This window comes from Ranitomeya variabilis, chromosome 5 (assembly GCF_051348905.1).
Source record: "Ranitomeya variabilis isolate aRanVar5 chromosome 5, aRanVar5.hap1, whole genome shotgun sequence".
NCBI classification, from domain to species: domain Eukaryota; kingdom Metazoa; phylum Chordata; class Amphibia; order Anura; family Dendrobatidae; genus Ranitomeya; species Ranitomeya variabilis.
The window spans coordinates 241,554,061-241,626,149 of NC_135236.1; positions in this window are offsets into that span (position 1 = coordinate 241,554,061).

The following is a 72,089-nucleotide window of genomic DNA, read 5'->3' on the forward strand; positions in this document are numbered from 1 at the left end:
AGGTCCTTCAGGATTTTAAAATTACGTTCTGGCTTGTGATTGGTCGCGTCGCGGTCACATTGGCGACGCGACCAATCACAAGCCGTGACGTCACGGGAGGCTGGACACGCGCGCATTTTAAAATGCGCGCGTGTCCAGCCTCCCGTGACGTCACGGCTTGTGATTGGTCGCGTCGCATCGCGACCAATCATAAGCCAGAACGTAATTTTAAAATCCTGAAGGACCTAAAATTACGTCACGGCTTGCTGTGATTGGTCGCGTCGCGGCCACATGGGCGACGCGACCAATCACAAGCCGGGACGTCACGGGAGGCAGGACACGCGCGCATTTTAAAATGTACGCGTGTCCAGCCTCCCGTGACGTCACGGCTTGTGATTGGTCGCGTCGCCAATGTCACCGCGACGCGACCAATCATAAGCCAGAACGTAATTTTAAAATCCTGAAGGACCTGAAATTACGTCACGGCTTGCTGTGATTGGTCGCGTCGCGGCCACATGGGCGGCACGCGACCAATCACAAGCCGGGACTTCACGTAAGGAAGTAAACGCGCAAATTTTAAGCAAACAACGCTGCCGGTTCCCTCGCTGAGGTCCAGGCTGCGTCGGAGAGGTGAGTATAGCAATATTTTTTATTTTAATTCTCTCTTTTACACATTTTTACATTAATGTTGTTTCGATACCGATACCCGATACCACAAAAGTATCGGATCTCGGTATCGGAATTCCGATACCCGCAAGTATCAGCCAATACCCGATACTTGCGGTATCGGAATGCTCAACACTAGTGGTGAGCACTCTGAATGCCCAGGTGCTTCACAGAAGTTTATAATACAGAGCCGTGAAAATAAAAATCTTTTTTTTCCACAAAAATGATTTTTTAGCCCCTAATATTTTATTTTCCCAAGGGTAACAGGAGAAATTGGACCCCAAAAGTTGTTGTTGAATTTGTCCTGAGTACGATGATTCTCCATATGTGGGAGAAAACTACTATTTGAGCACAAGTCAGGGCTCGGAAGGGAAGTAGTGATGTTTTGGAATGTAGACTTTGATGGAATGGTCCGCGGGCATCATGTTGCATTTGCAGAGCCCCTGATGTGCCTTAACAGTAGAAACATCCCACAAGTGACCGTATTTTGGAAAATAGATTCCCCAAGGAGCTTATCTAGATGTGTGGTGAGCACTTTGAATACCCGAATGCTTCACAGAAGTTTATGACGCAGAGCCGTGAAAATAAAAAATATTTTTTTTCCACAAAAATGATTTTTTAGCCCACAATTGTTTTATTTTTCCAAAGGTAGCAGGAGAAACTGGACCCCAAAATTTGTTGTCCAATTTGTCTTGAGTACGCTGATGCCCCATATGTGGGGGTAAACCACTATTTAGGCGCATGGCAGAGCTCAGAAGGGATGGAGCACCATTTGACTTTTTGAACACAAAATTGGCTGGAATAAATGGTGGAGCCATGTCGCGTTTGGAGACCCCCTGATGTACCTAAACAGTGGAAACCCCCCAATTCTAACTCAAACCCTAACCCGAACACACAACTAACCCTAATTCCAACCGTATCCATAATCCTAATCACAACCCTAACCCCAACACACCATTAGCCCTAATCTCAACCCTAACCATAACCCTAATCAAAATCCTAACCGCAACACACCCCTAACCCTAATCCCAACCCTAACCATAACCCTAACCACAAACCTAACCCTAATCCCAACCCTAATCCCAATACACCCCTAACCCTAATCCCAACTTTAACCACAACCCTAATCCCAAACCTAACCCTAATCCCAAACCTAACCTTAATCCCAACCCTAACCCCATCCCTAATCTCAACCCTAACCCTAATCCAATCCCTAACCCCAACTCTAACCCAACTTTAGCCCCAACCCTAACTTTATCCCAACACACTTTAGCCCAACTGTAGCTCTAATTAGAAAATGGAAATAAATACATTTTCTTTATTTTATTATTTTTTCCTAACAAAGGGGGTGATAAAAGGGGTGTTTATTTACTATTTTTTTTATTTTGATCACTGTGATAGGGTCTATCACAATGACCAAAATTAACCAATGGGAAAAATCTTCCTATTGTTGCCGGGTGCCGGCCGGCAGATCTCGGCGGGTGCACTGCACATGCGCCTGCCATTTTCTCCAGGAAGAAGAAGCCGGAGGCACGGGGGACTTCAGGGGACCATGGAGGGACAATGGAGTTACTAGGGGGAGATTGGTGGCTTTACTTCTGTCTCCTTTGATGTGGAGGAGAGAGAAATTAAATGGAGCATCGTACTTTTTTTTGCAGCTGCCGTTACATGGTTAGTAATGGTGATTGCAAAACAGGGGTTGGTAAAAGACAACCCGAATCATGTTCTTTGTGGTCTTGGCTGCCGGCCGGCGGATCCAGAGGGCGCACTGCGCATGCACCCACCATTTTCTTCCCGGGAGAAGATGTCAGCGCCCATGGGGGGAAGCACGAGGACTGAGGAGCACCGGGAGACACTGGTAAGTATCGAGGGGCGATCGGGGACCCTATTTCTCTGTCCTCTGATGTGCGGTCACATCGGAGGACAAAGAAATTAAATGGCAAATCACGTTTTTTTTGTGGTCGCCGTTATATGGTTAATTACTGGAGATCACAACCTGGAGGTCGGTAAAAAATGACCCAAATCATGTTCTCTGGGGTCTCGGCTACATCTGGCAGCTGAGACCCCAGAGAAAATCTGACTCTGGGGTGCGCTATACACTTTTTCCATGTTCCATGTTTCCATGTTAATTAACAGCACTGTGGTTTAAGTACCTTTACCTACCGAAGTTAAAAGAGATTAAACCACAGTACACAGCCTAATATGTGATACATGCCTGGAATCAATCATGCTAAAAGATTGACAAAAAGTGCACATATGGCGTTATCTAGATACAGGTGTTAACTAGTAATGAGCGATCCCATGGACGATCGAGTTCGCTTGTACTTTTTAAAAAGTCCAGTTCGGGACACAATCTTGATGCAGGATACCAAATACTATATAAGTCAATGGGGACCTGAACTTCAGTGCTGTAAAATGGTTAAATGGTTGTAAAATGGATGAAATAAGGGCTAAGGGGCTGCAAAAGAAAGAAAAATGGGGGTAAGAACAGGACAATTGCCCTGCAAACAAATGTGAATAGGGAAATGACTTAAAGGGGTTATTTCACCATAGCAATCATGGTAAAATGGGAAGTAAATGAATAACATTACAATTTTAACCGTGCCTCCACAGAGACTGAGGCTTACTACTGCCTGTCCACTTAATAATTTCACCCACAGAGCATGGGGTACTGTACCCCTACAGAAGCAGCTTGCAAATTTCACTCAGAGAGCATGGGGCACAATACCCCTACAGCTCCAAACTGTCAGCTCCATTAGAGAAGATTTCAAATGCCAAGAATGAAAAACTGATAGAATGACCTTGGATTGAGCTGGTAGTCCGCTTCGAGGCTTGCTACCGGCAGTCCAGTTAAAAATGTCACTCACCAAGCACCGCCCACATTTCCCACAGTGAAGCTGGTTAAAAATGTCACATCCAGACAATAGGGCACAGTACCCCCACAGACAGAGCTGCAGAGTACACAGTGTTAACTGACAATCAGGGTTCTATTCCAGAGAGGAAACATGATAAACTGGCACCACATCCAAATAAGGCAGCAGTCAAGAAAATCAACCAATTCTCAATTGAGTCAGCAGTTCATATAGTGAGATAAAATAGCCATTTATGACAATTTCAAGGCTCTGTAATTGGAATGAGTAGTTAAATTCTTTAATGAGTATTAGGCCCGGCCACAAAGGTAGAGTAAAATTATTAGAGTGGTAGAGTTGGAAGGGACCTCCTGGGTCATCTGGTCCAACCCCCTTCTCAAAGCGGGATTCACTAAATCATCCCAGACAGATATGTCGGTCCAGCCTCTGTTTGAAGATTTCCATTGAAGGAGATCTCACCACCTCTCATAGCAGCTTTCACATTTTCCCCAGAGAAGTTACTGGTAATTAAAAATTTCATACCCATACAAAAGGGCACAGTTACACCCAAACCAATGGTATTAAAGAGGACAAAATCAGTTTTTGAAATTATATTTTATTAATTAAATCTAAACCAACACAAAACAAGGACATAATAAAATACAAAAGATTGTAAAAATAAAAAGTAGCTCATGAGGGGGTAGGCTCACGACCACACCAAAAAAGTATCCTTCATGCCAGGAAATCAGTATGCTTATATCAAATAACAGCAATTATAATATCATAGTTTGTATATATGTATGTGGAGAGTGAAAGAGCTGGTATGTCACTCTCCAAACAGAGAAACGTTACCCCTTAAACCCAAGTCCAGAGCCTCTCATCTAGCCAAATCAATTCTCATACTTTGCACTGACGAGGGCCAATAGCCCAAAACACTGTCTGCAGATTGAGATTCTGATTTGGCTTTTATCCTAAGACATATTGCAAGGCTTGTTAAAGGGTTGATTGTGACTTGGAGGATCACTGCTTCTAACAAGTGGCACTATAGAGTTCAAGTCCTCTTTCTCTCTGAAGAGGCAATCTGCATATTAAAACAACCTAGAATTCACATAACTAAATCTAGCAATCTATAACCAGAAGGAGGAAGAGATGGACATGACGGTATAGGTGGCAGAGGAAAGGGATGATTAAACCAACACTATTTTTTTTTGCTTTTGTTTTTCTTTTTTTCATTATTTTTTTGTTTGTTATGGAACTGACTAGCTATCTAGAACATTGAGACATTGTTTCAAGAGGAGGAAGTGGTGGACATGGTGTTATGGGTGAAAAAGGCGAGGGAGGAAAAAGCCAACAATTTTTTTTGTTTTTTTTTATTATTCTTTGTGGGTGGTTTTTTAAATTTTTTTTAATTAAATTTAGTTAAAATAACCTAGATTTAACAAAGCCAAAACTAGTTATCTAGAACCACGTAGAGTAGGTCCAAGTGGAGGAATAGGTGGAAGAGGCAGAGGAGTAGGTAGACAACACAGTTGTTTGGGTTTTTTAATGGGGAGGAGGCATGCAAATGAAACAAATGGCAAATAGAGTTGAATACTGGCTCGGTGTGGTTGGCATAGTTGACCAGTCATCCAAAGATATAGACAAGTCCTGTGGGATCCACGCCTGGTTCATTTTAAAGAATGTTAGACTCCCCATATTTGTATGTGGACAGGTGGTTGTGCCTGTCTGTGATCACTCCACCTACTGTGCTAAACACACATTCCAACAAGACACTTGGTGTAGGGCAGACCAAGGCATAAAGGGCAAGCTGAGAACATGTGTCCAATTTGAAGACCCAGATGTTAAATGGGGCAGACTCATCTGTTAATACATGGAGACGTGTGGAAACATACTCATCCACCATATTGTTGCAACACTGGCTCCTGCAAATGCAGACCTTACTACATGGTGGTGTTGTATGTTGTGGCGTGTAACTAAAGAGAAATAGGGTGCATCTCCATTAAATAGCATATATATCAATGTATGTACCAGGGTGCCACACCATGCCTGGAAATACAACATAAACAAAAAGCAAGAAAGCTAGACACATAATGGGTGTGCACACCTGTTTCAATACTCAGACTAAGAAAACAATGATAAAATATGTAGCTTTATTTGAACACTAGGACACACAAATCCACGAACAATAAAAACAATTAAAACATGCAAATATCATGGCAATCCACCCGTGCCCCTCACAGTTAAAGGGTGACTATCAGATTTTATAGCCCTGTGTTGAACCAACAATAGGCAAATAACAGTTAGTAGCAAGCTATGTCAGGATCACAAAATAGCATATAGCAATCACTCATGAAGATAGATAATAACAAATAATACATAGCAACTATAATCAAATGTCAAACTAACCTGTTCATGTGGACAATGTGTCCCGGTCAACCTCTACAGCAATGAGTTACACATGAATCAACTATATTTGGGATTGCATGGTATGGAGGTCACAACCCCCCCCCCCCCCCACAAAATATGCACATCAAAAAGACCTAATCAAGCGCAATGCTATTCAATGCCAGTAGGGGAGAAGGCTAGAGACCTCAATAGAAATAAGCCAATGACTGGAAGAAAAGATCCTTAAGTATGTCTACCTGAAAACACACGGAAGGCACCAAGAGACTGCCATAATGAGCAGTGCATAAAGAAAGGGGTGGATCTCAAACTGGCTAGAGGGCACCTACTGTGCTTTTGCACCATGCTCCTTCTTTTGCTATGCTGCTGTGCCAGAGAGACAGTATCTTCTTCTTCTAAACTATGCATGTTACTAGGATATCCTCTGCTCCTCAACCCTGACCTTCTTGATGGTCTGATTACTGCAGAAAGATGCTGCAGATGGCAACTGATTTTTGTCATCATCTGAAATGTCCTGAGGTTGTCCACTAGCAGTGTGCGCTAGCCCTTTCATGTACTCATCCTCCAACATAACAAGTCATTGGGCATCAGTACACGCAGTCTCTTCCATTTCTATGGGAGGACCAGATGGATGGGTCATGGAATCACAGCCAGCTGAGTCATCAAAAAGCAGAAGAGACTGCTGCATGACTTGAGGCTCAGACTGCTTGGCTGATTTGCAAGTGAGTGAGGAGGAAGATGGACGATCATGGCCCCCAGGTGCCAACTGAGGACTTTCTGCAGTAGATTGAGTGGAAGATAATGTGAAGGAACTCAAGCCACTATCTGCCATCTAATCAAACACCTTTTCAATATCTTGTGGCCTCACCATTCATGCAGCTGTTTTCAGGCGTACAAAAGGACGCATAATGTCCTGTCACCTGCGAGCACCATAGGATGGTGTTGTATTTGGGCATGTGGCAGGTCCATAATGACTGTTCCCTCTCTACATCAGCTACACCTCCCACAGGGACAGTATTCCCACAGTACTCCCACAGGCAGAGGGGCAGAGTACACTCAGCGACATAAAGGCCCAGTACTCTCACAGGCAGGTGTGCAGAGGACACACAGTGGCTTAATGGCACAGTACTCCCACAGGTGGGGGGCTGAGTATGCACAGCAGCTTAAAGGCACAGTACTCCCACACCTGGGAGTTGCAGAGTAAACACAGAGATTTTACCGACTTTACCGTTCTGATTTGCTCATCCCTGGTGTTAACTAGATACAGTATTTGGCTCATACCCATCACCGTTAAAAATATAGGTCCGATATTATTCCTGAAAAGTCAGACGAGTGGCATGCAAGTGGCATGTGAATTTCATGTGAGTACAATGTGATTTTTATCACCTAGCATCCAAATGACATTCAAATATATATATGTAGATAGATAGATAGAAGTAAAAAAGGAAAGCAGCACGAAAATATAGAAAAAAGTGTTCTTTAATGCCTGAACGTGGTTAATGCCACGCCGTTCAGGCATTAAAGTCCACTTTTTTCTATATTTTCGTGCTGTTTTCCTTTTTTACTTCTATGATTGGAAGCCATTGGACTGTTGGTTGAGAAAGCTTTGCATGACAATTGCGGTAATATTGGATGCTGTTCTAATTTTTTCTCTAGATAGATAGAAATATGTATGTGAGCTGCATAATCATTGGTTTGCGTGTGTACTTTACTGTACATGTTTTAGTAATAAATAAATGCATTTCTGAAAAAAATGGTATAGGATCATCAAAAATTTTATTAACCAGCAGAGGGAAAGCAGACAGCTGGGGGTTCATATTTATAGCCTGGGAAAGAGGATAGGACATCTGTATCTCTTGGTGAAAATTCTCACACTAGCAGTAACTTCACTGAGGTGAAAGGAGTTCATTTGCCACAAACTTCACTCACCTTTCTCATATCACCACAAGGCACAGATGCTGTGCTATGATGTGCAGTTCAGTGTCTGGCTGGCTGGAAAGATGAACACTCGCATCATACTAGCGTTTAGCCTGGCAACTAGATGTAACAGAGGTAGACTAGTCAAGGGAAAAATGATTTATCTTCTCGTAGGAAAGGTGAGGATTATGGTTGTTTATTATTTTAATTCTTTTACAGGGAACATGGGCTTCAGTGGATTAGGTGTCAATGTGAGTATATCTTTTCTTTATTATGTTTAATTAAAAAAAGATGTCAATGTCTTTATTTCAATAAAATGACTATTCAGGGTGTTTTTTTACATTGTGACTATGGGATTATTAATGGGGGTGTCTTATAATTCTTTCTATTCTATTCTGACTTGTCACACTGATTTTATTGTACTAAGCTGATGAAAAGTCAGTTTTTTTAAGGAGACTGGTGTGAAAAATCGGATGACACATGCATGGTCCGTTTGCTGTGAGATTTTTTGCTTGCACCCATTGACTTGCATTGTCGAGTCTCATCAAATATAGAGGACAATCACAGCATGCTGCAATTTTTTTCTCAGTTTGATCTACGGTAAGCTGAGAAAAAAAGCAGATGAGTAGGGAATCATAGAACAACATTGGGCAGAGTGCAATCCGATTTTTTATCCGATTTCAACGTCTGTTTTTCTCGCAAATGAGTATGAGCTCTTAAGTGCAGTATTTGCAAGTCTAAAAAAATACCAGCAGTGCAGCAACATCCGTATTTCCGATCCTGCTTCTCAAGAGCAAAAAAGAGCAAATAGTTTCTTTTACAATATAAAATTTTAAGAATTAGAAAAGGTTATGCTAAACTGATATGGTTGTATAAGCACAACAATATAGAGTCATAGAATTACAGCTGGGACAGGTCCACAGGTCATCCAACCGATACAATGGATAAAGGAAAAATACATGGATGGTCTGCACTGCTGATAAGTAGCTATTAAAATCCAGGATAAACAAAACATGTAATTCTGGTTTTTAATATCGATGCATTTTGAAGTTTACATACTTCTTCCTCAAAATATAACCACACGTCCTGTTTCTGACATCCCTGGAATTGGGTTATGCCCCTATATATTTGTGGGCCTCTTGAACAGGCCTCTGTAACACACTAGATGCTACAAACAATTTAAAAGTGATACTTCCCCTACTGTATGCCATTATTAACAGAATAATTTTTCTGTGACCTCTGGATCAGGCATCTATATAACACTAGATGTTACAAACAATTTGAAAGTGAGATGTCCTCTACTGCATGACGTTAGTAGCAGAAGAGTTTTTCTGTGGCATCTGGATTAGGCCCCTGTAATACACTACATGCTACAAACAATTTGAAAGTGAGATGACCCCTACTATTTGACGTTAGTAACAGAATAATTTTTGGGGGCCTACGGAACAGACCTCTATAACACACTAGATGCTACAAACATTTTGAAAGTGAGATGTCCTCTACTGTATGACGTTAGTAGCAGAATAATTTTTCTGGTGCCTCTGGATCAGGCCTCTAACACAATAGATGCTACAAACAATTTGAAAGTCAGGTCTCCTACTGTTTGATGAATAGCAACAGAAACGGTTTTTTTTGGTTATGTGCATGAGATCTGCAGACAGCTTAATTGCAACCCAACAAAATGACAAAGTGGCAGGCTGTTTCACATTTAGCTAGTGAAAAAAAATTAGAATGCTATACTTATGCATGGAGCACAAAAGAAGCAGTGCACAACACACTTGTAGGACATGTGCCCTGCTTGCTTTGTCTGTGGACCCCAGTAATGGCAAAAAAAAGTGGTGGAAGGTCAATTTCACAGCCACACTGGACAGTAGCTAGCTAAACAATCTGACTGACAAAAAGGCGCCAGCTAACTAGCTAAAGTCTTGCTGCTAACAGTGACAATGTCAGGAGCTTCCTCTCTGCGCTGTTACAATGTCAAAATGGCCCTAAAGCAAATTGTCCGCTCTTTATATGGAGAGGGACATGTGATTTGGACATGTGATTTCAACAGCCAATGACACAAGCCGTGGTGTCAGGACATTGTGATTGGCTAGCAAAAATGTGCACACAAATTTAGAGAAAAAAAACTACTGTTTACAAGATTGCCGCACCACTGAGCTCTGCAAACCCTTTCCTCTCATCAAACTCGTGCCAGACCCTCATTATATGCCACCATTATCATTGCTAAAGTGCTGAAAATACTTTTGTGGCAAAGCAAATATTTTCTCGCACTTTTTACTGAATGTTACCGATTTTTTCTGATTTTATAAAATTTTGCTCATGTTTCTGATCACGAATCCAAATGTGCCATATTCGTCCAGATTTTATGTTTGGGGATCAATTTCCGAGCAAATTCATACATCACTATTCTTATCATTGCACTTACTTCCAACTTCCAGTAATTATTCCATTTAACTTTACAGACTGATGTTTCAGGCCACAGTCCACTGATTCAGTGCTCTATGCATGTGCAGTAGATAGGTTCCCATTGGTCACCTTGTCTTAAAACACCCTATGAAAATATGTTAAGTATCCGCTGGTTAAGAAATCAAAAGCAAAAAGGTCTTTGGGCGCATGCATGGGGCCATACACTCATGGGTAATTATTGCATACTAGATGGTGGCCCTATTCTAACTCATCGGGTATTCTAGAATATGTATGTAGTTTATTTATGAAGATTTAAGAATAATACAATGAATACACAGGATTTTCCAGGCAAAATATATACATTACACTGGGGAACAATTTGAAAAAAAATTTCTGTTGAGTTAGGTTTTTGAGCTGATTTATACTAAAATTGGCATGCTGATTCCAAAAATGTAGTCAGTTTTTTTTCTAGCACGTCAAGTTTTTCCTCCACAACTTACCTGCCAGAGAAGCACAATTGCACTGATATCTGTAATAAGATTTGTTATCTGATTACAATTCGACTCATATAGAGCTACGTGGCAACTTGTAAGAGTAGTCACAACTGAGACAGTGTGGTGAGAGGTGTGTGCAGCTCCCAATACGTCATAATTATCAATATCTTTACACAAAAAATTTATCATAGTAGGAATAAATAGGATTTGTGATGGCTTTTCTCTTTACATTGGGCACTTAGTTGTAATTTATATATCTTTTATGATTTTTTTCTTTGTTAGTTTTCAAAGCTTGTAACTTTCCATCTCAGTGTTTTATTTACATATGTACATATTTCCTTGATCATGTCTGCTCCTTCTTCCTCTCGTCATAAATGCCTAAACAACCCGGACTCCTTCTGCTATATTTGTGGTGTTTTCACCATTCCAGTTCAAAGGGCAAACATCAGTGCATTTGTCAAACAAGCATATTTTGCATATTTTAAAGTAAAACTCGGTGATCAAGATAAGCCATGGGCCCCTCACATAGTGTGCAAGCAGTGTGTCGAGAGTTTACGGATGTGGACCAAAGGAACACGTGAAAAGTTGGCATTTGGTATCCCCATGGTGTGGAGAGAGCAAAAAGGTCATTCCACAGACTGTTACTTCTGTTTAGTGAAAACATCAGGATTTAACAGGAAAAATAAAAGTAAAATAGAATATCCAAATCTACCGTCAGCTATCAGACCAATGCCTCATTCAGCTGAAATTCCAGTGCCAGTTTTCGAACAGCTACCATCTCTAGAAGTTCTGAGTGATGTTGACGAACACAGTGACAGCAATGATGCAGAATCTGAAATTCACAAGGATTCAGTTCGTAAGGGATTTGATCAGCACGAATTAAATGATTTAGCACGTAAATTGGGCTTATCAAAAAAAGCTTCAGAATTACTAGCATCAAGGCTGAATGAGAAACAGTTACTTGAACAAGGAGCGATGGTATCATACTTTCGTACTAGAGAAAGTACATTTTTGCAGTACTTTCGGTGTGACAGCGGTTTTGTGTTTTGCCATAATATTCCTGGTTTACTACAAGAATTAGGGCTTTCAATGTACAATCCAAATGAATGGCGTCTGTTTATTGAAAGCTCAAAGCGGAGTCTTAAGTGTGTCCTTCTACACAATGGCAATTTATTTGGTGCAGTCCCTATTGGGCATTCTGTCTCTCTTCATGAAGAACATGGAGATGTAAAGAGAGTTATTGAGTTATTGAAATATGACATACCCAATTGGATCATCTGTGTTGACCTTAAAATGGTTTGCTTCCTTCTTGGTCAGCAACATGGGTACACAAAGTATCCCTGCTTTCTCTGTATGTGGGATAGCAGAGCTCGAGAAAAGCATTGGGTTGAGTCGAATTGGCCTCCAAGATCTGGTCTTAAACCTGGAGATCCTAACATTCTACATCAGCCACTTGTTGACAGGAAGAATATACGATTCCCACCTCTGCACATAAAACTAGGTCTCATAAAGCAATTTGTAAAAGCATTGCCAACTGACGGCGACTGTTTTAAGTACATCATGTTGGCACTTCCTGGACTGTCCATTGAAAAAATCAAGGCTGATGTGTTTGATGGTCCACAAATTCGACAGCTCATCAAAGATGAACATTTCACCGGGACTATGTCAGATCTTGAGAAGAATGCTTGGTTATCATTCAAAGACGTCGTCAAGAACTTTCTTGGAAATACACGTGCAAGTAATTACAAAGAAATTGTTCAGAAACTATTGGAGAGCTACAAAGCGCTTGGTTGCAACATGAGTATTAAACTACATTTTCTGCATTGCCATCTTGCCAACTTTCCGGAAAATCTTGGTGCTGTTAGCGATGAGCAAGGTGAACGATTTCACCAAGATTTGAAGGTTATGGAAGACCGTTACCAGGGTAGATGGGATGTGCATATGATGGCTGACTATTGCTGGAGCATCAAACGTGATTGTCCTCAAGTTAAACACTCCAGAAAAAGCTATAAATGTACATTTTTACCTTAAATACTTGCATATATATATCCTTTGTAAAAAACATGATAGTGTTAAAAAAAACATATTTGTCATGCCTATTTCTTATATATTTCATTTTTTGTTCATAGTTGTACTATTTAAAAAAAAAAAACACTTTTTAGGTACAGTAGTTTACATATTTTTGAGAAGACAAAAATCCTATAGTTCAAAAACTTGACGTGATAGAGAAAAACTGAGATCATTTCTGGGTTCAGCATCCAAAAATTAATTAAGAACAGTTGTCTGACCTAACTCTTAAAAAATTGTGTTCCCCAGTGTTATGATTACATTTTATTGCTCATAGAACTTAATACAACTGAACAAAATTATTAAACAGATCATCAAATTATATAAACCATTACATGAATATCTAACTGTATTTAAATAAATAATCGGACGAAAGAAGTACATCGACACTATAATATATTTGTTAACAATATCAACTCAAAATATTTTTGTACACCACATTGACTGACTGAACATGTTCAGTAAACGTGAGTGAACTATGTCGCACTGTGACTGACAGAACTTGTTCAGTAAACGTGACTGAACTACATGGCACTGTGACTGACAGAACTTGTTCAGTAAATGTGACTGAACTACGTGGCACTGTGACTGACAGAACTTGTTCAGTAAAAGTGACTGAACTACGTGGCACTGTGACTGACAGAACTTGTTCAGTAAACGTGAGTGAACTATGTCGCACTGTGACTGACAGAACGTGTTCAGTAAACATGACTGAACAACGTGGCACTGTGATTGACAGAACTTGTTCAGTAAATGTGACTGATCTACGTGGCACTGTGAATGACAGAACTTTGTTATGACCCCAATGGCAGAGGGTCTCAAAAGTACATACCAAGTCTGCAAACACAAAAAACCAGCTCATAGGGCAGTGGTAACTGGGCTGACCATATATCTAATCCTAGCACCACAAATAGCAGCAGCCGGGGAACGTGCCTACGTTGGTTCTAGACGTCTCGCGCCAGCCGGAGAACTAACTAACCCTAGAAGGGAAAAGATAGACCTTTCTTGCCTCCAGAGAAAAGACCCCAAAAGTTGGATACAAGCCCCCAACAAATAATAACGGTGAGGTAAGGAGAAAAGACAAACGTAAGAATGAACTAGATATTTAGCAAAGAGAGGCCCACTGACTAATAGCAGAATATAGTAAGATGACTTATATGGTCAGCAAAAACCCTATCAAAATTTCCACGCTGGATATTCAAGAACCCCCGAACCGTCTAACGGCCCGGGGGGAGAACACCAGCCCCCTAGAGCTTCCAGCAAAATCAGGAATCACATTTAGTACAAGCTGGACAAAAAATAAGAGCAAAGCAAATAACCAAAAAACAAGGAAGCAGGACTTAGCTAAATTTTGCAAGATCCAAGACCAGCAGACAGGAGCAAACAGAAAGGAACTGATTACAATGATGCCAGGCACTGGACTGAGAAGCCAGGAAGTTTATATAGCAACACCCCTGGACTAACGACCCAGGTGGGTGCCAAACTGAGGAAAGACAATCCCAGAGTCATATCACTAGTGACCACAAGAGGGAGCCAAAAAGTCTAATTCACAACAGTACCCCCCCTTTAAGGAGGGGTCACCGAACCCTCACCAAGACCACCAGGGCGATCAGGATGAGCAGCGTGAAAGGCACGAGCTAAATCGGCCGCATGCACATCAGAGGCAACCACCCAGGAATTATCCTCCTGACCATAGCCCTTCCACTTGACCAGATACTGAAGCCTCCGCCTGGAGAGACGAGAATCCAAGATCTTCTCCACCACGTACTCCAGCTCGCCCTCAACCAACACCGGAGCAGGAGGCTCAACAGAAGGAACCACAGGTACAACGTACCGCCGCAACAAAGACCTATGGAACACGTTGTGAATGGCAAAACCAAAGTAGCGGAACTAGCCCGATTATTAAGGGCAAACTCAGCCAACGGCAAGAAGGTCACCCAATCATCCTGATCTGCAGAAACAAAACACCTCAAATAAGCCTCCAGAGTCTGATTAGTTCGCTCCGTTTGTCCATTAGTCTGAGGATGAAAGGCAGACGAAAACGACAAATCAATGCCCATCTTAGCACAAAAGGATCGCCAGAACCTGGAAACAAACTGGGATCCTCTGTCAGACACAATATTCTCAGGAATGCCATGTAAACGAACCACATTCTGAAAGAACAAAGGAACCAGATCGGAAGAGGAAGGCAGCTTAGACAAAGATACCAAATGGACCATCTTGGAAAAGCGATCACATACCACCCAGATGACAGACATGCCCTGAGACACCGGAAGATCTGAAATGAAATCCATGGAAATGTGTGTCCAAGGCCTCTTCGGGACGGGCAAGGGCAAGAGCAACCCGCTGGCACGAGAACAGCAAGGCTTAGCTCGAGCACAAGTCCCACAGGACTGCACAAATGACCGCACATCCCGTGACAAGGAAGGCCACCAAAAGGACCTAGCCACCAGATCTCTGGTGCCAAAAATTCCCGGATGCCCTGCCAACACCGAGGAATGAACCTCGGAAATGACTCTGCTGGTCCACTTATCAGGAACAAACAGTCTGTCAGGTGGACAAGAGTCAGGTCTACCAGCCTGAAATCTCTGCAACACACGTCGCAAATCCGGAGAAATGGCTGACAGGATAACTCCCTCTTTGACAATACCAACTGGTTCTGCGACTCCAGGAGAGTCAGGCACAAAGCTCCTTGAAAGAGCATCAGCCTTCACATTCTTTGAACCTGGTAAATACGAGACCACAAAGTCAAAACGGGAGAAAAACAATGACCAGCGGGCCTGTCTAGGATTCAGGCGTTTAGCAGACTCGAGATACATCAGATTTTTGTGATCAGTCAAGACCACCACACGATGCTTAGCACCCTCGAGCCAATGACGCCACTCCTCAAATGCCCACTTCATGGCTAACAACTCCCGATTGCCAACATCATAATTCTGCTCAGCAGGCGAAAACTTCCTAGAGAAAAAGGCACATGGTCTCATTACAGAGCAACCAGGGCCTCTCTGCGACAAAATGGCCCCTGCCCCAATCTCAGAAGCATCCACTTCAACCTGAAAGGGAAGTGAGACATCAGGCTGGCACAAAACAGGCGCCGAAGTAAACCGGCGCTTCAAGTCTTGAAAGGCTTCCACGGCTGCAGGAGCCCAGTTAGCAACATCAGAACCTTTCTTGGTCATATCCGTCAAAGGTTTAACAACGCTAGAAAAATTAGCGATAAAACGACGGTAGAAGTTAGCAAAACCCAAGAACTTCTGAAGACTCTTAACTGACGTGGGTTGAGGCCAATCATGAATAGCTCGGACCTTGACTGGATCCATCTCCACCGCAGAAGGGGAAAAAATAAAACCCAAAAAGGGAACCTTCTGTACTCCAAAGAGACACTTTGAGCCCTTAACAAACAAAGCATTCTCACGCAAAACCTGAAACACCATCCTGACCTGCTCTACATGCGAGTCCCAATCATCAGAAAAAACCAGAATATCATCCAGATAAACAATCATAAATTTATCCAGATACTTCCGGAAAATATCATGCATAAAGGACTGAAACACTGAAGGAGCATTAGAGAGCCCGAAAGGCATCACCAAGTACTCAAAATGACCTTCGGGCGTATTAAATGCAGTTTTCCATTCATCTCCTTGCTTAATGCGCACAAGGTTGTATGCACCACGAAGATCTATCTTGGTGAACCACTTGGCACCTTTAATCCGGGCAAACAAGTCCGACAACAGAGGCAAAGGATACTGAAACTTAACAGTGATTTTATTCAGAAGCCGATAGTCTATACAAGGTCTCAAAGATCCGTCCTTCTTGGCCACAAAAAAGAATCCCGCACCAAGAGGGGAAGAGGATGGACGGATATGCCCCTTCTCCAGAGATTCCTTGATATACGAACGCATTGCGGTATGCTCAGGTACAGACAGATTAAATAATCTTCCCTTAGGAAATTTACTACCTGGAATCAAATCTATAGCACAGTCACAGTCCCTATGAGGAGGAAGAGCACTGGACCTGGACTCGCTGAATACATCCTGGTAATCAGACAAATACTCAGGAACTTCCGAAGGAGTAGAGGAAGCAATAGACACCGGCGGGGAATCACCATGAATTCCATGACAGCCCCAACTTGACACAGACATTGCCTTCCAATCCAAGACTGGATTATGGGTCTGTAACCATGGCAGACCCAAAACGACCAAATCATGCATTTTATGCAGAACAAGAAAATGAATCACCTCCCGATGTTCAGGAGTCATGCACATGGTTACCTGTGTCCAAAACTGCGGTTTATTTTCCGCCAATGGCGTAGCATCAATACCTCTAAGAGGGATAGGATTTACCAACGGCTCAAGAACAAAACCACAGCGCTTGGCAAACGACAGATCCATAAGACTCAGGGCAGCACCTGAATCCACAAACGCCATAACAGGGTAGGAGGACAATGAGCAAATTAAAGTTACAGACAAAATAAATTTAGGTTGCAAATTACCAATGGCGACAGGACTAACAACCCTAGTTAGGCGTTTAGAGCATGCTGATATAACATGTGTAGAATCACCACAGTAAAAACACAACCCATTCTGACGTCTATGATTTTTCCGTTCATTTCTAGTCTGAATTCTACCACATTGCATTAAATCAGGTGTTTGTTCAGACAACACCACCAGAGGATTCGCGGCTTTGCGCTCCTGCAAACGCCGGTCAATTTGAATAGCCAGCGCCATGGAATCATTCAGACCTGTAGGAATGGAGAAACCCACCATCACATTCTTAATGGCTTCAGAAAGGCCATTTCTGAAATTTGCGGCCAGAGGACACTCATTCCACTGAGTAAGCACGGACCATTTCCGAAATTTTTGGCAATACACTTCAGCTTCATCCTGACCCTGAGAAATAGCCAGCAAGGCTTTTTCTGCCTGAATTTCAAGATTGGGTTCCTCGTAAAGCAATCCGAGCGCCAGAAAAAACGCATCAATATTTGCCAATGCCGGATCTCCTGGCGCTAGCGAGAAGGCCCAATCCTGAAGGTCGCCCCGTAAGAAAGAGATAACAATTTTTACTTGCTGAGCTGAGTCTCCAGATGAACGGGGTCTCAGAGATAGAAACAATTTACAATTATTCCTGAAATTCCTAAACTTAAATCGGCCTCCAGAGAACAGTTCAGGAATAGGTATTTTAGGTTCAGACATTGGACTACTGGTAACAAAATCTTGTATGCCCTGCACACGAGCAGCAAGCGGATCCACCCTTGTAATCAAAGTCTGGACATTCATGTCTGCAGCAAGCACAAGCCACTCAGAGGTAAAGGGGAGGAAAAAAGAGAGGAAAGAAAAAACAAAAAACAAAAACTCAGACTTTCCTTTCTTGTAATCCCACTTCTGCAATGCATTAAACATTCAACCTAGGCCTGGCATACTGTTATGACCCCAATGGCAGAGGGTCTCAAAAGTACATACCAAGTCTGCAAACACAAAAAACCAGCTCATAGGGCAGTGGTAACTGGGCTGACCATATATCTAATCCTAGCACCACAAATAGCAGCAGCCGGGGAACGTGCCTACGTTGGTTCTAGACGTCTCGCGCCAGCCGGAGAACTAACTAACCCTAGAAGGGAAAAGATAGACCTTTCTTGCCTCCAGAGAAAAGACCCCAAAAGTTGGATACAAGCCCCCAACAAATAATAACGGTGAGGTAAGGAGAAAAGACAAACGTAAGAATGAACTAGATATTTAGCAAAGAGAGGCCCACTGACTAATAGCAGAATATAGTAAGATGACTTATACGGTCAGCAAAAACCCTATCAAAATTTCCACGCTGGATATTCAAGAACCCCCGAACCGTCTAACGGCCCGGGGGGAGAACACCAGCCCCCTAGAGCTTCCAGCAAAATCAGGAATCACATTTAGTACAAGCTGGACAAAAAATAAGAGCAAAGCAAATAACCAAAAAACAAGGAAGCAGGACTTAGCTAAATTTTGCAAGATCCAAGACCAGCAGACAGGAGCAAACAGAAAGGAACTGATTACAATGATGCCAGGCACTGGACTGAGAAACCAGGAAGTTTATATAGCAACACCCCTGGACTAACGACCCAGGTGGGTGCCAAACTGAGGAAAGACAATCCCAGAGTCATATCACTAGTGACCACAAGAGGGAGCCAAAAAGTCTAATTCACAACAGAACTTGTCCTGTAAACGTGACTGAACTACATCACACTGTGAATCCTACAACTAACTCACGGAGTAAACAGTCCAAAACTCATGTGAGTAAAATATACAAAATTTTATTCTCTACATATAAATATACAATAATATACAGACTAAAAGAGACAAGGTGCATCCAGAGCTCATATGTGAAGGACAACCATCATTGAAGTAGCAGGATGGGATAAACCAATACACTATATATGCAGTATCACCCAGCAATTCTATTCATCTACAATCTATTTTAAAGTGCATAATGCCAATCAAAAAACGGGGCAAAAAATAATTCCTAGGCACTCTCAGTACAATTATTTATCAGGCACAAATACGTACACAGCCAAATGAGTTTTGGACTGTTTTTTCCATGAGTTAGTTGTAGGATTCATGTTTCTGGAGGGTCCTTAGTGTGTGTCAATGTTGACCCTTCATGGGCATATGACTTGCTATTTTGATTAATATGTATCAGTGGAACCTGTTTATATACTACATCACACTGTGACTGACAGAACTTGTTCAGTAAACGTGACTGAACTACATGGCACTGTGACTGACAGAACTTGTTCAGTAAACGTGACTGAACTGCGTGGCAATGTGACTGACAGAGCTTGTTCAGTAAATGTGAGTGAAGTATGTGGCGACCAATCAGCGACGCGAGATTTCCATTACAGACAAATAGACAGAATTAGACAATTATACAGTAGATTATTATATATGCGGCTCTTGAGTAGTGTTGAGCATTCCGATACCGCAAGTATTTTAAAATGCGTGCGTGTCCAGCCTCCCGTGACGTCACGGCTTGTGATTGGTCGGGTCGCCCATGTGACCGCGACGCGACCAATCACAACACCGGAACGTAATTTTAAAATCTTGAAGGACCTAAAATTACGTCACGGCTTGCTGTGATTGGTCGCGTCGCAGCCACATGGGCGGCACGCGACCAATCACAAGCCGGGACTTCACGTAAGGGAGGAAAAGCGCGAATTTTAAGCAAACAACGCTGCCGGTTCCCTCGGTAAGCTCCAGGCTGCGTCGGAGAGGTGAGTATAGCAATATTTTTTATTTTAATTCTTTATTTTACACATTAATATGGTTCCCAGGGCCTGAAGGAGAGTTTCCTCTCCTTCAGACCCTGGGAACCATCAGGAATACCGTCCAATACATGAGTCCCATTGACTTGTATTGGTATCGGGTATCGGTATCGGATTAGATCCGATACTTTGCCGGTATCGGCCGATACTTTCCGATACCGATACTTTCAAGTATCGGACGGTATCGCTCAACACTACTCTTGAGTCCTTTCTGCTTTTATTTAATGATGCGCATAACCTACATGTAGAGATCTACAGTTGTCGAAGATGAGATTTTCTCTCAAATCGAACCAACCTCAGGTATTGCTGTTCATAGGTACCTAGAATTGGGAGAAATAAATCAGAGAGACAGACTACAGACTACCATTTCTTTAACACAGTGGCTTGTGAAAGTATTCACCCCCTTGTAATTTTTCATGTTTTGCTACCTCACAACCTGGAATTTCACTGTGTTTTGAGGTCTTTCATCAGTTCATGTAAAGAAGATACAGTACCTACAACTTTGAACATTTGGTTTTCTTTCTCTTGTAAAGCAAACAACAAATAAGACAAAATAACTGAAAACTTCAGTGTGAATTCAGCCCCCTAAAATCAGTACTTTGTAGAGCCTTCTTTTCCAAAATTGCAACATTGGTTAAGTCTATGAGCTTTCCATATCTTGTCACTAGGATTTTTGCCCATTTCTTAAGGCAAAACTGTGCCAGCTCCTTCAAGTTTGATGATTTCCTCTGATGAACAGCAATCATCAAGTCTGACCACAGATTCTCAATTGGATTAAGGTCTGGGTTTTGTCTCATCAACTCCAAAACATTTACACGCTTCCCCTTAAACCACTCGAATGTTACTTTAGCAGTATAATTTGGGTCATTGTCTCATTGTCTTGTTGGAATGTAAACCTCTGTCCCAGTCTCAAATTGCTAACTGACTGTTCCCCTTGACTGGGACCATTTTCACTTTCCCTGCTGCCAAAAAAAATCACCACAGCATGATTCTGCCACATCCATGTTTTACTGTGGAGGTGGTGTTCTCGGGGTGATGAGCTGTGTTTGTTTGGCTCCAGACAAAGTGTTTATATTGGTAACCAAAAAGTTCCATTTTGACCTCATCTTTGCACAGCACTTTTATCCATGTTTAATTGTGTAAAAAATTCATACAATGTGATTTTAACAATGTAATAAAATAAAGCCCAAAGTCAAATTTTTGCAAGATTTACTAAACACCAAATTTGTAAAATCAGTGCATTGATCTTTACTAATTCGAGTTTATACAGTGGCATGTAAATGTTTTGGATCCTTTGGTCAAAATTACTGTTATTGTGAACAGTTAAGCAAGCTGAAGATGAAACATTTTCTTTGCATTTTATACAAAAAATATATTAATATATTTTCATATTTTATGTGCTAAAATTTAAAAAACAAAAATAGGACAATGCAAAGGTTTGAGCACCCTTCATGGTTAGTACCTAATAGCACCCCCTTTTAAAAGTATTACAGCTTGTAAATGATTTTTGCAGCCAGCCAAGAGTCTTTCAATTCTTGTTTGAGAGATTTTCATCCATTCTACCTTGGAAAATTCTTCCAGTTCTATGAGATTCCTGGGTCTTCTTGCATGCACTGCTATTTTGAGATCTAGCCCCAGATTTTTAATGATGTTCAGATCAGGGGGACGGTGAGAACCATTGTAAAACCTTCAGCTTGTGCTTTTTGAGGTAGTCTTTTGTGGATTTTGATGTGTGTTTGAGTCCATTATCCATATGTAGAGGTCTCACTCTTTTCAGCTTCAGCTTTTACACATGGTGTTATGCTTGCATCAAGAATTTGTTGAAATTTCTGGAATCCATTCTTCCCTCAACCCATGAAATGTTCCCCGTGCTATTGACAGCAACATAACTTCAAATCATGATTGATCCACCCCATGCCTAATGGTTGGTGAGATGTTCTTTTCTTGAACACATACCTTTGGTCATTGTGGCCAAAGAATTCTATTTTAACCTCATCAGACAACAGAACTTGTTTCCAACATGCATCAGGCTTGTTTGGATGTTCTTTTGCATACTTCTGATGCTGAAGGTGAGGACGCAGGAGAGGTTTTCTTCTGATGACTCTTCCATGAAGGCCATATTTGTGCAGGTGTCTCTGAAGAGTAGACAATGTAGCACAACTCCAGAGTCTGTTAAATCTTTTTGAATGTCTTTTGCAGTCAAGCGGGGTTCTGATTTGCCTCTCAAGCAATCCTATGAGCAGCTCTCACTGAAATTTTGATTGGTTTTCCTGACCTTATCTTTTCCTCCGCTGCTCCTGTTAACTGCCATTTCTTAAATAAATTTTGAAATGAGGAAACGGCAACTTCAAAATGCTTTGCTATCTTCTTATAGCTATGTGGGTATCCACCATTTTCTTTTTCAGAATAGTAAGCAGCAGCTAAGAAAAACTCATGGCTGATGTTGTTGGCAAAAGGATAGAGGAGGCTGGGTTTGTAAAAAAAAACTTGGAAATTTGCATCACCTGGCCTTTCCTAACAATGATAGTGAACAAGACATAGGACTAAAAAGCTAATTAAGGACTGAAAACCTAGCTGAGCACACAAATCTCCAAGGGTGCCCACATTTTTGCATTGACCCATTTTCCTTTTTGTAATTTTTAATGTAAAAGATGAAAATATATATTTTTAGCCTAAAATACAAAGGAAATGTGTCATCTTTAACTTTAGGCTTTTTAGAGATCATTTCATCTTCAACTTCCTTAACTGTCAGAAACTCAGAAAAATCAGAAACTGTGCACAGATGTAGGTAAATTATTACAGTAGGCTATATCTGTACTCAGAATCCCAAAACTCCATTGTTATGTTCTCTTTCAAATTATGTTTGTTCCAAAAGATTTTAATAAATCCGACCTGAATGAACTGGATGTGCTATATTATTTAGCATGGTCTAGAAATCTGTAATAATATACTGATCCTGACTTATTTGTAATCCTAGTTGTATATGTATAGAAAGAAAATCTCTTTTAAGCAAATAAAAAATGAAAGACTGTCTGCAGTCTTGATGTCTCAGATAAACATGTACTATTACATTAAGCTAAAATGTGCTAGCTCAGTTAGATATAAATGGTACCATTAAAGATTGCCTGACGGTTATATTGCTGCTTATGCAGAAATGCGAAAATAATTCTATTCTTTGTCTACACAATAACAAATTGACTATTTTTCTATTTTAAGGTAAATCTTATGAAAAAGAACCATTGAAAGGCAGCAAAGTTTACAGCATTAAAAACTGATAAATCCTTTATGTATTGCTAGCCTCCTTGACAATAACTATTTTAATAGGGATTAGCTAGCATTCTCTATATAAAGTTTAAATCGCTTCTACAAAATGTGAAGTTAGCAATCACACTTTGTAACATAACCTGTGAGCAGTGGAAATGGAGCAGCATAATATTACAATGTTTTAAATATCACTGTCAGTGTTGTACTCACTGTTCCCCACGCATGCATTGTCATCCTGCACCTATAGCATGTATATGCACCGTTCCTATGTATAGATACACACTGACTATGACTATAGAATCCCAACTAATGGAAAAATATGGCACTCATAGATGATGTAGGTGCTCAGGTAATTCCTTGCAAAGGGTTAATATATTAAGAAATAGGAATATTAATGGCAAAATCAATTTATTTTAACAGATGAAATAGGCAAATATTGACATACTGATATTTGTTCATAATGCGTGGTTCCAAAAATCAAAAGGAGCAACTCTTCAAAAAGACACATAGAAAACATACAACAGAGAACATAAACAAATGGTATGAGGTATAAAGTCCATCCTTTGAGGGTAATGTATAGATTGATGATCCACATGTCCACCAAGTTCTAATATATCCGACTGGGTGAACTGTGCAGTAAAGAAAAAAACAAACTAACTAGTTCCCCAATAGTGTAGATCCATAGGAATATCAAACCTACAATAAGCAAAATAAACATAATCCCTGCTGTAACTAAATAAGTAAAAACCAAGAGTGCATTTAAATAACACAGGGTTCTTAGTAACACTGTTTTTTTTTATTTTTTTAATCAAAAATAGCATAAAGCCATCCCACCATCAACAAGGTGACCCTGATTGGGATAGTCCTAAGCTGTCTAATATTAAAAACTGTATGTATGCTTTATGGCCAAAGTAGGATTGCATAAAATTGCCATCACCACAGTTTAGTGCACTTCTGAAAAGGACAGATGGAGTCCAGAATAACTCTGCTGCCTCATTATAGTGAATGCATCCCTCAGTGGTTTCATCTGTCACGTCACTCAGAGATTTAGATGGAAACTCAAAAGTAAGTGCTCAGTGTGGAGAGCCAGATAAATGTGATCCCAAATGTTATGTAAAATGTTTCCAATAAAAGCTTCATCTCAATCCATAAAAAAATCAAGTCTCCACTCAGATCTGTCATCTGTTAATGGAAATATAGGGGCATGCACATTACTGGTAGTACAAAGGCTCTGGAAAAGTGAATCACTCCCCAAAAGAAATTCAGTAAATTCTCCGCTCCCAAATCCAAATGCCCCCCCTTCTCTTCTAAACCGCAGTGTGCCTAAACAAAATTTAGCGCCCACATGTTTGGCACTTCTGTAGTGATGTGAGCATGCCTAATTTACAGGTGCATGTCTCCAGAAGCATGAGCTGGGCATAATGTACTGGTGACTGCAATGTACTGGTCACTACAGTGTACATAGACCCATGGAGTCAAAATCGTCACAAAATTCCCAAAGAGTTATAATTTATAATGAGGTCCCTTATGGGGGGTTCTGCTGTTCTGGCACCTCAAGGGCTCTGCCATTGTAACATGGCACCCTCAAGTGCAGCAAAATCTGCACTGTAATATGGTGCTACTTCCCTTCTGAGCTTTGCACTGTGCCTCAAAAGTAGAATTTAATCACATGTGGGGTTTCAATGAACTTTGGGGTTCATTTTCTTCTTTTGCCCTAAATTACAAAATTTGTAGCTAAAAAAGCTTTTTTTGTGATTTTTTTTTTTTTTCACGGCTTAACGTTATAAACTTCTATGAAGCACCTGTGGGGGTCATGGTGCTCAATACACATCTAGATAAGGTCCCAAAGGGGTCTTGTTTCCAAAATGGTGTCATTCATTTGTGGGAGGTTTCCATTGTTTAGGCACATCAGGGGCTCTCCAAACATGATATGGCGTCAGCTAATTATTCCATACATTTTGCATTCAAAAAGTCAAATGGTGCTCCTTCCCTTCCAAGCCCTGCCATACTCCCAAACAGTAGTATTCCTCCACATATGTGGTATAGGTATACTCAGGAGAAATAGCATGAAGCAATTTCTCCTGTTACCATTATGAAAATGCAAAATATGGAGCTAAAAAAGATTTATTTGGGAAAATCTGATTTTTATTTCCTTGGCTCTACGTTATAAACTTCTGTGAATCATCTGTGGTTTCAAGGTGCTCAATACACATCTAGATAAGTTCCATAAGGGGTCTAGTTTCCAAAGGGGTGTCACTTGTGGGGGTTTCCACTGTTTAGGCACATCAGGGGCTCTCCAAACGCAAAATGGCAACCGCTAATTATCCCAGCATATTTTACATTCAAAAAGTCAAATGGCGCTCTTTTCCTTTCAAGCTCTACCGTGCACCCAAACAGTTATGTAACAATTATAGTGGAACACTCAGGATCCTCTTGGCTTGAGACAAATGAGTCAATTGAACAAGAGTACAATAACTAGTCTGTATTTACACAAATAAATGTAGGTGCAGCACGTGAGCAACAGTTCAAGAAAATACAGCAAACAGGGAAATACTAAAGGTTGTTCATATGCAGTACTGCTGCAATGAAAGTCTCTTGGGAGAGGCAAAAAATGCTGGGAAATGCAGATCAGAAGACACAGTTCACAACAGGGCTGGCAGTCTCTGAATAAGAGTTCAAAAGCAGTGCAGAGCTGAGAGTCTCTAAGGAAGCCCAGAGCAGTCAGATATACAGCAACTGCAAACAAACAAGATTAGCTGAAGCAGGCAGAGCTTACATGTCCTAAGCAGGCAGGCTGAGGCAGATGAGAGAAACAGGCACACAGCTTGTAGCACAAGCACCACTGCGAGCTGGGAAGGTTTACTGGAAGGGCTGAACCAGATTCACTGGAGAGGAATAGTCTCTTGCAGCACAGAGCCAGGAATTCAAACAGAATACACAAGCATGGACTGGAAGGGTTATAAAGACAGAGAAGGAGGATCACATGAGCAGGAGGGAGGCAGCAGATACCATCTTGAAAAAGGGTTATAAAGCACAAAAGATGAACAGGGAATCCAGACTCCTGAAAGTTGTTTTCCTCCACATATTGGGTATCTGGGCACTCAGGAGATTTTTTTATTTTTTTATTTTCACTACTTATCGTTATGAGCTTCTGTGAAGCACCTGTGGGTTCAAGATGCTCAATACACATCTAGATAAGTTTCCTAGGGGGGTCTACTTTCCAAAATGGTGTCACTTGTTGGAGGTTTCCACTGCTTAGGCACATCAGGGGCTCTCTAAACATGACATGGCGTCTGCTAATTATGCCAGCAATTTTTTTCAAAAAGTGAAATGGCACATGCTGCGAGTGCTGTGCATTTTTTCTCACACACATAGACTTGCATTGGCGAGACTAAGCCTATATACACGTAAAATCGCAGCATGCTGCAATTTCACTTGCACGTACAATATGCCTGAGAAAAAAAAGGTGATGTGAGCTTCCACATAGATTAACATTGGTCTGAGTGATACGCAATGTTTTCTCACATAGCACTCATCCGTATTATACGCTAGTGTGACTCCGGCGTCAATCAGAGACTCACTTTTGGAATGAGGAAAAAAATGAACATTTAACTTTTTTAACAAAAAATTTATTTCAGATCCAATTTTGTTTATTTTGACAAAGGTAACAGGAATAAATGGACCCCCAAATTTGTTGTGTAATTTTGCCTGAGTATGCATACCCCATATGAGGGAGAAAACCGCTGTTTGGGCGCACGGCAGAGCTTGAAACGGAAGGAGCGCCATTTGACTTTTGGAATGTAAAATTTGCTGGAACAATTGTCAGACGCCATGTTGTGTTTGGAGAGCCTCTGATGTCAATAAACAGTGGAAATCCCCCAGAATTGACACCATTTTGGAAACTAAACTGATCTAGATGTGTAGTGAGCATATTGAGCCCTCAGGTGCTTTAGAGAAGTTTATAATGTTGAGCCGTAAATATAAAAAAAATCTAATTTTCCACACAAATATGATTTCAGCGCAAAATACTGCATTTTCATAAGAGTAACAAGAGACATTGCACCCTACAATTTGTAGTGCATTTTCTCCTGGTTATGCCGATACCCCATATGAGGGAGAAACCTACTGTTTGGGCGCACGGCAGGGCTTGAAAGGGTTGGAGCATCATTTGGCTTTTTGAATGTAAAAATTCCTGGAATCATTAGCAGATGTCATGTCCCATTTGGAGAATCCTTGATGTGCCTAAACAGTGGAAACTCCCATAAGTGACCCCATTTTGGAAACTAGATACCTCAAGGAATGTACTTAGATGTGTGGTGAGGACCTTAAACCCCCAAGTGCTTTACTGAAGTTTATATTGTTGAGCCGTGAAAATAAAAAAAATACAATTTCCCCACAAAAAAGTCATTTTGGCCCAAAATGTTGCATTTTCATAAGGTTAACAGGATAAATTGCACCATAAAATTTGTTGTGCAATTTCTCCTGAGTACGCTGATACCCCATACGTCGGGGAATACTACTTTTGAGGCACAGTGCAAAGCTCAGAAGGGAAGGAGTGCTAGATTTTACCATTATGGTTTGCAGGAGCCATGACCCACTGGGAGAGCCCCAGATGTGCCAGAACAGCAGAACCCTCCAAAAGTGACCCCATTTTACAAACTACAACTCTCAGTGAATTAATCTAGAGATGCAGTGATGAATTTGACACCACAGGTGTGTTACAGAATTTTATACCATTGGGCGGTGAAGAAAGAATAACTACATTCTTAAAACCAAAATTGTGTTTCAGCCCCATATTTTACATTTTCCCACAAGAAGTAGGTAGAAATGGCAACAAAATTTGTCCCACAAATTCTACTGAATGTAGCAAAACCTCATATGTGGCTGTATTTATAGATACAATATCTTTTGATTTTTTAATTATTATTTTTGACATTTAAAAAAATATATTTTTACAATTATTTTTTAAAAACTTTTCTTAACTTTGTTTTTACTTTTTTACTTTAGCCCAATATGGGACTATCATTTTTTGAAGGGTAATCACTTCTACAGCAATTTTAGGGGGATAAAGTGCCAGGAGAGGTGTGTGACCACTTTGGGCGCTTAGTGTCGGGTGACAGCTGACACCCGGCTGCGATTGTCCATGCACAGCACGTGTGCACGGGTGATTGCCATGCAGTAATAATATGTCCCTGGTCAGATAGGCCCAGGGTACAGGGATGTATTATTACAACAAATGTCAGAAAGGGGTTAAGTCCTTTTCTATCTGATAGTAATAAAAGTGTTTCTTCTGTTTTGAGCATCTTGTGTATATACCATTCCTTGTGTATGTACTTACAAAACTTTAGAAAAAAATATAAATATAAGTCTATCATACTTATTAATGAAAATAGTGACTATTGTGACACCGTACTGAGAGATTTGGTCCCTTGTTAGGCTAATATCCATAGCATATCTGCAAGTAGTGGCTATGCACTGGTTCTCAAAGTAATGCATTATTGTTTAATTAGCCACTAATGAAGCTGTAATACACTCATAGCATTAAGCACAATGAGTCTAAAAGGCATTTGGCATTGCCTTCTTAATGAGCTACTAATAAGGCAATAATTAAAGTACTTGTTTACGCAGATTTATTTGTTTCTATAAATTAAGTTCTGGATTATCCTTTTTTGAGCATGTGATAGGGCAAAGTTGCTGATTTGAAAATAATACTCATAGATATATCCTTATATATGACCAATAGTTGCAGATGCTTTGGGGCCCATTTTGAGTTAAACTGTAATGCTTGCTAACCCAAGCAAATCTAGAGATAGAGTTGATATATTACAGCATATGTTAAGCCAAGTGGCAGACTTTGAATGTAGCAAGTCATAAAAATAAGTTTCTTACTGATCCCTTCAACTTTTTATAGTATCTAGAACCACCTTGAGTTTATACTTTAAAAAGGGTGTTCAGTCTCAGCTGCAAGACTGCAGTCATTCTTTGTGAGTGCAGACTTGTGAATCCTCACATTGCGCTCATAGCATGCTGTGAAGATTCTCCGGAATGGCATGACAGCAAGCGTGCACTTTGCTTACTTCCGGCCACATTCCGACTAGGCTGTATCTGACCTTGCTCAATACACTTGCATTGAGCATGGCTGGATACCGTACAGTCTAGTTGGCACGTGACCGCATTCATAAAAATCGCATACATGCTCTCATGCCCCCACCATTCCTGACGCCGGCATTGAAGACTCCTGATAGCGTGGAATGTCATGTTCTCAATGGCAAGAGAACATAGCATCAGCATATATAGGAACTAGCTCTTGGAAAATGGGAACTGAGCTGACCATGAACTAAACCTAACGCACAACTAGCAGTGGCCGGGTAGCATGCCTACGTTGATTCTAGATGCCCAGCACCAGCCGGAGGACTAAATAATGCTAGCAGAGGAAAATATTAGTCCTAGCTCACCTCTAGAGAAATACCCCGAAAGGAGACAGAGGCCCCCCACATGTATTGGCGGTGAATTAAGATGAAAAAACAAACGTAGTATGAAAATAGGTTTAGCAAATTTGAGGTCCACTTACTACATAGCAGAAGACAGAAAGGACACTTTCATGGTCAGCTGAAAACCCTATCAAAACACCATCCAGAAATTACTTTAAAACTCTGGCATTAACTCATAACACCAGAGTGGCAATTCCTGTTCACAAGAGCTTTCCAGACACAGTAACGAAACTACAGCTGTGAACTGGAACAAAAATGCAAAAACAAACATGGACAAGAGTCCAACTTATCTAGTAGTTGTCTAGGAGCAGGAACAAGCACAGAGAGGCTTCTGATAACATTGTTGACCGGCAAGCAACTAACAGAGCAGCAAGGTTATATAGCGACTCCCACATCTTGATGGGAACAGGTGAACAGAGAAGATGAAAACACCAGTTCAATTCCACCAGTAGCCACCGGGGGAGCCCAGAATCCAAATTCACAACAGTACCCCCCCCTCAAGGAGGGGGCACCGAACCCTCACCAGAACCACCAGGGCGATCAGGATGGGCCCTATGAAAGGCACGAACCAGATCAGAGGCATGAACATCAGATGCATTCACCCAAGAATTATCCTCCTGGCCGTATCCCTTCCACTTGACCAGATACTGGAGTCTCCGTCTGGAAACACGAGAGTCTAAGATTTTCTCCACAACGTACTCCAACTCACCCTCAACCAACACCGGAGCAGGAGGCTCAACGGAAGGCACAACCGGTACCTCATACCTGCGCAATAATGACCGATGAAAAACGTTATGAATAGAAAAGGATGCAGGGAGGTCCAAACGGAAGGAAACAGGGTTAAGAATCTCCAATATCTTATACGGGCCGATGAACCGAGGCTTAAACTTAGGAGAAGAGACCCTCATAGGGACAAAACGAGAAGACAACCACACCAAATCCCCAACACAAAGCCGAGGACCAACACGACGGTGGCGGTTGGCAAAAAGCTGAGTCTTCTCCTGGGACAACCTCAAATTGTCCACCACCTGCCCCCAGATCTGATGCAATCTCTCCACCACAGCATCCACTCCAGGACAATCCGAAGATTCCACCTGACCAGAGGAAAATCGAGGATGAAACCCCGAATTACAGAAAAACGGGGACACCAAAGTGGCAGAGCTGGCCCGATTATTGAGAGCGAACTCTGCCAATGGCAAAAAAGCAACCCAATCATCCTGGTCAGCAGACACAAAACACCTCAGATATGTCTCCAGGGTCTGATTAGTCCGCTCGGTCTGGCCATTCGTCTGAGGATGGAAAGCGGACGAAAAAGATAAATCTATGCCCATCCTAGCACAGAATGCCCGCCAAAATCTAGACACGAATTGGGTCCCTCTGTCAGAAATGATATTCTCAGGAATACCATGCAAACGAACAACATTTTGAAAAAACAGAGGAACCAACTCGGAAGAAGAAGGCAACTTGGGCAGAGGAACCAAATGGACCATCTTAGAGAAACGGTCACACACCACCCAGATGACAGACATCTTCTGAGAAACAGGCAGATCTGAAATAAAATCCATCGAGATGTGCGTCCAAGGCCTCTTAGGAATAGGCAAGGGCAACAATAATCCACTAGCCCGAGAGCAACAAGGCTTGGCCCGAGCACAAACGTCACAAGACTGCACAAAGCCTCGCACATCTCGTGACAGGGAAGGCCACCAGAAGGACCTTGCCACCAAATCCCTGGTACCAAAAATGCCAGGATGACCTGCCAACGCAGAAGAATGAACCTCAGAGATGACTCTACTGGTCCAATCATCAGGAACAAACAGTTTATCAGGTGGGCAACGATCCGGTCTATCCGCCTGAAACTCCTGCAAGGCCCGCCGCAGGTCTGGAGAAACGGCTGACAATACCACTCCATCCTTAAGGATACCTGTGGGCTCAGAGTTACCAGGCGAGTCAGGCTCAAAACTCCTAGAAAGGGCATCCGCCTTAACATTCTTAGAACCCGGTAGGTATGACACCACAAAATTAAACCGAGAGAAAAATAATGACCAGCGCGCCTGTCTAGGATTCAGGCGCCTGGCGGTCTCAAGATAAATCAAGTTTTTGTGGTCAGTCAATACCACCACCTGATGTCTGGCCCCCTCAAGCCAATGGCGCCACTCCTCAAAAGCCCACTTCATGGCCAAAAGCTCCCGATTCCCAACATCATAATTCCGCTCAGCGGGCGAAAATTTACGGGAAAAGAAGGCACAAGGCCTCATCACGGAGCAGTCAGAACTTTTCTGCGACAACACTGCCCCAGCTCCGATCTCAGAAGCGTCGACCTCAACCTGAAAAGGTAGAGCAACATCAGGCTGACGCAACACAGGGGCAGAGGAAAAACGGCGCTTAAGCTCCCGAAAGGCCTCCACAGCGTCAGGGGACCAATCAGCAACATCAGCACCCTTCTTAGTCAAATCGGTCAATGGCTTAGCAATATCCGAAAAACCAGCAATAAATCGACGATAAAAGTTAGCAAAGCCCAAAAATTTCTGAAGACTCTTAAGAGAAGAGGGCTGCGTCCAATCACAAATAGCTTGAACCTTGACAGGATCCATTTCAATGGAAGAGGGAGAAAAAATATATCCCAAAAAGGAAATCCTCTGTACCCCAAAAACACACTTAGAACCCTTCACACACAAAGAATTAGACCGCAAAACCTGGAAAACCCTCCTGACTTGCTGGACATGAGAGTCCCAGTCATCCGAAAAAATCAGAATATCATCCAGATACACAATCATAAATTTATCCAAATAATCGCAAAAAATATCATGCATAAAGGACTGGAAAACTGACGGAGCATTTGAAAGACCAAAAGGCATCACTAAATACTCAAAGTGGCCCTCGGGCGTATTAAATGCGGTTTTCCACTCATCCCCCTGCCTGATTCGCACCAAATTATACGCCCCACGAAGGTCAATCTTAGAGAACCACTTGGCCCCCTTTATGCGAGCAAACAAATCAGTCAGCAACGGCAATGGGTATTGATATTTTACAGTGATTTTATTCAAAAGCCGATAATCGATACATGGTCTCAAAGAGCCGTCTTTTTTTGACACAAAGAAAAAACCGGCTCCTAAGGGAGATGACGATGGACGAATATGTCCCTTTTCCAAGGACTCCTTTATATATTCTCGCATAGCAGCATGTTCAGGCACAGACAGATTAAATAAACGACCCTTTGGGTATTTACTACCCGGGATTAAATCTATGGCACAATCGCACTCTCGGTACAGAGGTAATGAACCAAGCTTGGATTCTTCAAAGACGTCACGATAGTCAGACAGGAACTCAGGAATTTCAGAGGGAATAGATGATGAAATGGAAACCACAGGTACATCCCCATGAGCCCCCTTACATCCCCAGCTCAACACAGACATAGCTCTCCAGTCGAGGACTGGGTTGTGAGATTGCAGCCAAGGCAATCCTAGCACCAAATCATCATGTAGATTATACAGCACCAGAAAGCGAATAATCTCCTGGTGATCCGGATTAATACGCATAGTTACTTGTGTCCAGTATTGTGGTTTATTATTAGCCAATGGGGTGGAGTCAATCCCCTTCAGAGGAATAAGAGTCTCCAAAGGCTCTAAATCATACCCACAGCGTTTGGCAAAGGACCAATCCATAAGACTCAAAGCGGCGCCAGAGTCGACATAGGCGTCCGTGGTAATAGATGACAAAGAGCAAATCAGGGTCACAGATAGAATAAACTTAGACGGTAAGGTGCAAATGGAAACAGATTTATCAAGCTTTTTAGTGCGCTTAGAGCATGCTGATATAACATGAGTAGAATCACCACAATAGAAACACAACCCATTTTTCCGTCTAAAATTCTGCCGCTCACTTCGGGACAGAATTCTATCACACTGCATACTCTCTGGCGACTTCTCAGTGGACACCGCCAGATGGTGCACTGGTTTGCGCTCCCGCAAACGCCTATCGATCTGAATAGCCATTGTCATGGACTCATTCAGACCCGCAGGCACAGGGAACCCCACCATAACATCCTTAATGGCATCAGAGAGACCCTCTCTGAAAGTCGCCGCCAGGGCGCACTCATTCCACTGAGTAAGCACAGACCATTTACGGAATCTTTGACAGTAAATTTCCGCTTCATCTTGCCCCTGAGATAGGGACATCAAAGTTTTTTCTGCCTGAAGCTCCAAATGAGGTTCGTCATAAAGCAACCCCAAGGCCAGAAAAAACGCATCCACATTGAGCAACGCAGGATCCCCTGGTGTCAATGAAAAAGCCCAGTCTTGAGGGTCGCCCCGGAGCAAGGAAATCACAATCCTGACCTGCTGTGCAGGGTCTCCGGCAGAGCGAAATTTCAGGGACAAAAATAATTTGCAATTATTTCGAAAATTCTGAAACCCAGATCTATTCCCCGAGAAAAATTCCGGCAAAGGAATTCTCGGCTCAGATACAGGTGCATGACAAACAAAGTCTTGCAAATTTTGTACCTTCGTGGCGAGATTATTCAAACCTGCAGTTACACTCTGAAGATCCATTACAAACAGGTGGACACAGAGCCATTCAAAGATTAGAAAAAAAAAAAAAAAAAAAAAAAAAAATTCTCAGCAGACTTCTTATTTCTCTCCTTTCTCAGCCAAGGATTTTAACCCTTTAGTGGGCCGGTCAAACTGTCATGTTCTCAATGGCAAGAGAACATAGCATCAGCATATATAGGAACTAGCTCTTGGAAGATGGGAACTGAGCTGACCATGAACTAAACCTAACGCACAACTAGCAGTGGCCGGGTAGCATGCCTACGTTGATTCTAGATGCCCAGCACCAGCCGGAGGACTAAATAATGCTAGCAGAGGAAAATATTAGTCCTAGCTCACCTCTAGAGAAATACCCCGAAAGGAGACAGAGGCCCCCCACATGTATTGGCGGTGAATTAAGATGAAAAAACAAACGTAGTATGAAAATAGGTTTAGCAAATTTGAGGTCCACTTACTACATAGCAGAAGACAGAAAGGACACTTTCATGGTCAGCTGAAAACCCTATCAAAACACCATCCAGAAATTACTTTAAAACTCTGGCATTAACTCATAACACCAGAGTGGCAATTCCTGTTCACAAGAGCTTTCCAGACACAGTAACGAAACTACAGCTGTGAACTGGAACAAAAATGCAAAAACAAACATGGACAAGAGTCCAACTTATCTAGTAGTTGTCTAGGAGCAGGAACAAGCACAGAGAGGCTTCTGATAACATTGTTGACCGGCAAGCAACTAACAGAGCAGCAAGGTTATATAGCGACTCCCACATCTTGATGGGAACAGGTGAACAGAGAAGATGAAAACACCAGTTCAATTCCACCAGTAGCCACCGGGGGAGCCCAGAATCCAAATTCACAACAGTGGAATATGTGCGTTGTGAGGATTCACAAGTCTGCAGTCACATAGAATGACTGCAGACTTGTAGTTTAAAGCCAGACAACCACTTTAAGCCTCCACTGTCAGATATATAGTACAACCATTATATTACATTAATCAATCTTCTTGCATGCTGACCTTTAATCGCTCAGACATTTATTCCTGTTTTAATATTTTAAGCTGATCAATTTGCATAATTATGACTTTTAGGCTGGTTATTCACAAAGCATGAAATCAGTATACACTGGTTACAGCTAACATGCTGCTGCTAATTAAACCAATGTATTTACTCGTAAAAATTTTGGCAAAAATTACTTATTTTAAAGCCAAAAATATAGATTAAAAATGTCCTCTACTGTTTTAAAGAGCAACACATCCAATTAAGTATCATAAGATGCAAATTATAATTCCAGAAGTGAATTCTATACTTAATGCTGCTTCTATTTTGCTCAAAGGTAAAGGGAATGGAGGAAATATGTTTTTTATTCCATGTCCACTTGAGAGGAAGTTAAATCTCTCGAAATGTTTAATATCGTATCTGGTTTCAGGCATTATTGTTTGACAAAGTAGAACATAAATTAGGTCAGAAATTACTGCTTTCTAAAATGTTACGTCTCATATAAAAATGTACAAAAGTAATGAAAAAGCAAAAAGAGAGTAGAAAAGCTGCCTTTCTGATTTAGAAGCCCAGAAAAATGAAATCTCTGATCTGCCATATTTTTTTCATCTTGGAAAAAATCTGCAAATATGGATTCAGGCAATATCTGAAGATGCACGGTATTTCTGACAATTTCTGACTCCATGGTGTTCTTATATAAAAGTATAATGTAATGTTTATCTAAGGATAGGCTGAGTTAGCTGATTCTAAGGCCCATTTACACTTGACAATTTTGGCCAATGAAGCAAGCGTCGATCCAATATGTGCAAGTCAATCAGCATTCGTTGAAAAGACCGTTCACATAGACCAATGAAAAGATGAGGATGAAATGATAATTAATATAATTGTTCTGTCCTCATACAGCATACATATAGTCATCCCCTGTTTATACAGGACTATGTGCTGCTGACGATTTTCTTGCCTGCACAAATGATCAGTTGACGAACTAGTGCTTTATTCATTTGATGGCTGGCCAGTGGTATGTTTAAAAGGGCCGATGATCAGGAATGAGCATTCTGATGATTACTCATTTGCCGATTATCATCTCTTGTAATTTGTCCATAAGTGATTCATTGCTATCTTTTATGGACTAATATCTGACAACATTAGATATAGTATTACGATAGACGTCTTGGTTCTTGACTAGTGTTAAACTATTCATGGGGAGTCTACAATTTCATAAATAGGTTTACTTTAGAGAAGAATTGCTTTGTATCTCTCATTTCTAGGTAATTATATAACACTGTCTTCAGAGTATTGATCCTTTGTCAAATTTACAAATGTGTTCAGCAATTTGATTCCTCATTACTTCACATTTCTCTTGTCTGCACTGTTCCCTCAGGGTTTGGGGAGGTGTAACGATAGTTTACGATGCCAAGCAGCATTACCCTCTACATGAACCATGTAATAACATAATATGAATGTCTGCTGTAATTTCAGGGGTCTACTATACAGGAATGTAAATTCAACATTGGGAATTCAAGCTGAAAACAAAGCTTACAGATGTTTCTAGAAGATACATATTATATTTGTTTAGCTATAAAAATTAACACTTTCTTTGAAATGTAAATACATTTCCAGATGTTTTTTTGGGGAAATCGGTAAAATATGCAGATATGTAAACAAGCAAATTTAATAATTTACATTCTGCAATTACAGCAAAGAATTCAGAATGCCCATCTAATGGCAAAGACCTAAATATGTAATAAATTGAGAGTAAAAATGCAGGATCATTATTTAGTAGTTATTATTTTACATAAGAAAATAATATGGGTCATTATGTGTAAAATTGTAATATGTAACATTATCAAGCAGTAAAGCACAATTGCATTTGCCAATTAAAATGTATTTGCGTGGGACCTATAGTATCAATTTTTAATGTATACAAAGCAATTTAGACAGCAAGTCAAATTTAGTGTTTCACTTTATTTTTGCTAATATGTAAAAGTAAAACTTTAAAACTAACGCAAGAGTCATCTATACAGATAACATAAATCATTTGCATTATATACAAAATAAAATAAATGTACAAAATCTGTTACTGTGAAAATGATAAAAAGATTTAAACATTGTAATACTATGTACCGTACTGGTCTTAAGAAACATATGTATTTTACAACCACAGTAAATATCTAGTGTAAGTAAAATACAATGGGCACTTTCAATTTCAATCCAGTTTGGAAATTTACTATACAATGCTCTAGGTCATCCTAATACTCAAGCATTAAATTTCTATTACCATATTACTCCTGGAAAAATGTTCAAGGCATGAGATTTCCAAAGAAAATATATCAATTATTTATCTCACCTTAAAAAGTTACAGGAAACAAATTTTCAGCATTGCAAGTTTTTTCAAGCCAAGACTAATGGGGATGAGCTCGGTGGAAGGGGTTACAAGGAATATGCGGCACCCCTAACCCCTTAAACCATGTGTAATGTATTAATGTATGCTGCTGTGTAATATATATATATATATATATATATATATATGAATATGTATTATATTTTCTGCTGTACAGAGTATTTTATAGGGGACAGTGCAGTTTACAGTTTAGAGACTAGATGGGGGCACAGAGTTCTTGAGTGTTAGCTACCCTGTAGATAGTTAACATAGGAGGGGTTACCTGTGGAGTAAGGTAACAGGACTTCCTAGATTTGGTCAGTTTGGGCGGGTAGCACATAGTGCTCGGGTGGGGGATGTGCCAGAGCTACCTAGCACCCCCAAAGTTGAAGCAGAAGCCCAGTCATCCAGAGACAATGGGTCACCTAGCGGAGTGACAGATACACAGAGAAAAGATTGAAGGAACAAAGGATTGAGTTTCCCAGGAAGAATACTGCAGGACAAGGCACAGCAGGACAGACGGGCGGGTCACTCAACATGTGGAGATTGCTAGCATGGGTGGACTCCATTGTTGCCAGGGTGAAACGGATGAGGGACCACCTGCATACAGTGAGTGTACATAATGAGGATGCCGGGAAAATGTACAGTGAGGTATGACCCAATCTCGAGCCATGTGACATGGAGAGAAGAGAAGGGAGAGATGCAGTGTTGTGTAATGTGGAAACTATTGTTGTTGATGGAATGTATCTGGGTGTGCTGCAAAGATCCAAAAGTAAAGTTTTGCATTTTGAGATATGCTTGGACTGTGTCTCTGTTTATTCAAATGAAGCCAAAGGCGACCACACTAAAAGGATGGTAAGCCCTGTTGGTGCCAGGAATGAAGAGGCAAGTAGAGAAATGTGAATTTTCTGTAAGGGGAGGACAGGGTATATTTTGCCAGAGAGACCCAGTCACGACTACTACACTGTCCGAAATTTACAAGTGGCATAGTGGGCAGGATACCGAGACCTTGCCCTGTGGAGGAACCGCAGAAGAAGAAGATAATGATGATGATGATTTAAATGTGACAGCTGTGACCCGAGGAGTGCGAGTTGGAGATTCTGAGAATGTGAGTAAAATACCGGATGTGACTAAAGGACTGAATTTGACAAAAGATGTAATTTGGACTGACACTGTGAGTAATAAGATGATGGCCATGAAGATGGAGAGCTCTGGCGCCACAAAGGAGTATAACCACCATGACAACACCCTTCGTGGGCATGACGGTGCAGTAATGGCGCCAAAAGATTGGTGTCAGTAATCCCAGGTCTGCCTTTGGTGGGTGCAACGATGAAGGAGAAGAACTCGCCCCCTGCAAGCAGTCCCTAGAAAATGGGTGGAGCAGCTGGAAGCGACCCAACCCTGGAATTGGTAGAGCTCAGAAGAAGGAACTGTACCTGCGGTGAAGGATCTCTGGCAGCTATCAGGGCCTGAGCCATCATGTCCTGCGAAGCAGGAACGCCATCCCCCAGAGCCAGAACCAGTGACTGCCCCATGGGAACATCTGCCAGAGGAACATGCCGAGTTGGAGCCATGGGACGCCAAGCCGCAACCTCCACAATGACTGGAACCAGAGCAGAAGTTTCATCGAAAGATGGAACACTTTGTGCTGGAGCCAGTTTCACAGCAACCACGGGGACCAGAAGTTGAGATAACCCTGGAGGAGACTAGACTGGAAAAGAAGGCCCCAGTCAGAGTGCGCAGCCACACTCGTGGAAGAATCCCACACACGCAGGATGGGCGCCACCAGATCTACAAGGCTTCCAGTGCTGAGCAAATGGTGACTCAACGGATGATGGAGCGAACTCGAGTCGAATGAGAGCGGACGGTGCTTCATGACCAGGAGCGGTAAGTGCGCCCAAGTCCTTGGTCCCTGAGGGTTGGACCCTGCCACAACCATCTGCCCCGCCAGTCAGTCAATTCTGCGGCTCCCTGATAAGAGTACGGAGCCACTTGAAATGTCTTGTAGCCTACAGGAGAGGGAGGCAAGCTCCACACCGGGCGTAGTTCTGATAACAGGCACTGTCCATGCATAGCAGGTAGTACTGGGCCCATCACACAACCTTGGTCAGTCTGTCTGGATAGCAGACATCATTGCCCAAAAGAAAGTACGGGAGAAAGAAATTTGGGCCCAATTATATCAGCAGGGATAGGCCACCATGGCTGAATGCCGCTCTTATGGACATCTAGTATCTGCCAACATCGAAAAAGGGTATGGCTTTATACGGGAAGCAGGCACAGAGTCCAAAATATATATTACTGCTGTTTCCGTGAAACATGGGAGACCCTTATTGAAGTGGGACTGGGTCTCCTTTTTCAGAGAGGACTGTCAGAGGGGTTACTATGCAGTAGCTGTAACACTGTGCCCGGAGGACTGCGGCCTAGAATTGTATGTGGGCCCAAACCAGGAACAGACAGTCCCACATGGGACATCCATCTCCAGCACCACCCCTGCTTCACCCTGGTAGCTCATGGACTCTGCAGCTGCAGAGTCCTTGTCCGCCCCCACGCGGGCATGGAACCCAGATGATAAAGCGGCACGGGATGCATGCTGGTGAACTTTGCACTGTGAACCTTACAAAATGTGTGTGTTGTACTTGTTGCATTGATTGTATAAAAAAATAGCATATGGGACTGTTCCGCATCCCCCGAGCAAAAGAGTCCTGATGTGCTTCCAGAGAGAGGAGCAATGTGGCCAGTACTGCCTAAAGTGAACGCTAATTTGTAATTACATTTTGTTGCACACGTTGTGCCCCTTCTGCTAATGGGACCGTGCTATCCACCAGACTTCTGCTCAACACAACTGATGGTCCCAACCCCATTTATGAGGCAAGAAATCCAAACCTGACAGGGCACACCTGTGAAGTGAAAACCATTTCCGGTGACTACCTCTTGAAGCTCATCAAGAGAATGCCAAGAGTGTGCAAAGCAGTCATCAAAGCAAAAGGTGGCTACTTTGAAGAACCTAGAATATAAGACATATTTTCAGTTGTTTCACACTTTTTTGTTAAGTATATAATTCCACATGTGTTAATTCATAGTTTTGAGGCCTTCAGTGTGAATTTACAATTTTCATAGTCATGAAAATGCAGAAAAATCTTTAAATGAGAAGGTGTGTCCAAACTTTTGGTCTATACTGTATATATATATATTTATGTATTATATACTTTCTGCTGTACAGTGTACTTTATAGGGACAGTGCAGTTTACAGTTTAGACTCTAGATGGGGGCACAAAGTTCTTTAGTGTTAGCCACCCTGTAGATAGTTAACACAGGAGGGGTTAGCTGGGGAGTAAGGTAACAGGACTTCCTAGATTTAGTCAGTCATGGAGGGTAGCCGTAGTGCTCGGGTGGGCGATATGCCCGAGCTACCAAGCACCCCGCAACGTTTACTCTCACACTCTAAAAAAAGTGTTACAAAATGTGCTTGTATTCAATTAGCAATCCACAGATTATTAGGTGCTCTCTGATACATTTTGGTGGTACGTAATCCTCCAAAAAAAATTTATAAATATGTCAGTGTTCAATTCGTCATCCATAGAGTATTAGGTGCTCTATGTGACATATCCGTAGAAATGTGTCAGTGTTAAATTAGTTGTCCATATAGTATATAGTGCTTTCTGTGACATTTTAGTAGCATATAAGACTCCAAAAAAAGTTGAAAAATTTGACTGTATTCAATTACCGTATATACTCGAGTATGAGCCGAGATTTTCAGCCCACTTTTTTGGGCTGAAATTGCCCCTCTCGGCTTATACTCGAGTCATACCGGGGGTCGGCAGGGGAGGGGGAGCGGGGGCTGTCTAAAAGTACTCACCTAGTCCAGGCACGGTCCCTGCTTCCCCGGCGCCGGCAGCAGCAGCTTCAGCTTCTTCCTGTACTCAGCGGTCACATGGTACCGCTCATTACAGTAAATGAATATTCGGCTCCACCTCCCATAGGGGTAGAGCCGCATATTCATTACTGTAATCAGCGGGACCATGTGACCGCTGAGTACAGGATGAAGCGCTGCGGCATCGGGGAAGCAGGATCTACACAGTGGCAGGACCAGGTGAGTATACGGGGAGGGGAGCGCTGCGCTGCACGATAGTCACCTGCTCCTCGTTCCGGGCACCGATCTGTCTCCAGCAGTGATGCTGAGGTCAGAGGGCGCGGTGACGTGGTCAGTGCGCCCTCTGCTGAACGTCAGTGCTGGAGACAGATCGGCGCCGGAATGAGGAGCAGGTGACTATTGAAAGTGCGGGGGCCTGAGCGACGGAGAGGTGAGTATGTGATTTTTTTTTTTATTGCAGCAAATGGGGCAAGTGTCTGTATGGAGCATCTATGGGGCCATAACGTTCCTGCAGCACTATATGGGGCCATAACATTCCTGCAGCACTATATGGGGCCATAACATTCCTGGAGCACTATATGGGGCCATAACATTCCTGCAGCACTATATGGGGCCATAACGTTCCTGCAGCACTATATGGGGCCATAACATTCCTGCAGCACTATATGGGGGCCATAACGTTTCTGCAGCACTATATGGGGCCATAACGTTCCTGCAGCACTATATGGGGGCCATAACATTCCTGCGGCACTATATGGGGGCCATAACATTCCTGCGGCACTATATGGGGCCATAACATTCCTGCAGCACTATATGGGGGCCATAACGTTCCTGCAGCACTATTTGGGGCCATAACGTTCCTGCAGCACTATATGGGGCCATAACATTCCTGCAGCACTATATGGGGCCATAACGTTCCTGGAGCACTATATGGGGCCATAACATTCCTGCAGCACTATATGGGGCCATAACATTCCTGCAGCACTATATGGGGCCATAACATTCCTGCAGCACTATATGGGGCCATAACATTCCTGCAGCACTATATGGGGCCATAACGTTCCTGCAGCACTATATGGGGCCATAACATTCCTGCAGCACTATATGGGGGCCATAACATTCCTGCAGCACTATATGGGGGCCATAACATTCCTGCAGCACTATATGGGGCCATAACATCCCTGCAGCACTATATGGGGGCCATAACGTTCCTGCAGCACTATATGGGGCTATAACATTCCTGCGGCACTATATGGGGGCCATAACATTCCTGCAGCACTATATGGGGCCATAACATTCCTGCAGCACTATATGGGGGCCATAACATTCCTGCAGCACTATATGGGGCCATAACATTCCTGCAGCACTACAGGTCCTTCTCAAAAAATTAGCATATAGTGTTAAATTTCATTATTTACCATAATGTAATGATTACAATTAAACTTTCATATATTATAGATTCATTATCCACCAACTGAAATTTGTCAGGTCTTTTATTGTTTTAATACTGATGATTTTGGCATACAACTCCTGATAACCCAAAAAACCTGTCTCAATAAATTAGCATATTTCACCCGACCAATCAAATAAAAGTGTTTTTTAATACCAAACAAAAAAAACATCAAATAATAATGTTCAGTTATGCACTCAATACTTGGTCGGGAATCCTTTGGCAGAAATGACTGCTTCAATGCGGCGTGGCATGGAGGCAATCAGCCTGTGACACTGCTGAGATGTTATGGAGGCCCAGGATGCTTCAATAGCGGCCTTAAGCTCATCCAGAGTGTTGGGTCTTGCGTCTCTCAACTTTCTCTTCACAATATCCCACAGATTCTCTATGGGGTTCAGGTCAGGAGAGTTGGCAGGCCAATTGAACACAGTAATACCATGGTCAGTAAACCATTTACCAGTGGTTTTGGCACTGTGAGCAGGTGCCAGGTCGTGCTGAAAAATGAAATCTTCATCTCCATAAAGCATTTCAGCCGATGGAAGCATGAAGTGCTCCAAAATCTCCTGATAGCTAGCTGCATTGACCCTGCCCTTGATGAAACACAGTGGACCAACACCAGCAGCTGACATGGCACCCCACACCATCACTGACTGTGGGTACTTGACACTGGACTTCAGGCATTTTGGCATTTCCTTCTCCCCAGTCTTCCTCCAGACTCTGGCACCTTGATTTCCGAATGACATGCAAAATTTGCTTTCATCAGAAAAAAGTACTTGGGACCACTTAGCAACAGTCCAGTGCTGCTTCTCTGTAGCCCATTTCCTGCACACGCCTGTGCACGGTGGCTCTGGATGTTTCCACACCAGACTCAGTCCACTGCTTCCTCAGGTTCCCCAAGGTCTGGAATCGGTCCTTCTCCACAATCTTCCTCAGGGTCCGGTCACCTCTTCTCGTTGTACAGCGTTTTCTGCCACATTGTTTCCTTCCAACAGACTTACCATTGAGGTGCCTTGATACAGCACTCTGGGAACAGCCTATTTGTTGAGAAATTTCTTTCTGGGTCTTACCCTCTTGCTTGAGGGTGTCAATGATGGCCTTCTTGACATCTGTCAGGTCGCTAGTCTTACCCATGATGGAGGTTTTGAGTAATGAACCAGGCAGGGAGTTTTTAAAAGCCTCAGGTATCTTTTGCATGTGTTTAGAGTTAATTAGTTGATTCAGAAGATTAGGGTAATAGGTCATTTAGAGAACATTTTCTTGATATGCTAATTTATTGAGACAGGTTTTTTGGGTTATCAGGAGTTGTATGCCAAAATCATCAGTATTAAAACAATAAAAGACCTGACAAATTTCAGTTGGTGGATAATGAATCTATAGTATATGAAAGTTTAATTGTAATCATTACATTATGGTAAATAATGAAATTTAACACTATATGCTAATTTTTTGAGAAGGACCTGTATATGGGGCCATAACATTCCTGCAGCACTATATGGGGCCATAACATTCCTGCAGCACTATATGGGGCCATAACGTTTCTGCAGCACTATATGGGGCCATAACGTTTCTGCAGCACTATATAGGGGCATAAAGTTTGTGCAGCACTATATGGGGCAAGTGTCTGTATGGGGCCATAATTAACGTTTGTAGGGCACTACGACATATGGGGCAAGTGTCTGTATGGAGCATCTTATAGGGCCATAACGTTTGTGCAGCACTATAAGGGGCAAATATCTTTATAGAGCATCTTATGGGGCCATAATCAGCATTTGTGCAGCATTATATTGGGCAAATGTGTCTATGGAGCATCTTATGGGGCCTTTATTAACCTTTATGCAGGATTATATGGGGCATATTTTAATATGGAACATCTTATGGGGCCATAATGAACAGTATGGAGCATTATATGGGGCTCCTGATTCAATATGGATATTCAAAGACACTTAACCTACTGATGTCTCAATTAATTTTACTTTTATTGGTATCTATTATTACTTTTGACATTTACCGGTAGCTGCTGCATTTTCCCCCCTAGGCTTATACTTGAGTCAATAAGTGTTCCCAGTTTTTTGTGGCAAAATTAGGGGGGTCGGCTTATACTCGGGTCGGCTTATACTCGAGTATATACGGTAGTCGAGTATTATGTACATTCTGTGACATTTCAGCGGTGTGAGACACTACAAAAAAGCGTTGAAAAATTTGTCCTTATTCAATTAGTCATCCATAGAAAATTAGGTCATCTCTGTTAAATTTCAGTGGTACATAACACTCCTAAAAAGCATTGAAAAGTTTATCTGTATTCAATTAGTCATCCAAAGAGTATTAGGTCCTCTTTATGACATTTCAATGTTATATAATACTCCACAAAAATGTTGAAAAATGTGTCTGTATTCAATTAGTCATCCATAGAGTATTAGGTGCTTTCTGTGACATTTCTGTGGTATATAGCACTCCAAAAAAAATTTGTCTGGATTCAATTAGTCACTAGTGAAGAGAGAGCACTAAAATGCTTGGGTGCTCATTGCTTGGGTCGAGCAAACTGGAATACTCGGGTACTCGACCTGAGCAATGAGCCCAATGTAAGTCTATGGGAGACCCGAGTATTTTTACCGCGATCCCCCTGGGGGTCCTTTTAAGGTCTAAAACATCAGAAAATGATGGAAACACTTAAATGACACAGGAACATCATGGGGATCAACTCTGGAAGCATTTCTGACTTCTAGGTTACAGCTGTAAGCAATGTTGTCAGAGATTCACGCCATTTTTTACAGGTGCACCAACAAACATACAAAAACGTAACCAAAATGGATTTTGCTGGGAAATATGTTAAAGGGAACCTGTCACCCCCAAAATCAAAGATGAGCTAAGCCCACCGGCATCAGGGGCTTATCTACAGCATGAAGACAAGAAGAGGACGTCATCCTATGAAGATTGGAGGCCCCGGACTGGACCGTGACCCCCATCAGAACCGGACTGCAGCGGGAACGCCCCTGGGTGAGTATAATCTAACCTCTTTTTCTCATCTTTCAGGATTCATCGGGGACTTATCTACAGCATTACAGAATGCTTTAGATAAGCCACTGATGCCGGTGCGCTTAGCTCATCTTCGATTTTGGGGGTGACAGGTTCCCTTTAAGGTACATCCTTTCCAGGCTAATGACTTGTATATAAGACAAAATAATTTACCACAGACCAAAATGTTCCTCCACAACTTGTGCTATGTTCACATGCAGCGCTTTTGATGCGTTTTTCAACTTTTACATTGCTTTCAACAAATACTAATGCATTCACTGGGAAATGTCATTGTAACATTTAACAACTCTAGCTGGCCATGTGGTGTGCGACACATAAGGAGACACATCTTGCTTCATTTATGAAAGAAGGACTCAGGCGTAAAATCTCAAAGCCTATTTTTAGAGGGGCATCAGGCGGCATTAATACTCTTAAAGGGCCATTATTAAACAGTAGGTCTCCTATGCTGTTATTGACTATGAAGTGAGTGGCTGGGCTGCCAACAATTACAACGCACCCCAATACCCCTTTCACGAGAGGTACAGGAGAGATTCCTGAAAAGATGTTGCATTGAATGCAAGGCCTGCCATCAAGTTATATGCACCCCAATAAGCCTTTGAACCCAGGTACAAGATGGCCACAGGAAAAGCCACTTCACATTTTTCAGTTGGTCCTGCCATACTGTTTTCTTATGTATTACCTGCAAGGCCTGCCCTGCTATCAAGTCATATGCACCCCAATAAGCCTTTGAACCCAGGTACAACACAGAAGAGGAAAGACTAGACCAATAATGGTATGCACACACAGAGAATACAAATGAATCAAAAAATACTTTAATCACACCTCAAGAAAAAGACAAACACAGAATAAAACTATTTAAAAGGCCTAAGTATAGGACCAGTAGCCCTCACCCCTATGCGAATCATACATAATACAACATTAGCAGAGCATGAAAATACAAAAGTCAATCAATATATATATAAATAAAGTGTTTAGCAATGTTAATACAAATGTGCAATGTCCCTTGTACATAAATTTTGTACAACAGAAAGCTGACAAGTATACTGCAACAAACAGAATATTACTTATGCAATGAAAAAGAGCTAACTGATGGTACACAATGTACTGTAGTCACAATGGATCATTTTGGTAGCTTAATAGGTTAAACATAGTATATTGCAGTGTTATATGCATATATACAATACCCAGAACGATGTTAGCCACGATGTGTCCATCACAATATGAGCGTAAGCTGAAAGAGTGAACCCCAACAAAATAAATAGCGCGGCACCCTAAGATCACAGGGTTAACCAAGAGTGGGGCATAATGCCAATATAAATAAAGGGCAATGAGCTCATGGGATCAACCAAGATGGAACAAAGGTGCCAAAGATGAAGATAGCAGCACCGGTGCTAAGGAGTAGATCAAATACAGGTAGCCAGCAAAGACACGGGACCAAATAAGGGGTGAGGCAAGAGCCCCACGCGTATCGCTGCAACTGCAGCTTCATCGGGGAGCTAATTTTTCATTCAAAAAGTCAAATGGCGCTTCTTCCCTTCCGAGCCTTGCCGTGTGCCCAAACAGTGGTTTACCCCAACATGTGAGGTATTGGTGTACTCAGGAGAAATTTCCCAACACATTTTAAGATACATTTTATCCTGTAGCCCATGTGAAAATGAAAAAATTGAGGCTAAAATATTTTTTTTTGTGAAAAAAAGTACTTTTTAATTTTTACGGATCAATTTTTGAAGCACCTGGGGGTTGAAAGTGCTCACTATGCATCTGGATAAGTTCCTTGGGGGGTCTAGTTTCCAAAATGGGGTCACTTGTGGGGGAGCTCCAATGTTTAGGCACACAAGGCCTCTCCAAATACGACATAGTGTCCGCTAACAATTGGAGCTAATTTTTCATTTAAGATGTCAAATGGCGCTCCTTCCCTTCCGTGCCTTGCCGTGTGCCCAAACAGTGGTTTACCCCCATATGTGAGGTATTGGTGTACTCAGGAGAAGTTGCCCAACACATTTTAGGATCCATTTTATCCTGTAGCCCATGTGAAAACGAAAAAATTGAGGCTAAAGGAAGTTTTTTGTGAAAAAAAGTACTTTTTTATTTTTACAGATCAATTTGTGAAGCACCTGGTGGTTGAAAGTGCTCACTATGCATCTAGATAAATTCCTTGGAGGGTCTAGTTTCCAAAATGGGGTCACTTGTGGGGGAGCTCCAATCTTTAGGCACACAGGGGCTCTCCAAACGCGACATTGTGTCTGCTAAAGATTGGAGTCAATTTTTCATTCAAAAAGTCAAATGGCGCCCCTTCCCTTCTGAGCCCTGTCGTGCGCCCAAACAGTATATATTGTATATATTGTGATATTATATGGGGCTCTCCTGTGTATACTCTCTCATTCGGCTAGCAACATATGTATATTTGCTTTTTTGTTTCTTTTTTTTTGTCTTGTTCCATGCATGTCTCTAATTTTTTGTTTCTGTACCTTTTCAGTGAGGTTTGACAAAGGCCCACGTTAGGGTCGAAACGTTACCTCTGCAATACCTGAACAATTGATTGTATCACTGCGGTGTCCCTATTAAATTCTTTACATTTATGACGCAAATCTACAGTTTGAGTGCGGTTGTTTTCTTCTAAAGCTCGTATTATCTGGATCTCTCCGGGTTCAACCAGCACCTACTACACGATTCCCAGATTGCACGTCTTGTTTCTCTAGTGCGCCCAAACAGTGACGTCCCCACATATGGGATATCGGCGTACTCAGGACAAATTGTACAACAAATTTTGGTGTCAAGTGTCTCCTTTTCCCCTTGGAAAAATGAAAAAATTGTTGCTAAAGTTCATTTTTGTGACTAAAAAGTTAAATGTTCATTTTTTCCTTCCATGTTGCTTCTGCTGCTGTGAAGCACCTGAAGGGTTAATTAACTTCTTGAATGTGGTTTTGAGGACCTTGAGGGGTGCAGTTTTTAGAATGGTTTCATTTTTGGATATTTTCAGCCATATAGACCCCTCAAACTGAAACAAATGTGAGGTGGTCCCTTAAAAAAAATGGTTTTGTAAATTTTGTTGTAAAAAAATGTTCGCCAATTTTCCGTTTTTTCACAAATAAATGCAACAATTATCGACCTAAGTTTACCACTAAATGATGCTCAATATGTCACAAAAAACAATCTTAGAATAGCTAAGATCCGTTGAAGCGTTCTTGAGTTATTACCTCATAAAGGGTCACTGGTCAGAATTGCAAAAAATGGCCAGGTCATTAAGATCAAAATAGGCTGGGTCATGAAGGGTTTAATGGTGTTAACTTATCACCACTCCATTACTGATTGAATGAGGACCAATGGAGCACAGGACAAATAAAAAATTTCAGGACAGTCCATAAAAAAAGGCACTTTTTTCCATGTCCATAAAAAAATGTTAATGTGTCAGTTAATATTTTTAAGCTGAATAAACTTAGGCTGGTTTCACATTTGCGGTTGTGTCCGCAGTGTTTCTACCACATATATCCACATGCATTGTGTATTCCTATATTTAACATTAGGGACGCATGCGTTTTTGAATTTTCCCGTTTTGCCGCGTTTGAAGACGCATGCGTCGTTTCGTCGTTTGCAGCTTGGCGCGGAAATGCAACATGTAGTAATTTTTAGAGGTGTCAATTTGCCGTCTGGAAACGCATGCGGTCAATTGCCCAAGGATTGCGGCAAAAAAACGCATTGCTGACTATATGAACGCATGTGTTCACAAGCACATGCGTTTGCTTGCGATTGTGAATGCATGCGTTGCACCAGAGAAAAACACGTCTAGACACTAATTAGTCAACCCCACATACAAGATGATAAAGGGAGGGAGTGGACATTTGCAGGTCACTACTCAGCAGACACTGAAGCAGACAAGACAAAGGCTACATCTTGGAGGAAAACAAGACACTGAACAATGTGAGTATATCCTAGCCAATGCCTTTATTTTCTATTTTCTGTCTCTACATGTCCCAATTTCTTGCATTTCTTTCTTTCTGCATGCATCAGAATGTCTTCTGCTTCTTCTTCTGATGAGGAGTTTCGTCCTGGGCCGTCGGAAGTCGAGCATGTCATTGAGGTGAGTACTTGCCTCGTCAGATTGGTAAGTATTCACTGTCACATCTACACATGTGACAATTTGAATTTTTCATTTTTTTAGAGCTCTTCTTCAACTGCGGCACAGACTGGGCAGGAGCAGCAGACTCAAGGTCGGGTGGAAAGACGGCAGCGGGTACGTATACAAGGCTGACTGTTTACTGTATCCTCAGTGTAATATTCTTGAATCTTCTTTTCTTTCCATTCCTATTTCTTAACTTTTTTCTTCTGGAATCCTTTTGTATGTTGACTTTCCTATTCATGCCATTTCTCAGCATCTTTTTTCTTTTTTTTCCTTATGTTAATTCACTAAACTTTAATGACTTTATTTAATTTTTAGGTTCCACAACGGGAGGATGACCTAATTGAAAATGACCTCCTCATCTCCCTCGTCTAGGAGCGAGTCCCGTTGTGGGACACCCGGGATCCACTGCACTCAAACAACGTCACGATCCGGTGCCTATGGAATGAGGAGGCCAAAGAGATGTGGGATGGCTGGGACAACGCCCCGACTCGGGTCCAAAATGCATTTGGTAAGTATTGCACTGCAGTTTGAAGCAGCAGAGACCTTGGCCGTGCTCACTCGACTGTGTGTGATGAAAGAAACTCTCAGGAGTTTCTGTCATCACACACAGTTGTTTGAGCACGGCCAAAAGTCCTTTTTCTGACCATAATTTTTTTTTTAACAGTGGCCAAAGTCAAAACACGTTGGCGTTCGATGAAGGACCGCTTCAACAAGGACCTGCGTCAAGAGAGCCGTGTTCCCAGTGGTTCAGGAGCAAGGATCAGAAGATACAAATACTATCGAGTTCTGGCATTTTTAAGACCAGTCCTTGCCCAGAGAACGTAAGTATTTATCATGTGCATTACGTTGTATTGTATTGCCATAATCTGTATTTTTCTATTCCACAGGATTTTGCGTCTGGTTAATTTTTGGTATTAATTTTCTTTTTCCTTTTTTCACAGCACATGGAGCACAACTGTTGGCCCAGGTTCTGGAGCGGTCCTTCATCCGACAGCCACGGACCCGTCCCAGCCATCCAGCAGCGCTGCAGCAAGTGGGCCTTCCACACTAACTGGAGACCAGGGAGCTGGTCCATCAGGTCTTCCCCTTTCGCAGTCCTCTTCCACTGCCCCTTTTTTTTTGGGCTCCTCCCGGCAGCGGCAGAGGGCATTGGACTGGTCACTCATGCCTGAGTTTTTGCACTTGAGCTCGGTTTTACACGAAGCAATCAAGGCTTTGGGTGACTGAATGGATATTTCACATAACCTCTTGAATAACCTCTTGAACGTACCTTAATGTAACCAGCAGACGTTCCTCCGGTGGAATCGCTCTACGGAGCTGGGTGTCCTGTCTCCGTATGGCTCCTTGGACACGAGCAAGCAAATCCCAGAATGAGTCTTGCGACATCCTTGTATATTCATGGAATTTCTCCAGGTTGGCATTAAGCTCGCCATACAGCGTGTGATAGGCTCCATGGCTCTCACGTAGTTCGATAATGGGGTGTCTCCAAAAACACCTACGTTGTCTCCTTCTCCATCTTTTGCGATTTCTGTCTTGCTCCCTAGCAAAAGCACAGGCAAGAAACAGCTTGATGCTTAAATCCAGGTTGAAATAAAAGCTCTCCATGCGAAGATCCATCATGATACAGGATACAGGAGCAAAATCTGAAGATTACAGCTGTTCAGGGGTCTATATAAAGAAATCCCATAATACACACCCTCTGTAGTCCCATTGGCGGTGTCTGGTTATCTTGATTTTTCTCTTGTGAAATTTGTCATCATGCGCACCAAAAACGAAAATGCAGGAAAAAACGCATATACAGTGGGGCAAAAAAGTATTTAGTCATTCAGCAATAGTGCAAGTTCCACCACTTAAAAAGATGAGAGGCGTCTGTAATTTACATCATAGGTAGACCTCAACTATGGGAGACAAACTGAGAAAAAAAAATTCAGAAAATCACATTGTCTGTTTTTTTATCATTTTATTTGCATATTATGGTGGAAAATAAGTATTTGGTCAGAAACCAAATTTCATCTCAATACTTTGTAATATATCCTTTGTTGGCAATGACAGAGGTCAAACGTTTTCTGTAAGTCTTCACAAGGTTGCCACACACTGTTGTTGGTATGTTGGCCCATTCCTCCATGCAGATCTCCTCTAGAGCAGTGATGTTTTCGGCTTTTCGCTTGGCAACACGGACTTTCAACTCCCTCCAAAGGTTTTCTGTAGGGTTGAGATCTGGAGACTGGCTAGGCCACTCCAGGACCTTGAAATGCTTCTTACGAAGCCACTCCTTCGTTGCCCTGGCGGTGTGCTTTGGATCATTGTCATGTTGAAAGACCCAGCCACGTTTCATCTTCAATGCCCTTGCTGATGGAAGGAGGTTTGCACTCAAAATCTCACGATACATGGCCCCATTCATTCTTTCATGTACCCGGATCAGTCGTCCTGGCCCCTTTGCAGAGAAACAGCCCCAAAGCATGATGTTTCCACCACCATGCTTTACAGTAGGTATGGTGTTTGATGGATGCAACTCAGTATTCTTTTTCCTCCAAACACGACAAGTTGTGTTTCTACCAAACAGTTCCAGTTTGGTTTCATCAGACCATAGGACATTCTCCCAAAACTCCTCTGGATCATCCAAATGCTCTCTAGCAAACTTCAGACGGGCCCGGACATGTACTGGCTTAAGCAGTGGGACACGTCTGGCACTGCAGGATCTGAGTCCATGGTGGCGTAGTGTGTTACTTATGGTAGGCCTTGTTACATTGGTCCCAGCTCTCTGCAGTTCATTCACTAGGTCCCCCTGCGTGGTTCTGGGATTTTTGCTCACCGTTCTTGTGATCATTCTGACCCCACGGGGTGGGATTTTGCGTGGAGCCCCAGATCGAGGGAGATTATCAGTGGTCTTGAATGTCTTCCATTTTCTAATTATTGCTCCCACTGTTGATTTCTTCACTCCAAGCTGGTTGGCTATTGCAGATTCAGTCGTCCCAGCCTGGTGCAGGGCTACAATTTTGTTTCTGGTGTCCTTTGACAGCTCTTTGGTCTTCACCATAGTGGAGTTTGGAGTCAGACTGTTTGAGGGTGTGCACAGGTGTCTTTTTATACTGATAACAAGTTTAAACAGGTGCCATTACTACAGGTAATGAGTGGAGGAAAGAGGAGACTCTTAAAGAAGAAGTTACAGGTCTGTGAGAGCCAGAAATCTTGATTGTTTGTTTCTGACCAAATACTTATTTTCCACCATAATATGCAAATAAAATGATAAAAAAACAGACAATGTGATTTTCTGGATTTTGTTTTCTCAGTTTGTCTCCCATAGTTGATGTCTACCTATGATGTAAATTACAGACGCCTCTCATCTTTTTAAGTGGTGGACCTTGCACTATTGCTGAATGACTAAATACTTTTTTGCCCCACTGTAAACGCGGCGTTTTTAAACTGCATGCGTTACCGCATGCATCTAAAAAATGCCGCCTTTGTACGCGTTTATATGCATTTTTTCCACCACTTGCGGATGCGGATTAAACGCTGCGGATTTAAACGCAAATGTGAAACTAGCCTTATACAGATTATTTTTATGTGGTTGCTACAATTATCATATTCTTACAGTTTACAATGAATGCAGCTGATGTCTTCATATTAGAATTATGGAGAGCAGACATGTATGACTTATAATCATAATGATTTGTTATGGTTTCCAATGTGTCCATAATTTTTTTTTCTGTCCCAGATTATTTGGTAAGCTGTACAGAAAAGAAAAAGTGAAGATGCCAGGCCTGCCACTGACTGGCAACATATTTTCTGGTCAGCAGTTAATATCTTGTTTACACAAAGGCGACCCCTTTCAGATTCACATATATTGATCACTATTAAATCATTCAGTGTGCCTAGACTGTCATTTATCAATTATTATTATTATTATTTATTATTATAGCGCCATTTATTCCATGGCGCTTTACATGCAAGGAGGGGTGTACATAATAAAAACAAGTACAATAATCTTGAACAATACAAGTCACAACTGGTACAGAAGGAGAGAGGACCCTGCCCGCGAGGGCTCACAATCTAATTATGCTTTTTTTAGGCAAACCATGTTTTACAAGAGCAAACAATTTGCTCATTCATTAGTTGGTCAGCTGATCTGCTGTTAACCTCTGTAGACTGCATGATTATCGTGAAATATATTATAAATAAATTATTATTAATAATAATAATAGGAACGATTGTTCCCAAAAATTGTGCAGTATAAATGCTACTTTGCTCCTTTATTATTTTAGTCTAATGGTGGCTGTTTGTAAACAATTGCATGGGGTTAAATAGATCATTTATTCATCAAAAACAAAAATAAAGTGAGAATCAAATTACATAGGCAATTAAAATATGACTGTTGTACAGGTACGTGGACTCAAACTGGGCACCTGGGTTGAGTTCTCAAAGTAGTTACTGGCCATTGAAGCGAATTGACAGCAAATAATCCGGCCGTTGGGTCAAAACCAAGAGAGCAGACAAGGAACAAAATTAAAAGACAGAAGAATAATTAGAAAATGGACCAAGATCAGATAAGAAATAATGCAGGCTAAAGAGGAAGTGGACTACAGACAAGAAATACACCTTTTAAAACTTTATCTGGCAACTCCCTGCAGTAAGCTGGGAGTTTTAGTAGGGGCTGGTGCTGTCCAAACAATGACCAAACAAGGGAGCTACTTGATCCAACTGGACAGTACACAGACCTATGTGACCAGACTGGATGATACTAAAGGTAGCAAACATCTTAGTCTCCATGGCTGGATGAAGCCTGAACCACCATGAGCTTCTGATCTCAACATGTCCTCCAACCCCAGCCCTTCCTGCAGAATAAATACCGTGGCTCCTGATGACAGAAGCAGACGTCACTAGAGCAGGTCCCAGGAGAGAAGTGACAACATTGGGGTCTGTAAACAGGAAGACAATATATTTTTGTTATTGGATGATATACAAGATATATAGTACTTGAGGGTTGCTGTTAAACAAACCTACATTTGATAGAAATGTGAAAAATACATAAATCAGGAACATTGTAATGCTTTTGTCCAAATATCCTAGGTTATATGATGATTAGAGTTTTTTTGGAGGTAATTAGCAAGTGCCAATGTTGATTAGAGTGGTAAGATTGATTAAATGCCAATTGTTTGATGCTCATACTTATACCTTATCGTTGAAATTGGAATCTGTGTCTTTGTATGATTGTATGGGCTCATAAAACGCGAAATGTTCTTCATCACCTGTTTAATGGGTTACTGGAAAGATTTTGCTTTTTTTTTAACACTGAAGGAAATTTTATGCTTCATGTAGCATCTGCAGATGTAAGCATATACTGTGTTTTTCATTAAAATGGTTAAATAACCAGAAAATTGCCACTTTGACCAACAAACCTTTTTACTATTAAATTATCATTACATTTCTTGGCTGAGATGATTTTGTTTTATTGAGTCACACTTTCATATTACCATGAACACCTGATTCTGTACCGTGGTAATACTATTACAATTACAAGTTAATGCTATGATCAAAATATTATAGCAACATTTCTTTGGTATAGATGATTACAAAAAGAGACTATTTTGATAAAAGTAAGAAAAGAATTTAAAGCACATAATTTCTACAAATTGGTATTAAGTTGTTTTGTATGGGTCATGCCATTCAAGTGATCAGTGATCACAGAAAAATCTTAAAGAGACTTTTCACTTTATTGGCACACTATTTAATGGATAATACTCATCATTATCATTTGGTGACCATGCAACATCTAGAAAAAATAAGGATGCTGCCTTTCTAGAACCATTTTTTTTATTATTAAATGGCAAGGTTCACAATGGTCAGATACCCACATATTAAACATTGATGGGTTATGATACCAATATATTATTAAAGGTTTTAATTGAGAACACTTTTTAAGGCAATTTCACACACAACCTATTACTGTTCCAATGTATCTAAAAAGAAAAATGCAGGAACTTTGCAATAGTCTTTTTTTTAAAAAAAATCTATCATTTTGCATTTAAAGGGCCACTGTCACCCCCTCCAGCCGTTATAAGCTAAAAGAGCCACCTTGTGCAGCAGTAATGCTGCAGTCTAACAAGGTGGCTCTTTTAGTTTTTGATTCATTTATTACCTCAATAAAGCGTTTTAAAAATTGGCCACAAATACCAGATATTGTACCTGGAGGCGGTCCGAATCGTCCTCTATCAATCTCCCAACTGCCATCACTCTTCTCTTCAGGGGCGATGGTCGCCGCCCCCTTCGTGCTGTTGCCTCTTAAATCCGGCGCCTGCGCTGTGCGTGCCTGCCTGGGGCCCGCACTGTGTTATTCCTTATGCACAGTGCGGGGCTGGGGTTCCTGGGCATGCGCACTGCGCTTGTCAGACGCTCCCCCGGTCCCCCGCCTTCCAGCATTGCCGGAATATACAGGTTTCATTGCCGACGTTTTGAACAGCCACAAAGAACAACGCTGGAAGGCGGGGGACCGGGGCAGCGTCTGACAAGCGCAGTGCGCATGCCCAGGAACCCCAGCCCCGCACTGTGCATAATGAATAACACAGTACGGGGCGGGGATTCAGGAACAGGGTGGCCGCACTGCCCACACCTGCGCAGTCAGGCACCCTGCGTCTGAGCTGTGACTGACGATGAAGACTGCGCAGGCCCCAGGCAGGCACGCACAGCGCAGGCGCCGGATTTAAGAAGCAACAGCACGAAGGGGGCGGCGACCATCGCCCCTGAAGAGAAGAGTGACGGCAGTTGGGAGATTGATAGAGGACGATTCGGACCGCCTCCAGGTACAATATCTGGTATTTGTGGCCAATTTTTAAAACGCTTTATTGAGGTAATAAATGAATCAAAAACTAAAAGAGCCACCTTGTTAGACTGCAGCATTACTGCTGCACAAGGTGGCTCTTTTAGTTTATAATGGCTGGGGGGGGGTGACAGTGGCCCTTTAAGGCTCGCATGTGTATTGTACATATGCACCTTAGGTGGAATAGCAAAAAGTAGGGTAGCTAATTAAAATGTAGCATTTAATTACTCAGGTTAAGCATATCCTAACTACATAAGAACAATGTACACATAAAATCTATATGAACCAACCAACAAGAAGTTAACTAACGGCCACAATATACTGCATACATATCTGAACTGAGCAGGACTACGGCTGGTCACTGCAATGACCATCAGACTCTCCTAAGGATGTGTTAGATTTAGGAACACGTCGGGAGATATATGGTTGGAATCCTTCTGACAACAGAGTCTCCTTCCCATAAAACACTCAAAGGATCAACTTTGAACATCTTCAATATCATTGATAGATTTGAATGAGATTGTTCTGGGTTACTTTATTATCTGAGTTTTAAATGGCATCTTATATATGAGAATAGTTAAACGCTTGCCCTGGCAAGGATATTCCCAACACTGAGAGTGTCTTGGTATTATTGCTGATTGATTTTTAAACATTTGTTGTGTATATTCTTCTTATGTAGTTAGGATATTTTTAAACAGAGTAATTAAATGTTATGATTTAATTACCCCACTGTTTGCAATACCAAGTTTTATAATTTAGTGGGCTGCAATTTACTTATTATATACATATGCATCTTAATTGTAAAAGTTTACAAACAAATGCAGTCTATCCTGCAGTCTTGCTTTATTATACCTGTCCCCTACTGCTTTTTTAAAATAATTTTTATCCCCTTTACCCCCAAGGGTGGTTTGAATGTTAATGACCTGGCCAATTTTTACAATTCTGACCACTGTCCTTTTATGAGGTTATAACTCTGGAACGCTTCAACGGACCCCAGTGATTATGAAGATGTTTTCTCGTGACATATTATACTTCATGGTAGTGGTAAAATTTCTTTGACATTACTTGAGTTTAGTTTTTAAAAAATGGAAATTTGGCGAAAATTTTGAAAATTTCTCAATTTTCCAACTTTGAATTTTCATCCTCTTAAATCACAGAGATATGTCACACAAAATAGTTAATAAGTAACATTTCCCATATGTCTACTTTACATCAGCACAATTTTGGAACCAAAAGGTTTTTTTTTGTTAGGGAGTTATAAGGTTATAAAGTTGACCAGCAATTTCTCATTTTTACAACACCATTTTTTTTACTGACCACATCACATTTGAAGTCACTTTGAGGGGTCTATATGATAGAAAATAACCAAGTGTGACACCATTCTAAAACCTGCACCCCTCAAGGTGCTCAAAACCACATTCAAGAAGTTTATTAACCCTTCAGGTGTTTCACAGGAATTTTTGGAATGTTTAAAAAAAAAATGAACATTTAACTATTTTTCACAAAAATTTTTATTCTGATCCAATTTGTTTTATTTTATCAAGGGTAACAGGAGAAATTGGACCCCAAAAGTTGTAAAACAATTTGTCCTGAGTATGCTGATACCCCATATGTTGGGGTAAACCACTGTTTGGGCGCATGGCAGAGCTTGGAAGGGAAGGAGTGCCATTTCACTTTTCAATGCAAAATTAGCTGGAATTGAGATACAGCGCCATGTCGCATTTGGAGAGCCCCTGATGTGTCTAAACAGTGGAAACCCCTCAAAGTGACCACATTTTGGAAAATATACCCCTAAGGAACTTATCTAGATGTGTGGTGAGCACCTTGAACCCCCAAGAGCTTCACAGAAGTTTATAATGTAGAGCCGTGAAAATTAAAAAATCTTTTTTTTCCACAAAAATTATCTTTTATCCCCCAATTTTGTATTTTCCAAAGGGTATCTAGAGAAATTGGACCCCAATGGTTGTTGTGCAATTTGTTCTGAGTATGCTGAAACCCCATATGTGGGAGAAAACTACTGTTTGGGCGCATGGCAGAGCTCAGAAGGGAAGAAGTGGTGTTTTGGAATGCAGACTTTGATGGAATTGTCTGCGGGCGTCACGTTGCGTTTGCAGAGCCCCTGATGTACCTAAACAGTAGAAACCCCCCACAATTGACCCCATTTTGGAAACTGGACCCCCCAAGTAACTTATCTAGATGTGTTATGAGCACTTTGAACCCCCAAGTGCTTTACTAAAGTTTATAATGCAGAGCCGTGAAAATATAAAAAAAAATTTTTTCCGCAAAAATGATTTTTTTAGCCCCCAGTTTTGTATTTTCCCATGGGTAACAGTAGAAATTGGACCCCAAAAGGTACTGTCCAATTTGTCCTGAGCACCGTTTTACTTTTTTAACGCAGAATTGCATGGATTGAGATCAGACATCATGTTGCATTTGCAGAGCCCCTGGTGTGCCTAAACAGTGGAAACCTCCCAATTCTAACTCCAACCCTAACCCCAACACACTCCTAAGGCTAATCCCAACCCCAACCACACCCCTACCCCAACACACCACTAACTCCAACACACCCCTAACCGTAATACCAACCCCAACACACCCCTAGCCTCAACACACCCCTAACCCTAATCCCAACACTAACCATACCCCTAACCCTGACACACCCCTAACCCAACCGTAAAGGTAATCCAAACCTTAATCCCAATTCTATCCCCAACCCTAACTTTAGCCCCAACCCTAACTTTAGCCCCAACCCTAACCCTAACTTCAGCCCCAACCCTAACCCTAACTTTAGCCCTAACCCTAATGGGAAAATGGAAATAATTTTTTTTTTAATTTTATTATTTTTCCCTAAGTAAGGTGGTGATAATGGGGGGTTCGATTTACTATTTATAGCGGGTTTTTATAGCGGGTTTTCATGTCGGGTTTTTATGATTGGCAGCTGTCACACACTAAAAGACGCTTTTTATTGCAAAAAATATTTTTTTGCGTTACCACATTCCGAGAGCTATAATTTTTCCATATTTTGGTCCACAGAGTCATGTGAGGTCTTGTTTTTTGCGGGACAAGTTGTCGTCTTTATTGGCAACATTTTTGAGCACATGACATTTTTTTAATCACTTTTTATTCCAATTTTTGTTAGGCAGAATTAACAAAAAACAGCAATTTGTGAATTTCTTTTGGGGGGGGGCATTTATACCGTTCCGCATTTGGTAAAATAGAGAAAGCAGTTTTATTTTTTGGGTCAGTATGATTACAGCTATACCTCATTTATATCTTTTTTTATGTTTTGGCGCTTTTATACAATAAAAACTACTTTATAGAAAAAATTATTATTTTTGCATCGCTTTATTCTAAGGGCTATAACTTTTTTTATTTTTTGCTGATGATGCTGTATGGTGGCTCGTTTTTTGTGGGACAAGATGATGTTTTCAGTGGAACCATGTTTATTTATATCTGTCTTTTTGATCGCGTGTTATTCAACTTTTTGTTCGACGTATGATGATAAAACGTTGCTTTTTGCCTAGTTTTTATTTTTTTACATTGTTCACTGAAGGGGTTAACTAGTGGGACAGTTTTATAGGTCGGGATGTTACGGATGCGGTGATACTAAATATGTGTACTTTTATTGTTTTTTTATTTACAGAAAGAAATGTATTTATTGGAACAATATAATTTATAATAATTATATTTATATAAATTATATAATAATAATAATAATTTATTTATTTAGGAGTTTTTTTTTTGCAAATGTAAATATATTTTTTTACTTTTTTACTTTGTCCCAGTGTGGGATATCATGTTATAGTGTCAGATCGCTGATCTGACACTTTGCAGAGCACTGTGTCAGATCAGCAAACTGACAAGCACTGCAGGAGGCTTCCCGGCGCCTGCTCTTAGCAGGCCATTTTGGATCCGGGGCCTGCAGGGAGGAGGATGGAGGAGATGTTCGGAGCAACGCGATCACATCGCGTTGCTCCGAGGGTCTCAGGGAAGCACACAGGGAGCCCCCTCCATGCGCAATGCTTCCCTATGCTGCCGGAACGCTGCGAACATGTTTGATCGCAGTGATGCGGTGGTTAATGTGCCAGGAGCGGTCCACTCCTGGCACATAGTGCCGGATGTCAACTGTGATAGTCACACCTGGCCACAATCGGCCGCCCTCCCCCTGTGAGTATGGCTGATTGCGTTAGACATAATATCCCATCGGTGGTCATACGGGCCCATACCACCTCGACGGGATAGTACGTCTAATGTCAGAAAGGGGATAAAGCATTGCAAAAGGTAAAAAAAAGAAACCACAAATCTTAAAATTAATATAAATCCCAACATGTATTAAAACCCACCTCAATACTGTATTACAAAATCCCTAACCAACTAAATCCAACTTCAGTGGACAAAATGAAAAGAAGAAAAAACTTTATATAACAATTTTAATCCATGATAACAATACATGAATGGGGTAAAAATGTATGTTTCATAATTACAAATGTAAGGGTTTGTCCAGAATTTAGGATACATCAACATTATGAAAGAGGATGGGGGTCCAACAACCAACACTACCACTGATGATTAATACACATACAATACACACTACAGCTCTGTACATCACTTAGTGGCCACTGCTGAGTACTGCAGATCATTTGCCTTTGAGTCCAGGAGATCTAAGACACTAAGGCTACTTTCACACTGGCGTTAACTGCATTACGTCGCAATGCGTCGTTTTGCCGAAAAAATGCATCCTGCAAAAGTGCTTGCAGGATGCGTTTTTTCTGCATTGACTAACATTAGCGACGCATTTGCGACGCCATGACACACATCGCAACCGTCGTGCGATGGTTGCGCCGTGCTGTGGCGGACCGTCGGGAGCAAAAAACGTTACATGTAACGCTTTTTGCTCCCGACGGTCCGCTTTTTCCGGAACTCCGCCCCCACCTCCCCGCACTTCCCCGCACCTCACAATGGGGCAGCGGATGCACTGGAAAAATGCATCCGCTGCCCCCGTTGTGCGGCGGAGACAACGCTAGCGTCAGGAACCTCGGCCCGACGCACCGCGACGGGCCGAGCCCGACGCTAGTGTGAAAGTAGCCTAACATGTCCATTGAATGGTGCCAGCCACAGCGTCTGTATACTGTATAAGTCCCTGCTGCGATGTCCATAATTTTCAAGTTGATCTTCTCACTACACCTCTGCTCTTCTAGTTCATTATAGAGCTTTCACTAATGATCACGAACTAAAAGGTAGTAATTTGCAACTTCATCATTTTGCATAGAAAGACTGAAACAAGGAAAATGTATGTCCGAAAGGAGCAGTCTATGACGTCTGCATATAGAGTATTTTGATCACTCTGTATTCTATCACAAGAATATGTTCACATGCGGAAGATTTAATGCAGAAATTTTGGAACTGTCTTATTTACTGTATTTGTATGGGATATGTAGAAGCCCATGCACATCCTGCATGGAGCAAATTTTCTTGGAGAACCGGTCAGTAAAAAAAAACAGCATTTACTTGCTGCCTTAGGAGTAATCTGCAGACAAACCCCATTTTAAACATGTGCAGCAGTCTAATTGGAACTGCGACTACAGGGTGAAAATGAAGAAAGCTCAGCACATAATAAGGAACCATATTTATAGAGGTAGAGTGTATTTAAATATTAAATAAGTCATCATAGTGCTCAAAGTATCGGACATATGACGGGACCAATCTCTGAAATAGACATAACAAAGAGAACAGAATGAAAGGGCGATCAAAATAGTCCAGTATAATATAAAAATTGAAAACTTTGTTGAAAATGATACATCAAAGAACAGGTAAAAGGGGGAAAAAAGTACGTAAGTGCTTACAAAGTTGCTGAGATGCCCTCTGGCCAAGGCATCACCGAAATGCACGTTGAGGTGGACGTAGGTGTCCCCCTGTTCTATTTTTGGGTAAGACTAATTTCATCTGGCTCTTATCATTACGTCCATTCTTTCTAGTGAAATACTCTTTTCAGCCATGTTCTGTGTTTTCTTACTCAGTACCATGTAACATTATATATACAACCCCTGGCAAAATTATGGAATCACCGGCCTTGGAGGAGGTTCATTCAGTTGATTCATTTTATAGAAAAAAGCAGATCACAGACATGGCACAAAACTAAAGTCATTTCAAATGGCAACTTTCTGGCTTTAAGAAACACTAAAAGAAATCAAAAACAAACAATGTGGTAGTCAGTGATGGTTACTTTTTTTAACCAAGCATAGGGCAAAATTATGTAATCACTCAATTCTGAGGAAGAAATTATGGAATCATGAAAAAAAAAAAAGCAAACAAACAAAAAAACTCCAAAACATCACTAGTATTTTGTTGCAACACCTCTGCCTTTTATAACAGCTTGCAGTCTCTGAGGCATGGACTTAATGAGTGTCAAACAATACTCTTGATCAATCTGGCTCCAACTTTCTCTCATTGCTGTTGCCAGATCAGGTTTGCAGGTTGGAGCCTTGTCATGGACCAGTTTCTTCATCTTCCACCAAAGATTTTCAATTGGATTGAGATACGGACTATTTGCAGGCCATGACATTGAACTTATGTCTTTTTTCAAGGAATGTTTTCACAGTTTTTGCTTTATGGCAGGATGCATTATCATCTTGAAAAATGATTTCATCATCCCCAAACATCCTTTCAATTGATGGGGTAAGAAAAGTGTCCAAAATATCAACATAAACTTGTGCATTTATTGAAGATGTAATGACAGCCGTCTCCCCAGTGCCTTTACCTGATATGCAGCCCCATATCATCAATGACTGTGGAAATTTGCATGTTCTCTTCAGGCACTCATCTTTATAAATCTCATTGGAACGGCACCAAACAAGAGTTCCAGCATCAACACCTTGCCCAATGCAGATTCGGAATTCATCACTGAATAAAACTTTCATCCAGTCATCCACAGTCCACGATTGCTTTTCCTTAGCCCATTGTGACCTTGTTTTTTTCTGTTTAGGTGTTAATGATGGCTTTCATTTAGCTTTTCTGTATGTAAATCCCATTTCCTTTAGGCGGTTTCTTACAGTTCGGTCACAATTTTTTGACTCCAGTTTTCACCCATTCATTCCTCATTTGTTTTGTTGTGCATTTTCTGTTTTGGAGACATATTTCTTTAAGTTTCCGGTCTTGATACTTTGATGTCTTCCTTGGTCTATCAGTATGTTTGCCTTTAACAACCTTCACATGTTGTTTGTAATTGGTCCAGATTTTAGACACAGCTGACTGTAAACAACCAACATCTTTTGCAACATTGCGTGATGATTTACCCTCTTTTAAGAGTTTGATAATCCTCTCGTTTGTTTCAATTGACATCTCTCGTGTTGGAGCCATGATTCATGTCATCCACATGGTGCAACAGCTCTCCAAGATGTGATCACTCCTTTTTAGATGCAGACTAACTAAGTGATGCAGGTGTTATTTTTGGGTATGAAAATTTGCAGGGTGATCAGAATTGAGTGATTCCATAATTTTTTTCCCTATGCTTGGTTAAAAAAAGTAACCATTACCGACTACCACATTTTTTGTTCTTGATTTCTTTTAGCGTTTCTTAAAGCCAGAAAGTTGCCATTTGAAATGACTTTAGTTTTGTGCCATGTCTGTGATCTGCTTTTTTCTACAAAATTAAACAACTGAATGAACATCCTCCAAGGCCAGTGATTCCATAATTTTTGCCAGGGTTTGTACTAGGGGTAATAGTCTCTTGGCGCTAATATTTGTGCCAATGACTATTTTCTGATGACTAATTATGTGATTTTATGAGACCACATGCATATATTCCTGCATCTCAGCAACTTTGTAAGCACTTCTGCACTTTTTTCCCCTTTTCTTTGATGTATCATTTTCAATAAAGTTTTCAATTTTTATATTCAACTGGACTATTTTGATCTCCCTTTTTTCTGTTCTCTTTGTTAGGGTGAAAATGAAGTTATATTCTCCCTGCCTAAACTTGCTTTCAAATGAATAATAAAGTTTATTTAGGCCATGTGCACACGTTCAGTATTTTTAGCGTTTTTTTCGCGTTTTTTCGCTATAAAAACGTGATAAAAACGCGAAAAAAACATATGCCTCCCATTATTTTCAGTGTATTCCGAATTTTTTGTGCAAATGTAGCCTTTTTTTCCGCGAAAAAATCGCATCGCGGAAAAAAAAGCAACATGTTCATTAAAATGCGGAATTGCGGGGATTCCGCACACCTAGGAGTGCATTGATCTGCTTACTTCCCGCACGGGACTGTGCACACTATGCGACTATGAGACTCTCCTCCACGGACTGGGCACCATATAATTGGTCAAAAAAAAAGAATTAAAATAAAAAATAGTCATATGCTCACCTTCGATGGCTTCCGGAGTCTTCCCGCCACTCCGCTGCATGCTGCCGCTTCGTTTTCTATAGCTGGTGTGCGGTGAAGGACCTGCGATGACGTCGCGGTCTTGTGATTGGTCGAGACCGGTCATGTGACCGCTCACGTGACCGCGACGTCATGGAAGGTCCTGAACCACACCGGCATCTATAGGAACGGACGCCTGCAGGTGAGTATAAACATTTTTTTTATTTTTTTTATTATTTTTAAACATTCTATCTTTTACTATAGATGCTGCATAGGCTGCATCTATAGTAAAAAGATGGTCACACTTATCAAACGCTATGTTTGACAAGTGTGACCAACCTGTCAGTCAGTTTTCCAAGCAATGCTACAGATCGCTTGGAAAACTTTAGCATTCTGCAAGCTAATTACGCTTGCAGAATGCTAAAAAACTGCGAAAAAAACGGAAAAAAAACGCAAAAAAAAAAAGCGGATTTCTTGCAGAAAATTTCCGGTTTTCTTCAGGAAATTTCTGCAAGAAATCCGGACGTGTGCACATACCCTTATAGTCTTCTTGATATCGCATAATTCAAAGATTAAATTCAAAAATAGAGTCTGCACACGGTAGCAAAACAAGGTGAATATATCAGGTATCAGTTTTGTATCAGGTATCAATTTTCAACGTTTTGGCTGACTATGAGCCTTTATCAAGATATACCTGTATCTGTAATGATATGAACTATAATTAGAATCCAAGTGCATATGTCATATAAACGAAAAGCAAAAAAACATAAAACAAACATAAAAACAATAATATGGCAACAATCAACCATAAATGCCCCTGACTCTCTACAGGGTGTATTTCATCCATATGTGGATATACACATAAAACACAACGTGCATAGGTCTATAGACTTATATAGAAGTCCTATAAGGTAAAGCACCAAACATATTGGTCAAATAACCTATATACATGGTCTGCCAGAAAGTATATGGCATACACTATGGTAATCTGTATATAAGAACGTGTGAATGCTAAAGAAACATAATTCAGTGAGGCAGGTTCTTATACGGGCACATAGACACATACCACTAAGATGCCAAGTGACAGGGTGATAGCAAAAGCATAGGGCTAAACAGGTCACAGCCGCAAAATAAAGTCCGTGGGAAGGTAGAAAGGAAACCTGAAATAATAGGTATCATACCTTATAGTAGGCAAGTGACCGGGTAATCTATCCGTGATGCGGTACGGTGAGGCCACATGTTAGTGCTTAAATATGTGCCATGAGCTTGCGATGGTAGAAGAACTTCCGGGTAACCAGAAGGTTGTTGTTCCCAGTGCGCACACGCAAGTGATCGTGAAGCGCCGAGTTATGCCGAAAGAAGCCGAATCACTAAAGACACAAGAACGCATGCGTGGATTAACGGGGATCCGAGCCTGCCTGCTGAAAAAAAAAAATATTGATGCATGAATTAAGTGTAAAAAATAAGCATATCAATATAGTTTTCAGAATGGCAAGGGGGAAAAAGGAAAGGAAAAAGAAAAAAGAAAGGGAGACAAAATATAAATGAAAGAAAAGGATCTCAATACGAGTTATAACCTACCACCGTAGCTGGTGCTTTACCTTAGCTTTGTAGGACTTCTATATATGTCTATAGACCTATGCACGTTGTGTTATATGTGTATATCCACATATGGATGAAATACACCCTGTAGAGAGTCAGGGGCATTTATGGTTGATTGTTGCCATATTATTGTTTTTATGTTTTTTTTTTGCTTTTCGTTTATATGACATATGCACTTGGATTCTAATTATAATTCATATCATTACAGATACAGGTATATCTTGATAAAGGCTCATAGTCAGCCGAAACATTGAAAATTGATACCTGATATGAAACTGATACCTGATATATTCACCTTGTTTTGCTACCGTGTGCAGACTCTATTTTTTAATTTAATCTTTGAATTATGAGATATCAAGAAGACTATAAATAAACTTTATTATTCATTTGGATCCCTCTTTTGTGTGCCGGAGTTCTTTTCTGATAATTCTATGTTTTTTTCCTGAGCACCTAATTATACAGTGAGCATGAGCACCCCTTCTTCTAAATTTTTAAACTTGCTTTCAGGCAGTGGGATGGAGCTGGAGCTGGAGGTGCAGCAGCTACTGTTCATTAAACCATTACTGTCCTGTAAACAGGTCCTGGACTCCTGGCCCATTAACTGCCTATCTGCTCTGCAACATATGTTCAAAGAAAGATGTTAGTCAAGGAACAGGGGAAATTATTACAGAGAGATTAATGAGTACTGTATGCTAGCTATTCACATCCACAGCACCTCCGCTATAACAAGAAGAGTGCGGCTATAGTGAGAATATTACTTGATTTTCTTCCTGCAGCTGTACTTCCAGTTAGACACCAGCTTAGGACGGGGTCACATGAACGATGATTTTCTCATGCGAGTGAATCAGATCGAGATTGAGCTGAGTGTCAGTTTACTGTGATCCGATTCGAATGAGAGAATCGTATCACAGGCATGGAGAAGATGGAGAGCTTCATTACTCCAACTGTACCATTATCTTGCATTACATTCAAGTGCAGTCCGATGTTTTACATGCATCCATAGACTTGAATGGATGAGTGTAATCCAAATTGCGGAGCCATCTGCAAAACGCTACGATTGTTTTCTCATGCCTGGTCAGCATGGAAAAAATAGCAGATCTTTACTGCCCCATAGAATAACATTGGTCGGAGTGCTATTAAATAAAACAGAGATTTGATGTCAAAATTCTGAAATAAAAAAGAAAACTTGCCTGGCACAATTTCCCACACTGCTGAAGCATCATAGTGGACTAATGTCTGTTTGTGCATATGTGGGAGCTTCTCTTGAAGCTATGACATTTAGCAGATTATCATACCTTGTACAGTGATGGTCAGTACTAGTGTTGAGCATTCCGATACTGCAAACATCGGGTATCGGCCGATATTCGCTGTATCGGAATTCCGATACCGAGTTCCGATATTTTTGTGATATCGGAAATCGGATTCGGAAGTTCCTATAAGCTCCCAGGCGTGTGTGGTGCGTATGGTTCCCAGGGTCTGGAGGAGAGGAGACTCTCCTTCAGGCCCTGGGATCCATATTCATGTAAAAAATAAAGAATAAAAAAAAAAAATATGGATATACTCACCCTCGGACAGCCCCTGGACCTCAGCGGTGCAACCGGCAGCCTCCGTTCCTAAGAATGCAGTGAGTGTAGGACCTGCGATGACGTCGCGGCTTGTGATTGGTCGCATGAGCGGTCACATGAGCGGTCACGCGACCAATCACAAGCCACGACGTCATCGAAGGTCCTTCACTCTGCATTCTTAGGAACGGAGGCAGACCCTTGCAGCGGTGACAGCCAGGGCTCGTCCGAGGGTGAGTATATCCATATTTTTCTTTTTTATTCTTTATTTTTTACATGAATATGGATCCCAGGGCCTGAAGGAGAGTTTCCTCTCCTTCAGACCCTGGGAACCATCCAGGATCACTTCCGATATTTGTGTCCCATTGACTTGTATTGGTATCGGGTATCGGTATCGGCGATATCCGATATTTTTTGGATATCGGCCGATCCAATCCGATACCGATACTTTCAAATATCGGAAGGTATCGCTCAACACTAGTGTTGAGCATTCCGATACCGCAAGTATCGGGTATCGGACGATATTTGCGGTATCGGAATTCCGATACCGAGTTCCGATATTTACCGCATATCGGATCCCGGAATCGGAAGTTCCCAGAATTCAAACTGCACAAAGTCAGCCAATGAGGAATGATTACAAGTGTGGGCACATCCTGTTCAGCATGGTGGGCATGTAACTACTGGGAAGGCTGTGATTGGCTGCTGAAATGATGTCATGATGCACTATAAAAAACGCTGCCGCCATTTCTGGCTCACTCTGCTGTGAATTCAGTTAGGCATAGGACGCTGTGTTCTGACTGAGGGCCAGTTGAGATTGCGATTTGCTTCATTGTGCTTTTCCCAGGCAAATTTAGCAACCGCTGTGTGTTCACCTTGCTTTTGCCTTGCAGCGCTGTTTTCACAGCGATCTGCAAGGTCTCTGTGTGTGTGTGTGAGTGCAGCCCACTCTGTAGTCTGTGTGCAGCCATAGCCGGTTGTATTCAGCTCAGGGTGGTTCACTGCCTCATACTGTTCTATCCATTGTCCTTTTTTGCAAATAGTGCAGCCTGCTGCACATTTTTTCAAATAATTCCTATTAGTGGCTTTCCACCCGTATCCAGCTAAATTGTGGAAAAGCACTACATAGGATAACCTAGAGGAGGTTTTTTGGGCCTTGCAGTGCCGTTTATGGCTGTCTGCACGGTCTCCATGTGAGTGCAGCTTGCCCTGTAGTCTGTGTGCAGCCACAGCCGGTTGTATCCAGCTCAGGGTGCGTCACTGCCTCATACCGTAAAATATATTATCCTTCTTTGCTAATAGTGCAGCCTGCTGCACATTTTTTCAAATAATTCCTATTAGTGGCTTTCCACCCGTATCCAGCTAAATTGTGGAAAAACACTACATAGGATAACCTAGAGGAGGTTTTTTGGGCCTTGCAGCACCATTTACGGCTGTCTGCACGGTCTCTGTGTGAGTGCAGCTCGCCCTGTAGTCTTTGTGCAGCCACAGCCGGTTGTATCCAGCTCAGGGTGCGTCACTGCCTCATACCGTAAAAAACATTGTCCTTTTTTGCTAATAGTGCAGCCTGCTGCACATTTTTTCAAATATTTCCTATTAGCGGCTTTCCACCCGTATCCAGCTAAATTGTGGAAAAACACTACATAGGATAACCTAGAGGAGGTTTTTTGGGCCTTGCAGCGCCGTTTACGGCTGTCTGCACGGTCTCAGTGTGAGTGCAGCTCGCCCTGTAGTCAGTTCTGCCAAAAAATAAATAAATAAATAATAAAGTTCACCAAACACACCACTTTACAGTTGTGTAGGCCACATTAGCTCATATTAAAGTCTAGTCCACACTTTAGAAAATTAGTGTTTCTTATACCTGTTAGGAGCTGTTCAGGAATTAGCACACTAAGCCGTTAGTACTTTTCTGCTTATCTTTATCAGTCAACCAAGATGAAGAAGGCAGGGAATAAGGCACGTGCGCATGGGCACGGAGCAGGGAGAGGACGTGGGGATTATGTGCCTGCTGCGGGCACCGGTGACTCATCATCACCCAGTTTCAGCAGGGAACAGTCCTTCATGCGCAGCTTTGTCAGAGAGCGCCGTACACCGCTGCTGCGTGAAGACCAAATTGAAGCAGTTGTCGGATGGATGACAGCTAATGCATCGACTTCAATTAGTGCCACATCCTCTCAGGCACAGAGCACTGGAGAGCACCCATCTGTCTCTTCACCACCTGCCAAATTGCTCAGGCAGTCAGAGAGCCCAGGACAGGAGCCGTTTCTACTTCTGTTCTCTGAATCTCTTGGCTTGGAAACAGGGGGCCAGCCAAGCAGCATTGGAGAAATGGAAGAAGAGGCGGGTGGGCCAGTGCCTCCGGTCACCACACCGCAGTACGCATCTGATGATGACACTCAGGTGCCACTTTCTGGTGCATGCTGTGCTGCCGAGACTACCCAGGAGGAGCAGTTGGTGGCAGAGGGTAGTGTAGATGATGAGGTCCTTGACCCATCGTGGCGTGAGGAACAGGAAGGTGGTGGGAGCAGCTCTGAGGAAGAGATTCCCTGAACGGGCCAAAGAGGGAGAGGGAGGGGGAAGACTGCGGAGCCTGTAGCCTCCACTTCGGCACCCATTAGGAGCATGTCTCTTCCAAAAGCCAAAAAGGGCGCTCCCAAGACTTGCAGTGCCTGGTCCTTTTTTGACACAGTTGCAGATTACATTTGCTTTGTCAAATGCAAGGTGTGTCATCAGAAAATCAAAAGAGGGAGAAATATCGGCAACCTCAATACCTCAAATATGTGGAAACATGTGCAGACCAGGCACGCGGTGGAGTTGCAAAAACACACTGAAGACCTAGGCCAACCAACAGTGGCAGCTACCACCTCTTCAGCTCGTGCTGCCTCTTACTCCAGCTCACACACAGCTGGTTCGGCTTCCTCCCAGGATCGCCATGGAAGAACCTCTGGCACTGTTATCCAGAGACCCACTGTAATTCCACCCGCAGCACCATGTTCCCAGTCATCCTCACACTCCCAGCCCAGTCTACAGCCATCGGTAGTACAGGCATGGGAGAAAAAGCGGCCATTCTCGGCAAACCACCCCCGAGCACAGGCTCTGAATGCTGGCATTGCAAAACTACTGTCCCTTGAAATGCTCTCATTCAGGCTGGTGGAGACTGACAGCTTCCGTGACTTGATGGCATTGGCAGTCCCACAGTACAATGTGCCCAGCCGCTTTTATTTCAGCAGGCAAGCCGTCCCTGCCCTGCACAAGCATGTGGAGGGACACATAAAACATGCGCTACTGAACGCCGTCAGTAGCAAGGTCCACCTCACCACCTATGCGTGGACCAGTCACCATGGGCAGGGGCGATACCTTTCCCTCACTGCCCATTGGGTTAATGTTGTTGAGCCGGGTACAGATCGTGCGAGTGGCACAGGACATGTCCTGCCCACTCCAAGGAATGCAGGAATCCAGTCTGTACGCATTGACTCCTCCTCATACACAAGTTTCTCAGAATCATCGCTGCAGGAGCCGTCACAGTCCACCTCCA